The sequence below is a fragment of the Euphorbia lathyris genome, chromosome 9, assembly GCF_963576675.1.
Source record: "Euphorbia lathyris chromosome 9, ddEupLath1.1, whole genome shotgun sequence".
In the NCBI taxonomy this organism is placed as follows: Eukaryota; Viridiplantae; Streptophyta; class Magnoliopsida; order Malpighiales; family Euphorbiaceae; genus Euphorbia; species Euphorbia lathyris.
In genome coordinates, this window is record NC_088918.1 from 6,018,339 (window position 1) to 6,090,427 (window position 72,089).

Here is a 72,089-nt window from a genome sequence, read left to right on the forward strand (position 1 = left end):
CTGACAAAACGGGGGAGAAAGAACAAGGGAGAACACAGCATGACTCTAGTCAGTCCAAACAGAAGAGAAAGAAATAGATATAGGCTAGCTCAGTATAGGCTAAGTATGTAGTCTCTATGCCTATCTTGAACTTTTGTTTGTAAACGCTGACTACCTATATTAAATATCAATACTTGCATCTTCTGCTCAAACCATGAGTTATGAATTATCTTTATACGATGCTGTGTATCATGTCATTATGTATCTTCAATTGAAATCAGCTATGTTTAATGCTTATAAAATTTATTGATTGAACCAAATGCTGATAACATGTTTGACATTGACCTATATGATTATAAAACATTGTCTTATAAAACTCATTGAACAACAAATTACTCAGCGCTCTCTGAATGTTAAAACCTTCCGCTTAATACTCAGTCAAATGGAATATGTTACATGAGCTGACCTATATCTGAAAACTGACCTTAGACTTACTCGATTAAACCTTTAAATGTTTAGAGTAAAACTAAGTCAGTAGCTCAACCCTTACGGGGGAGGTTGCTAAGTTATATTAGGTCAACTATCATGGGGGAGCTCAATACTGAGTTCCTCGCTGAATAGTTTTGCCAACATCAAAATGGGGGAGTTTGTTGAAACACCTTTCCACATAATTTTGATTTGACAAAATTGTTTAAGTATAATTAAAAACATATTCTAAACACACTAAGTTTAAATGCTTTGATTTATTCTACTAATGTGTTTGTTCAATGTTGAGTTAAAATTGCTTATAAGACATAAGGATTAAAAGGCCCAAGCTCAATACAAGAGTCAAAGCCCAAGTCAAACGGTTCAAGACAACTCGGCCCGCGTATGTCAAAACGTTGTCGTTATGGACAAAACGCAACTCAGCGGAAGAAGGATCTAGAAGACCTTCAGGGAACAACTTCGGAACGAAGCTGCTGAGTTGATTCGACAAAGCGTACAAGACAGCAGCTGGCTAAGGAAAACTTCCAGACAAAGTGTTTCCACTTTGGGTAAAGTTCAGACGACACAGTATGCTGTCCAGTTGACTTTACCATAAAAGGAGAGACACTCTGTCAAGCTGACCAAAAGCTGACTGAAGATAGAAGATACTCAAATCTGTTGGCCGAGAGCTCTGAGCAAGTCAGGATGACAACGACAGGAAGCCGTTTCCCTCCAACGGTTATTTCGAAATTCGAAATGACCGATGCCTCAAGACGTCTCTATAAATAGTGCCATCAGAAGCTTCATTCACCACAGAACGTGATCAAGCCATTACGCTGACCAAATTTCTACGCAAGTTCTGCAAGCAAAAAGCAAAGCAATCTTACACTAAATTTCATATCTTTTGTGTAAAAGTCTAGAGTGATTATTCAATCATCTAAGGTGTCTTAGCAATCATTGTTTAGGACAAACACTTTCTAGAGATTAGAAAGGAGAGGCTGAGTACTCGGTTATAGTACTCAGCGAGAGATTAGGATTGAGTAGAGGTATAGAGGAAGGTACTCTTGTTATACTCAGTTGCTAAGATTGTAAAAGGTTTGAGGCTCTACCTTTAAAGAGCTCAGTAGATGATTCGAAAGCTCGGAACGTGTTCCGAAGACAGGACGTAGGCTTAGAAGTCGAACCTGGATAAATCTGCTCAGTAACGCATTTCTTACCTTAAACTCCTTATATATATTGCTTGCTTAAATAACCAAAAACTGACCAAGTAAAGAGGTCAAGCTGAGTTGTGCGCATCAAACATCTGAGATCAGGAATAGACTCTAAGTGTTATCTCCTGACTCAAGTTAAGAAACTGACCTAGTCACCAGTTGACTAAGCCAGTGTCTTGCTGTTTACTCAGCGCCGCTGTTAAAACCTTTTCTCCTAAGAAAGGAAGTTTGCCCTAAATTAAGAAAAAGTTTAAATAGTTCCTACCCCCCCCCTTGGAACTATACTTGTAACGTTATAAGGGACCAACAACATATAGCGAGATGTTCGTTTTACTTGTACAGGTCGAGTCAACTCCAATTAGATAGGTTAAGAGAAATCTATATTTCAATCTTAAGCTATCACCTTGCAAGGATTTAGAGTCAAGTCTTCCACAAGCGATCCATGGACGTATCTCCCATTTATCGGGAGTGACAAATGCTCAATCCAATGTATAACTATCCTGCAATTACTTCCTGTGATACCCAACGTCTGCCGTTCACACCCCAGAGTCATCTCTGTTAGGGATCGTGTTACAACAGGATCAAAGCGTCACATTCCGTAATCCAGAATTACTAATTAACATTCCTTTGAGTCTGAGGATTACTTATACCTATTAATACCAATGAGATGAACATGTGACAAGGATGAATCTACCCATCCAGTTATCTCAAGTCGGGTCCCCAATCCTAATGAACTCCTTTTCATTGGATCCACGTAACTGTCCAGATATCTGTATATATGAAGCTTGTGAGATCAGCTTTCTGTCGCTACAGAAGACATTGTTACATGCAAGTCTCAACAGTGATATGTCAATCCTAAACATATTACTTGACTTGGGGTGGTTTTTAAGTTTATTAGTTTATTATAAAGTTTCGTCTCACTTCATGCTTGTATGAATACTTTATAATCACTTTAAACAAACTTACGGATTTCCTTTTATTAGACTTTATTTAGTTCTTAAAAGGGATTGGCTTTATATAGTTATGAAACCATATCTCATTAAAACAAATTATATAAAGAACACTTCATTTACATTAAGTTTGTATCCTAGAACAATTGTCTATAAGACACTAAACCCCAACATACTCCCACTTGGACTAAAGCCAATTGTTTCTACAACTTATCCCAGTAGAAGTTAGATGACAATCATGTACTTTTTGGGTTAGGGGCTTTGTCAACGGATCTGCAACGTTGTCCTCAGTAGGTACTCTTTCTATTCTCACATCTCCTCTTGCCACAATTTCTCTTACAATGTGGTATCGCTTCAGGTAATGCTTGGATGCATTATGAGACCGTGGTTCCTTTGCTTGCGCAATGGCTCCATTGTTATCACAGTACAGTGTAATGGGATTTACAATGTCAGACACCACACCAAGTTCAGTAATGAACTTCTTAATCCAAACCGCTTCCTTTTGCTGCTTCCGCAGCAGCGATATACTCTGACTCGGTCGTAGAGAAAGCTACGCTTCCTTGCTTGGAACTATTCCAGCTGACCGTGCCCCCATTCAAGATAAACAGGTATCCTGATTGGGATTTAAAATCGTTCTCATCTGTGAGATGATTGGCATCTGAAAATCCTTCTATTTTCAGATCCCCTTCTCCGTACACTAGGAACATGTCTTTAGTCCTTCTCAAGTACTTAAGAATGTTTTTGACGGCATTCCAGTGCTCGTCTCCTGAATTACCTTGGTAACGACTCGTTATACTTAACGCGAACGCTACATCAGGTCTAGTGCATAGCATAGCATACATAATCGAACCGATTGCGCTGGCGTATGGGACTACAGCCATGCGCTTCTTATCATCTTCGGTTTTAGGACATTGATGATTGTTTAACTTTACTCCATGTATCATGGGTAAGTTACCTCGTTTCGATTCAAGCATGCTAAACCGCTTTAGCACCTTTTCGATGTATATAGCCTGTGAAAGACCAAGCAGTCTTCTTGATCTATCTCTGTAGATCTTTATACCAAGTATATAAGCTGCTTCACCAATGTCTTTCATGGAGAAGTTACCTGATAACCATACTTTTACCGACTGTAGTAGAGCTATGTCATTTCCCATTAATAATATATCGTCCACATATAATATCAGAAATGCAACTGAGCTCCCACTTGCTTTCTTGTAAATGCAAGCTTCTTCACAATTTTGTTCAAAACCAAATTGTTTTATGGTTTCGTCAAAACGCTTGTTCCAGCTTCTTGATGCTTGCTTGAGTCCATAAATGGATCTCTGTAGTTTGCAAACCTTGTTTGCATCCTTTGATATGAAACCTTCAGGTTGCATCATATATACATCCTCAAGCAGGTTTCCATTTAGGAAAGCTGTTTTCACATCCATTTGCCAAATCTCGTAATCGTAGTGAGCGGCAATAGCAAGCATTATTCTGATTGATTTGGACATAGCCACAGGAGAGAAAGTTTCGTCATAATCAATTCCTTGCTTCTGATGATATCCTTTCGCTACTAACCTAGCTTTGTAGGTGCTAACCTTTCCATCCATGTTTGTCTTCTTTTTGAAGATCCACCTGCACCCGATGGGTTTTATCCCTTCGGGTGGATCAACCAAAGTCCACACTTGGTTGGTGTACATGGAATCCATGGCCTCGAGCCATGCTTTAGAATCTGGACTGGTAAGAGCCTCTTCGTAGTTTTCGGGTTCGTCGTCTAACACGGGAACCTCATCATCATCTCCCACTAGAAAACCATATCTAATTGGGAGTTCATGAACTCTTTGTGATCTACGAATGGGTGGCACTTGAGTCTCATATAATGGGACTGCTTCGGGTTCCTCAACCGCCTCTGTTGTTTCAGTCGGTGTTTCTTGTTCTTGAACTTCATCAAGTTCAATCATGCTTCCCTTTTCTGTTTCTTCGAGAAACTCTTTCTCTAAGAAGGTTGCGTGCTTGGATACTATTACTTTCTGATAATCTGGATGATAGAAGTAATATCCCATAGTTTCCTTAGGGTATCCAATGAAGAAACACTTATCAGATTTAGAATCTAGTTTGTCTAACGCTATGCGTTTGACAAATGCTGAACAACCCCATACTCTCATGAATGAGAATACGGGTTTCCTACCAACGAACAATTCATATGGTGTGGAACTAGTGGATTTAGTTGGTACTCGATTTAGGGTGAAGAGGGCGGTTTCTAAGGCATAGCCCCATAATGTTTTTGGAAGTAATGCTATGCTCATCATGGATCGTACCATATCTAGTAAGGTACGGTTCCTCCTCTCGGATACACCATTGTGTTGTGGTGTATAGGGAGGTGTCCATTGTGAGCATATCCCACATTCAGTTAGATAATTCAGAAAATCATCTGAAAGATATTCGCCACCTCGATCGGATCGAAGTATCTTTATTTTCTTTCCTAATTGATTTTCTACTTCATTCTTGAAGCATTTGAATTTCTCAAAAGCTTCGGACTTGTGCTTCATCAAGTAGATATAACCATATCGGGTATGGTCGTCTATGAAGCTTATGAAGTATCTGAATCCTCCTCTTGCTTGGATTGACATAGGACCGCATACATCGGAATGTATTAATCCTAGAGTGTCTGTTGTCCTCAGATGTGACTCTAGCAAGTGTACTAGATACAAGTAATAAAGTGATAAGTCAAATATCATATCCACAAGGATTGAGATCAAAATGATATGAGAAAGTCGTTGCTAAACAGAGTGTGTGTGCAAAGGTATCTTCTTAGTAGGATTGATTGTTTGAGTGTGACAGTTAAGACAAAAGTGTGCTAAAGCTATGAAGGATATGACAAATAGAAGACAGTTTAAAGGATAGAACAGGCTAGGCACTGCCGAACAGGTTATGCAAGACCTTACAACTCTCCAATGAATTTATGACATTACCAATGAAGTCAAAGTATCAGCTTTAATGCCTACTTAAGTCAACTTTCGTGTGTTCTAAGTTCCTAAGAATTACTAGAGCCAATAGCGTCCTAAAGGAACTTTCTTTCTTGCATTAAGATCAAAGCTGCATTTCCATTAAGAAAACCTTTGACACAACCATCTAACATGTCTGCTTCGAGGTTGCGAGATTGATAGAGATATCGGTGAAGATGCAAGTAGTGTCCTAACATTCATCTATCACATGCATATGTGCCGAAGCACAGAAGTAAAGATCCTCATCAACACATCATTGGCAAAATACTAAACATTCATTGAAAGAGTTATAAAACTTACATTACCGGCCCGGACTGGCCGTGCCTATTCAAAATGGATTACTCACTCATACCAAGCAGTGAGCAATTAGAAGAACTTGTTACCTTTAGAAACTCCATGGGAGCTCTCTTCTATGATTAAAGAGTGACTTTTCTCTTCTTTTCTACAATGAAAATAAACTAACCGATGATAAAACATGCCCTATCTTTCCTTTGCTACATCTATTTAAAGGAGAAAGACTAGGGCCAAAATTGGTACCCGAAAAGTACCCAAGAAAAAGAAAAATACAGATGTTAGTCAAGGTGCCGACGGCCTCGCCCGGGCGGACCGGGGGGTGGACACCTCATGGCGACGTAAGCGGTGATTGGCGTCGAAAGCAACCAATCGTGGAATCAAGCTGCTCGGCAGGACCGGAGCCTGGAGTATGGAAGAGTCGCCACCCATGAATGGGAAAATGAACACTGATCCCTTGCGGGAGACCGGTGAGGGTTCGGGAAACTTAGATACGAGCCGAGAAGGCTAGCTCCTTTCTGGAGAAAGGCTACTAGGCACCCCGACATCGCCCGGTTATGAACCACCGGCCTCCTACTCAGCGTGTTAGGCGATAACGGACTAATCGCATATTTCTTTAAGTTTAAAATTCATTTGAAACCTTTTCTTTCTCGTTTTGAAAACCGTTTTGAGCATGTCATTAAAAGCCATTTTAGTAAAGAATCACCCATTTTGCATAAATTTAAAGTATATAGGAGAGAGGGGGAGAAGAAAGAATTGATTTATTCACAGTGTGATTTAGGCTTTATGTCGTATATTACATCTACGCTAATCTCACTCCCAAAAAACGAGTTTATTTACATGGTTCGTACCTTAATCGCCGTTGAAACGATTTAGGTACGTTTCAAAACCCCGTTAATGATGTTCCCTCGAATCGCCGCTGGAACGACTCGAGCGTTTGAAAACGTTGAGCAAACAGTTTTAATCTAAAAACGTGATTAAGCATACAAGTCAATTTATTTTGTACAAAACCATTTAATTAGAAAAACAATTCCAAAACTTCATTATTCACAAAAAAACAATTTTAATTACAATGTTCGCTTAATCCGTCGTTGGAACGAATTAAGGTTTTAAAACGTGATGTTTTAGGAAACGGTTTAAAGTAATAGGAAAGCCTTTTATTTATATTAGGAACTTCTAAAAAACTTAAGTTTAAATAAGCAAATTAAAATCTCTTTTTGTGGTTTACTTTCCCCTTTTTCACTCAATTATCCTTCATTTGAATATAATAACAACAATTAGTAAATTAAATCCAAATTCACCCAACCAAAACATTTTCCATATCATATATACATATAGGAAATTTAAAAGGGGAAGAAAGATGTATATATATATATATATATATATATATATATATATATATATATATATATTTAATAGAAATGATAATTATACATATCTATACTATATATAATTACGGAAGCAGAGAGAAATGAGAAGAAATGTTTTAGAGGTCTTTTTAATGAGTTGTAAACGTAGTAAAAAATCAGATTAAAAATATTTAATTAATTAAAAATAAATATTTAATTAATTAAAAATAACAAATTTATATTTATAATATATTAAATAATTACTAGCCTATTAATTAAAATAATAAAAGAAAGTAAGAGTTACAGGAAGATGAAAAAACACAAAGCAAAGGAAATCCAAAAGTCACAAATAAACTTCTATATAAAGCATGATAGATAGTATTCCACCATTATATTCATTGGTAACGATAGATAGTATTATATTTCTAAAGGTAAATATTCGATTTTTTTCATATGTTGTAGTTATTTTGTTCTCAATTATGTTGTTGTTTTATTTTTATTAAACAATAGTTGTTATAGTTTCATCTTTCAGATTCATTTCTGTTGTTACACAGGTTCTATACCTCTCGCCATCTTATCCATGTTTTCTTTTTTATTTGTCTTTTTATTTTCCAAACTGATAGCTTCAATTGAAGAAATCCGACAGAAATAGAAGATGCATGAGCAACTAAAACCGGAAAACACAAAAGTGTCAAAAATTACAAGAAATTCTTATGTTTCTCAAGGTAATTATTCGATTTTTTTTCATATGTTGTAGTTATTTTTGTTCTCAATTGTGTTGTTGTTTTCTTTTTATTAAACAATGGTTGTTATAGTTTCATTTTTCAGAGATGAAATTCCACTTCTGTCATTACCCAGGTTCCATACCTCTCGCTACCTTATCCATGTTTTCTTTTTTATTTGTCTTTTTTTTTTCAAAATGACTAAAATAAAGATTTTGTAAATTTGTATTATTTTTTAGTATATGTTGCTAGGTGTTATCATTTCGATTGCTAACTCTTAACCAAAATTTAGATTTTCGGCTTTATATGAACTCAATTTTTGGCTTTCTCAATTGTGTTGTTGTTTTATTTTTATTAAACAATTGTTGTTATAGTTTCATCTTTAAGAGATGAAATTCCATTTATGTCGTTATCCAGATTCCACACCTCTCGCTATCTTATCCATGTTTTCTTTTTTATTTATTTATTTTTCAAAATGACTAAAATAAAGATTTTGTATATTTGCATTTTTTTTAGTATATGTTCCTATGTGTTATCGTTTTGATTGTTAACTCTAACTAAAATTTAGATTTTCGGCTTTTTATGAACTCAATTTTTAGTTTTAATTGAAGTTAGATTAATTTTTCTAATTCGGAACATGTTGAAATCCACTCATTTTTTTTTAGTTTGAGTTTAGCTAATTGATATGGATTGTATTTTTTTATTTTTATGCATTTTGGTACAAATAGATATAAAGTTTCACACGATAGTTGTTCATTGAAGTTTGAGACATATTAAATAAAATATTAAAAAGATATTGGAATATTATACTTACAATGAAGTTTATTTCAATATAAATTATGTTATATTATTATTATTATTATTATTATTATCAAGAAGTTATTTTTTTCCAATTTTCTAGACAAGGAGATTGTAAGCGTCTAATACGCTTGATAAGATGTTAATTCTTGAAGAATGTGGATTATGCTAGATACGAATTCAAAATCAAGGTAAATAAAAATAAATTTTGATGCTCAAAATCCTAAAAATGTACATTAATTATGGATATTGGGATAATTGTTTTTGCAACATTGGCTTATATAATTTTTAACTATGATATTATGGTTCGTACAAAATTGATAGTATTTCAAGAGTTTTTAACAGATGAAAATGAAATATGATTATAGGACAAATTATTGAAAAATATTAATTAAGAAAATATTATTATTTGAATCTCTTCAAATTCTCAAATGTTGAGCATAATCACTACTAGAAAATTGTCAAACTGTGACGGAATATTGGGACGGAATTATTTCCGTCACAAAATTCAGACGAATTTCCGTCACTAAACATTCCGTCAAGGCTTGAGACGAAAATTTGAGACGGAATGTAATTTTTCGTCATAATAAACTGGCGGGAGAATTCCCATGGCCATGTGTGACGAAATGCGAGACGGAAGTTATTCCGTCACAGTGTCTTGACGTTTTTAGAGACGTTTTTACCCATTCCGTCACAATGGAAAATTAGTTTTATAATACCTAACGTCTAAAATGGTGCAATTTTACTCCTAACAAATTAATTTTACCCTTAACATTGACAAGTTGGGTCAATTTCAAATATTATTATAAAACACAGATATTTTGTTCCTTATTCTGCACCCATTGCATTTGGGATCGTTTAAAAAAAATTCATATTTTCTATGATTTAATAATAGAATCAGAGATAATATTTATAAATTTGTTGAAATTTTTTGAATTTTTTTTGTCCAAATCGTACAAGACAATATATTTTTAATTTTTTCATGTCTAATTATATGTTTATGATCTGTTAATGAGTGATAAAATGACGCAGATGTGAAGTGCAGATCACAAGATTCATGATCGAAAAGATAAATTAATAAATTATCTCTAAAATTGACCGAACTTGACAATGTTATGAGTAAAATTGCTCTTAGCTACCATCGTTAGGGGTAAAATTACACTATTTTAGACGTTATGTGTAAAATTGCTCCTAACTGTAGACGTTAGGAGTATTTTTATATCTTATTCTTTATGAAAACATTGTGAAAGGATTACACATTTTCAAGTGTATAAATATAAATATAATACATAATGATAATCAAATTGAATAATTGAATCTTACCATCAAATTTTAATTAATAACTATACTATGATTTTCAAAGATATACATGGAGATGGATTGCTCAGATTTTATTGGGAATGGAAGGGGTATAAATTTGTCATTTTGAGGTTAGGGGTCTCAACCCTAATTCATTTGTGCAGCTCCACTTCCGCCGCTCAAACTCTGCTCCCATTTTTCTCTTATTTCTCTCTTTCATTTGAAGAGCAGCCAACCTCATAGCAGTCGCGCCTCTCTTCTTACCGGTGGCGGCACTCATTTTCAAACAACGAACTCCTTTTCTCGGCGGTAGTCTTCGGCACTCTCCATTTGCGTAGCCTTTTCTTCAACAGGGACCATGAATGACCAAGCCGTTCTTTTCTCCGGTCTATTTTGTTTCAAGTAAAGGTGGATCTTTCTTTTGTTTACGTTTTTTTCCTGTTTCCATTTCGTTTTTCTTTTCGGATCTAACAGTTTCGATCTTCTTTTGCTTAGGATTTGTGCTCTTTTTTATATGGCTTTAGTATGCTCCATTCCTTGACAGGCAGTGGAGGTTTTAGATCCGGTGAGATTTTCTCATTCCATTCACTGAAATAATTTTCTTTTATTTTGCATATTTTTCTTGTTTACACACAATCGCCAGATACGATGAAATTCAGTTTTGGGCATTTACACGATATTGCAAGTCCAGAATTACTATACCAATTTATCATAGTTTGTCCTGTTACCATGTAGATATTAACATTTGGTTTGTAACCCATCAATGTCTAATTATGCTAGTTTTAGTGAATGATTAAAGACTACTGAAATGTTACAGAGATGGCTAGAAAATTTTAAACATGAATGGTTATAGATGAGGTACAACCACTACAAAATACAACAATTCTCTTGTTAAAATGATAGACAATTCTCTTGTTAAAATACTAATCATCAATAGCATTATCCCATATATTATAAATATCGTGTGCATACAATCCTGTAACAGAAAAGTGAAAGTTCTACAATTACAATTTTCTTAGTGGCTTCCTCTAATTGAAGAATACCTTTTTAAGGATAATATGTAAATAGGCTTCCTAGCTAACCATTTAACTACAAGTTGGTCTTCATCTTTAAAATGTGACTTTGCTTCTAACATTTCTACTTATAGTTTGTTGACTTTGTTCCAAGTATGCTTGATTCTTCTTTGTGGGATTTCTTTCTTAGCGTCTCTGCTTGATGTTTGAACAAGGAGTATCATTATCTTTTTGCAGTCTCCATGTCGCAGACAATGAAATTCATACCATGCCTTGGGCAACAATACTTGAAAAGGTTGTACAGTTACAAAGCTCACAACAACTTTGTGTGGTCAAGGACCTCTCTGCTCATGATGTGGTTATGCGGGGAAGGAGAATTACTTGATTGGAATGCTCGACAAAGGGTACTCGCTTTCCCAATCTCCTCATGGATTCCAGGCACTGGTCCAGTGGTAAAATATGGTTCAAATGGAACTTAGTACCGGTTAACACTGATGAAGACCCTTGAATGGACCTTAAATTGGTGCATATTGCAAAGCATGTTTGATAGGTTCGATTAGTTCGCTTGACGTTCTTTATACACATATCACATTTGTTTTCTGATTGTAATTTATTCATACTGCAGAAACTTCTGTATTAGGAGAGACTTCATCTCTAATCCTGAAACACTGAAGAGAAGGCTTATGGTAGTTGGCCTTGCAATGATCCTCCTTTCACCGTTTCTGGTTATATTCATGCTTGTCTACCTCTTCCTAAGGCATGCTGAACAATTTTATAATCATCCAAGCACAGCATCATCTCGAAGATGGTCAAACTTGTCGAGATGGATTTTTAGGGAATTCAATGAGGTATAACAATATTACTTTTTTTTTTGCTTTTTTTTGTTCAGGTAAAGCATATTTTCCTTTCCTGTACTAAGTTAGTGGGTTAGTATCCACCTGAAGCTGCAGTCAAGATGTCCCTTTGTCTTTTTTTTAATCTCTCTTTATCAACATTTGGAGTGACATGGATGGGTTATAACTTCTCAGTTTTATGATAAAGGAATTCTGTTTATCTTTATTGTCAGAAGATGCCTTTCCAAAGATCATATTTTCTCGCAAGCATAATATTGTACTGAAGTAGATTGATGTAATTCTTTTTATCTCAACTGAATGTTACCAATCATTTTTAAATGAAAAGCTCGAAGCTCACTTTCTTTGGTGTACTATATTGAAGCTTTATTTCTTTACTGTGGAATTTGTGCTATTGTCTTGATAAGACTATATATTTATTTGCTTAATTAGCTCTGTTTCAGTAGTAATTGATGTCAGTTTCCTTAGTATATTCATTTCCCCCATATTGAACCCCTGAAAACTTATCAATATAAAATGGTACTGTATCGTGTTGCAGGTTGACCATTTGTTCAAGCACGGGATGAATGGCAGTATAGTAAATGCTTCAGAGTATCTCAAGCAATTTCCGACACCTATTATTTCTATTATTGCCAAGTTCATCTCTTTCGTTTCTGGAGGCTTTTCTGCTATAATGATCATTATCACATTTCTGGAGGAATCTTTATTGGAGGGCCATGTAATAGCTTATCACTCCATTGCAAAAAGATGTTACACATATTTAGGGCATGGGTTTGCTGTTGTCATACGTAGTTTTTCATGGATGCCTTTTCTAAATTTTGTAGATATTTGGTCGCACCTTGTTCTGGTATGCTGCTGTTTTTGGTACCATTACAGCCAGCAGTTGGGCTGCAGTTACAGTTATAGATGAGTTTCTTGTCCTTGATCCAAATGGAGCTATGTCTTTGGTGGTTCAACATACACATTATATGCCAAAGAGATGGCGGGGCAAAGAAAAGACAGACTGTCCGATTTTCAAAATCATGGTAATAGCAATTATGGTTCACCTCATATACCACACATCACCTGCTTGGAGGAGCTCTCGAGGCAAGATGGATAAGTCATTTTTAAGGTATATATATTCTTGTAGCATGCACTTATATTGCGTGGTTTGAAGATAAAATCACAATGTTTCGTTTTCATAGCTTTTAATTCACTTATTTATTTGCTTTTTCTTAAGGTCTTCTGCCTTGCAAAGGGACGATATAGTATGGAATAGATATATGCGTGTCTAAGTATTTTGAAGGGGCGCCATCAAATGTATTTTGGTATGCACGTTGTACATTTTGGAGGCTCAATAGGATCGAAAAGCCTTTTAGATTATTAGAATATTATGTAAGTAATTAATAGTTTTGTAATTGTATGATCTCTGTAATTGTTTATTTACATTAATATATATGATCTTTGTAATTGTTTAATGTATATGATCTTTGTAATTGTTTATTTACATTAATATATCTTAATTTAAATTATATTTACATTTAGTGTATATATGAATTATAAGATGAATATTTATTTAAATGCACTATTTATTATTAAAAAAAAATAAACATTATACTATGACGGAATTCTGTCAATAATTTTTATTTCTGACGGAATAAAGATTCTAACGTTTATTTCCGTCTTAGTAATCCGTCATAATTTTGCCACGGAAAAATGTCAGGGAAAAACGTAATGACGTTAAGACGTTTATTTCCGTCAATGACGTTAAGACGTTTATTTCCGTCACAAATTCTGTCTCCATGGTTGACGGAATTCCGTCACCAATCCGTCATTAAATCCCGTCTCAAAAAACGTAAGTAAAATTTGCGTCGATCGATATAACCACGGTTTCATTCCGTGCTAAATTCCGTCACTAAGATGATTTAGTGACGGAATCCAGCAATTAGTGACGGAAATTTTCGTCACAGTTTGATGATTTTCTAGTAGTGAATGATTCTAATTAATATAATTAATTTCAGATATTAATTATAAAACGTTTTTTTTGTACTGAGTGGTTACAATTGCGATTTAATTCTATTTAACTAAAATTAATTTATGGACTTAAGACTTCATTAAGAAAAAATAAAATGTTTAATTAATGGGCAAAAAATATTTTCACTCTCCTCTTTATACGCTTATGTCTCGACAGTCTCTCTTATTTTAAAAAAAAAAACCCGAGAGAAAAATGGTTCTCTCCTAATTATCTTTTTCGTCCCTTCATTTTTTTTTCAATTCTTTTGTTTGTTTTACTTACAAAATTCAAAAATATATAATTATTAGAAAATATTAATGAAGTCAAATAAGTGATATCCGCGAGTATGGCTGATATTCTATATAGTGAAAGAATGAAGAACAAATTGATCGAATGTCTTGATAAGATATTACGAGATGAAAATAGGAGAAATCATCATCTTAAACTGATTCAATTAGATATATTGGGTTATTGTAGCAGAATGAATAATTGAATTCGAATACTTGGTGATCATGAAATTCCATCAACCAAAATAATTATCATCAAGATGAATTTGTGACTAATTCTTACGAATTTTATTTTTTCATATGCAACATTAGAAAAGTATTGATTGTAATAGTTTATAGAATAATATATTGATGTTGCTTTCATTTTAACATAGATTGTAATTCTTTTGTATTGTAGATATAATATTTAATTTTAATTGTAGTTTAATTCAATTTTTGTTTAACCTATATTGTAATTCTTTTGTATCGTAAATATAATATTTAATTTTAATTATAGTTTAATTCAATTTTTGGTTTTTTATTATATTCTAATATATTTTTTAATTAATCTGCTATTTTATTATTATTGTTTCACAGAATATTTGGAATATGAAAATGTATTAAAATTCCTAAAAAGTACAAATCATTGAATTTTGTAAAAATAAATAAATCATTCATATTTAGTTAAAATTCTATAAAAAAAAGTAGTCAATTATTTTTAAAATTCATTTAATTTGAATTATCATTAAAAAATATATATTAATTTCAAATATACATAATATAATTTTTTTCTTAGCATGATATAAAATTATTTAAAAGTAAATATGTCAATTTATTTATTTATCTAAATTATATAAAAGTTTCATACCCCGTGCATCGCACGGGTTTTCGACTAGTATATTTAAAAGAAAAGGTAAATAATAAAGACTAGGATTAACAGATAAAAATGACACTAATATTCACAAATGATAAGAAATTAACTTTTAACCCCAAAACAACTCTTATGACAAGTATATATAGAAAATAACCCTTAATAATCCCAAAATGACAAATATGTATAGTTTAAATGAATTTAAAGGAAAATCTATATATATACTTATAATTTTATCAAATCAAATTAATGAAAAATAATATCTAAACATGTTGAATAAATATATATACAAAATAATTAAAAATAATTTGAATGCATATATTACATAATTATACATATATATACACAAAGGACCAAAAGTCTAAAAGTTGAGAAAGAAGGACCAAAATAGCATTTTTTACATTTCAGCAGCTTTACCGACGGAAATTCCGTCGGCAATCTGCCTTTGTGACAGAAAATAGAAAATTACAGAAACAGTACCTAACATTCCAGATTTGTTCAAACACTTTAAATTAGATCTATTCTATCGTTTTGGACCTCCGAACTACCCAAATAGGATCATAGTCTATAACGGAGACCCCTAAAACGATGTTTTATTTTTAAAACGTTAATTAGAAAGGCTTTTCTAAAATCTATACGTATACAACGTCGGAATTCCCGAACTACCCTCAAATGGGATCACGGTTCATATTGGGATGTTAAGACGATGTTTTTTATTTCAAAACCCAAACAAACGTTTATTTAATACGAGACGAGAATTAAATAAATACGAGAAAGTAAATAAACGTGATAAATAAATAAATAAAAACTAACAATAAAAATAAATGAACAAAATAAATAAAATAATTAAAATAAATGACACGAGTCTAGTCCTCAGATAATACCTCAAGATCGGTATTGACAGTTGAAGTCGGTTGATTCCACGACGTGATTTTCGATGTATTTTCGTGTTTTGGTAAAATATTTAACTTTTAGGAATTTCCAAATTTTTAGGAAAAAAAATATTTTTTCCCAAAAAAAATCACTTTCTCTCTCTAAAAAATGTTTTAGAGTGAGAAGCTCTCCAAATTCCCCCCTATAAATGCATGGGGATCCGTGCCTTTTATAGGCACGGATCCCAAAAAAATTTTGGGCGTAGCCCGAAGGGCGTCGGGCTACGCCCAACCAGTGTTGGGCGAACGCCCAACATCAGTTGGGCGAACGCCCAACTTCTGTTGGGCGTGCGCCCAACGTCGTTGGGCGTCCGCCCGACGGGTGTTGGGGTGCACGCCCAACGCAGGTTGGCCGCGCGCGCTCCGCTGCCGCTGGGCGTGCGCCCCGTGCTGCCGGGCGCGCGTCCAACTGCCGTCAGGCGCGCGCCGGCTGCCGCTAGGTGCTCGCCCAACGCCGCTGAGCACCCGCGAGCCGTCCACTTGACGACCGCAACCCCTACAGATCCTCTCGTGATTTTTATTGTTATTTTTGCTTTAAATTATCGGAACCGGCCGCTTCAACAGTCTTGTTATGGGTTTTCGTCACAGGTCCTCCGACTCGGTGTCTACAGTTGCCCCTACTTTCCTATTTTGACAGTGATGTGTGTGTTTTGAAAACGTTTTTTGCTAACGCAACACATGCAATGTAAATATATTAAAGTAAAAGACACGTATAGAGTAGGAGGAAGAATACCTGATCTCCATGCCGCATGCTCCGACCTTGTCTTCGATCTTTGCCTCGTCTGTCCCGTCTTTGCCTTTAAATCGGCCGCGGGCGGACGCTCTTTCTGGGGAACCTAGTCTCTAAATCGACTGCTGGTAAAATGGTTCAATAGCAACCCTGGTCTCTAGATTGACCGTAGGTAGAATGACTCAAAAGCAGCCCTGGTCAACGACGGCGGGTAAAATGGCTCAAAAGCAACCCTGGTCAACGACCGTGGGTAAAATGGCTCAAAAGCAACCCTGGTCTCTAAATCGACCGCAGGCAAAATGGCTCAAAAGCAACCCTGGTCTCTAAATCGACCGCAGGCAAAATGGCTCAAAAGCAACCCTGGTCCACGACCGCGGGTAAAAATGGCTCAAAAGCAACCCTGGTCTCTAAATCGACCGCGGGTAAAATGGCTCAAAAGCGATCCTGGTCCATGATCGCGGGTAAAAATGGCTCAAAAGCAACCCTGGTCAACGACCGTGGGTAAAATGGCGTTTGGCAGCGAATTTACCGAGAAATACACCATTCGCGGCCGCGAATCGCGTTTGGCAGCGAATTTTTTGTCTAAAATTGGACTAAATTTGCTGAAGTTACCGAGAATCCATTAATTCTCGGCCGCGGATCACTTCGTGGCTACCCAAATTCTGCATATTAACTTCATTTCGTGCATTTTCTTGATAAATCCTATCATGAACTCCTTAAAATGTTATCTGTACTTAAAAACATAAATGTAAAACATTAAATGATAAGGAAAACCAAAGGTTTATCCTTATTAATGGAAAAATAAATGAAAAATGCTTTAATTAATGGATGTTAAATTAAGAATAGGAAAGGTTTGGAACTAAAATTAATTGAAGCATTTATGTGCATGTATTAATGTAAGTTAAATGAATCTTTATTTAAGGAATTGAAACTTAGTTATTAATCATTTAATTAGTAATGAATGGATTAAGTTTGCATTTAATAAGTGCATTAGTTTAGAATTATGGAATTAAATGTTAGTTTAACCAAATAATCAAAAACAGGAAATAATGCAAAAGAGAAAGATTTTTATTGAATAGAAACATATTTACAAACAAACGAAACAAAAGCTATGCTAAAAATTCGTCCCTTTCAATCGGGATTTTCTTAGCCCTATAGCGTTCTATTTTCAACTGCACGAAGACTTGACGTTCTGGTGCAGAAAGAAAATTTGGTCCTGATCGAAATACTTGTTTCACTATACCTTCATATTCTAAAAACTCATAGTCTAGCATTGGGAAAGATTCAGCATCACTCCAAGGAACAGAAATACTTCCCTTGGTCCCTAGAATTATTCCACATACAATATTCCCGAATCCAACCTTCTTAGCCTTGGATCTAGATGCGGCAACAAGACCCTCCATCAGAATTTTTGAAGAATCAACCACGTTGCCTTGAAATATATCGCCAAGGACATAAAGATCAGATTCTTGGACGACACTACTGAACGTGCGACCGAACAGGCTGTGACTCAGAAACTTATGCAAATATAGCATAGAGTTGGAATAGAAAGACTTATTATAGGCAAGTTTTGGGTGGAAAGGCCAGATGCCGGTGAGCATTCGCCAAATATCAGTAGACGTCATATCTCTTCCATGATGACGTTTGGTAGTATCCTTCAAGGGAAAACCAAACCAAGCATGTAATTCTGGATATCCAAAAGTGAAAGTTTTGCCATCCCGACGAAAACTAAGACGCACCCGACGCTTGTTAACAAAGCGAACCGTACAGAAGAACTCTAATATCCAGTCCCCAATTATAGGAAACTTCATATCAGCAAATCTGGTCCATCCTAAACGTTCCATGTAGCGACTCATATCATCTTTAATTCCCAACTGATCGTTAAGAAAGTCATCCATGTATAGCATTCCGACAAAGAATGTGTATCGAAGCTTCAAGAAGCGCCTTCCCTCATCATGATTGAAGATGGGAAAGTTACATCCGTAACGCTCTGATATATCAACACGTTTATTGCATGAAGCAATAACTTTCTTAGATGAAGTGTTTGAGGAAGTCATGGTGTTTGGAATGATTAAGGAAGAAAGGTTCTGAACTTAGTTTCTGGATTGTTGAAATGGTAAGAAAATCAGAGATAGTTCTGATAGAGATGAAAAGAAAGTGACAGAAAACTGAACATCTAGAACCTATTTATAAGATCTTAGGACGAAAAGAGGTGTTGTTTTTGAAATGAAAAGGCATGAAACAACCCTTTTAGAAATGAAGAAACTTAACGCTTCGTTTCTGAAGAGTTGCATCTGCTGAAAAAAGGGTCAATTTTTGCATAATTTCCCCGTGTCGCGACCGAGGATGCTGACCCGCGGTCGCGACACGCTGATTTCCTTGCGGAAATCAGTTGTCAAAACTCCAAATTTCTGATCCTCTATCGAAAATCCTCATCCTCGGTAAGTTCAGAAATTTTCCTTTCAATTTGAAATCAGAATTCTCATCTGAGAATCTGAAATCCTCTACAAGTCCAGAAATTTTCCTGGCTACTAATTATACCCAAATTCTCAACTGAGAATCTGAAATCCTCTATAAGTTCAGAAATTTCTTACCTCCTTAAGAATTCTATATATGTGAATTCTCAACTGAGAATTTCAAATTCTCAACTGAGAATCACTGAATTTCTTCTAATTCTCATTAAAATTCCTAAAAATTAATTAAAATCATGACTTGTATATATTTTTCTATATCTAAAATTCTAATATAAAATGATATAATCTAAACAAAATAAAAATAAAAATAAAAATAAAAAATAATAAAAACTAACTATTAGAAAAATGAAATGATTTATATGTCAGGAAATCTTGTTACGAAATTAGTTCCTATTTCGGAAATATTTTCGTAATAAATTTTACATCGATTACCGTTAACTTTAAAACGATTACCGTTGGTTTCCTCAAGTTCCAAAGAACCATAGTCGAATGTTTTGACGACTAAATACGGTCCGGCCCATCTGGACTTAAGTTTTCCTGGAAATATACGAAGCCGTGAATTAAATAACAGCACCTTATCTCCAACATTAAAGTGTTTGACTTTGATCTTGGCATCGTGCCATTTTTTCAATTTTTCTTTATAAATCCTCGCATTTTCATACGATAGATGTCGTAACTCATCTAACTCATTTAAATTGAGCAAACGTTTCTTTCCTGCTTGTTGTAAATCAAAATTAAGTTTTCTAATAGCCCAATAGGCTTTATGTTCTAATTCAACTGGTAAATGACATGCTTTTCCATATACCAAACGGTATGGAGTCATTCCTATTGGTGACTTAAATGCAGTACGGTATGCCCATAGCGCATTATTGAGTTTTTGTGACCAATCTTTTCTTAATGATGAAACAGTTTTCTCGAGAATCCATTTGAGTTCTCTATTTGAGATCTCCGCCTGACCATTCGACTGAGGATGGTATGGCGTTGACACGCAGTGGCGTACTCCATATTTTTTCATAAGCATATCAAAATTTTGATTTATGAAATGGGTACCGCCATCACTAACAACGAATCTAGGACAACCGAATCTACAAAATATATCGTCAAGAAAATTAATAACTACTTTAGAATCATTTGTAGGGGTTGCAATTGCTTCAACCCACTTCGAAACATAATCAACGGCTACTAATATGTAAGTTTTACCATTGGAAGGCGGAAAAGGTCCCATGAAATCAATTCCCCACATGTCGAAGATTTCAACTCCCAACACGTTTTTGAGGGGCATCTCATCTTTCCTTCCTAAATTTCCCGTTCTTTGGCATTTATCACAACGAGTAATAAATGAACCAACGTCCTTAAACATTGTAGGCCAAAAGAAACCACATTCTAATATTTTAGCTACTGTTTTATTAACTCCATTATGTCCTCCATATGAGCTGGAATGACATTCTGTTATTATAGATTCATATTCATTTTCTCCAACACATCTCATAATTATCCCGTCACCACATGATTTGAATAGAAAGGGATCTTCCCAAAAATATTGTTTAGTATCGAAGAAAAATTTCTTCCTTTGTTGGGAAGATAATCCTTCCGGAACAATATCGGTTGCAAGATAATTAGCAAAATCTGCATACCATGGTGACATGATACTTTCTACTTGATAGAGATGTTCATCGGGGAAATCATCTCGTATACCGACAGTTTCACCTATAGGACCGTTTTCATCTTCTAGTCTCGATAGATGATCGGCGACAAGGTTTTCTACTCCCTTTTTGTCTTTAATTTCTATATCAAATTCTTGTAACAACAAAACCCATCTAATCAGACGCGGTTTTGCATCTTTCTTAGCAAACAGATAACGTAAAGCTGCGTGATCTGTATAAATAATAACTTTAGATCCTAACAAGTATGACCTAAACTTATCACATGCAAATACTACGGCTAACATCTCTTTTTCTGTTGTTGTGTAATTTAATTGTGCACCGGACAATGTGTGACTTGCATAATAAATAACATGTAATCTTTTATCCTTTCTTTGACCTAAAACACATCCCACTGCTAGGTCACTTGCATCACACATGATTTCAAAATGTAAATCCCAATCGGGCTTAGCAATTATGGGTGCACTGACTAAGGCTGTTTTCAATGTTTCGAAAGCTTTAATGCAATCTTCATTAAAGTCGAAGGTTGAATCCTTCATAAGTAAATTAGTAAGTGGTTTGGAAATTACAGAAAAGTTTTTTATAAATCTTCTGTAAAAACCTGCATGTCCTAGAAAAGATCTTACTCCCTTGACAGTTGTTGGTGGGGGTAATTTTTCTATTACTGAAGTTTTTGCTCTATCCACTTCTAATCCTTTTTCGGATATTTTATGACCTAAAACAATTCCTTCGTCAACCATGAAATGACATTTTTCCCAATTTAATACTAAATTCGTTTCTTCGCATCTAGAAAGAACTTTATCTAAGTTTTTTAAACATGCATCAAAAGAATCTCCATAAACTGAAAAATCATCCATAAATACTTCCATGATATCTTCGATGAAATCATTAAAAATTGCAGTCATACAACGTTGAAAGGTTGCTGGGGCATTACATAGACCAAAAGGCATTCTTCTATATGCAAATGTTCCATAAGGACATGTGAAGGTTGTTTTATCTTGGTCATCCGGGTAAATATATATTTGAAAGAATCCGGAATAACCATCAAGAAAACAATAAAATGCATGACCGGCTATCCTTTCGATAATTTGATCGATGAAAGGTAAAGGAAAATGATCTTTCCTAGTTGCCTTATTTAGGTTCCTATAATCTATACAAACCCTCCAACCGGTGGTGGTTCGCGTAGGTATTAATTCACCTTCATCATTCCTTACTACAGTTATACCTCCCTTTTTGGGTACACAATGGATTGGACTAACCCATTCACTATCCGAAATAGGATAAATGATTCCATTGTCTAAAAGTTTAGTAATCTCATTTTTGACTACTTCTTTCATGTTCGGATTTAAACGTCTTTGTCTATCCGCTTTAGGTGGCTTATCTTCTTCTAAGTGAATCCTATGCATTACAATACTAGGATTAATTCCTTTTAAATCTGAAATCTGCCATCCCATACTTCCTATTCTATTTCTAACAACTTCTTTCAATTTTTCTTCTTGATTTTCTGTTAATTTGTTAGAGATGATTATAGGTAGAGTATCACTTCCGCCTAGGAAAGCGTATCTCAGATGGTTTGGTAATTCTTTAAGTTCTAATTTAGGTGGAACTATTACTGAAGGCGGAACTGGTCCATCTTCTCGAATCAAAGGCTCTGGGTCCTTATCTTCTAATTCTTCGCCCATTATAGGTTCTATTATTTCTTCTCTTTGAACAATGTCATTAACACATTCTTCAACCAAATCAAGCTTCATACAAGCGAAATCCTCCATAGGATATTTCATTGCTTGATTCATATCGAACTCGATCTTATCGTCACCTATTCTTAAAACTACTTTTCCTTCCGACACATCAACTAGAGCACATCCCGTGTTCATGAATGGTCTACCAAAGATTAGCGGACAATTAGCATCATAAGCAAAATCTAAGATAACAAAGTCAGTAGGAAAAATAAATTTGTCAACTTTCACCAAAACGTCTTCAATTATACCATATGGTCTTTTAGTGGATTGATCCGCTAATTGCAAAACCATATTGGTACGCTTGATGTCTTCTTCTAAACCTAATTTCTCAAAAATAGACAATGGCATCAAGTTTATACTAGCTCCTAAATCACAAAGACAACTTGGGAATTCCATATTTCCCAAAGTACACGGAATGGTAAAGCATCCGGGATCTTTGAGTTTAGTAGGTAATTTGCTTGATACTATCGAACTACATTCTTCAGAAAGTGAAATGGATGAAATTCCTTCCCAACTAATCTTTTTTGAAATTAAATCTTTCAAGAATTTTCCATAGTTAGGAATTTGCGTAATTGCATCCATGAATGTTAAATTTATATGCAAATTTTTAAGTTTATCTAAAAATGATAAAAGTTGTTTATCATGGTCCTTATTTCGGACCCTGTGTGGAAAAGGTGGTTTTGGTACAAAAGGTTTTGGATTAGAGTCAATTGGCGTATCTTTTTGTTTTAATGTATCTTCTTTGGATTTTGGTAAATCATTTCCAGGTAAAGTTGAATTTCCGGGCATTTCCGGACCTAAGTAGTTTTTTCCTGAGCGAAGAGTGATAGCCTTAACATGCTCTTTCGGATTTTCTTCCGTTTGGCTGGGAAGACTTCCCTCTTTGCGGGATGGAATTGATTTAGCAAGTTGTCCAATTTGAACCTCCAAATTATGGATGCTAGATGATTGGTTTTTGATAAGCTGATCGAATTTATTTTCGATCCGTTTAAAACCATCGTCTTGATTACTTACCTTTCCATTCATAGCATCAATAAATTTGTCGATTTTTGAAGATAAAGTGCTAATCGTATCTCTTGTTTGATTTTGATAATTATTTACATGATATTGATTAGCATTTGCATTATTATTATTATTACCATCTTTCCAGTTAAAGTTAGGATGATTTCTCCATCTAGGATTATAAGTATTAGAATAAGGATTAGTAGTTTGGTTTTGTCCTTGGACGAAATTTACCTGTTCTATCTCATTCATACCTTCGTAATCAATGTCTCTCTGGATTGGATCATTAGGATCGCATGGTGCCATAAATTTATCAATTTTGTGCGATAAGGCAGAAAATTGGGCTTGTAACATTGCTACAGGATCAAGATTCATTATACCTTTAACCGATGATGTACCTGAGGATGATGGTTTCGCCGTCGGTATATGGCCACGCTCTGCGGGCCACATACTGCTGTTGATTGCCATTTCCTCCAAAAGTTCTCTTGCTTGGGCGGACGTCTTCTTCATAAATAACCCTCCAGACATAGCATCTAATGAACCTCTAGTTGTAGGATTTAATCCATTATAGAATGTCTGCATTAAAAGTGCATCTGGCAATTGGTGGTGTGGGCATAAACGTTGAAGTTCTTTAAAACGTTCCCAAGCTTCATAAAGAGTTTCATTATCATTTTGTGTAAAAGATGTCAACTCTTTGATGACTCTTGCGGTTTTTACTAAGGGAAAATATTTTTGTAAAAACGCTTGGGCTAATTGGTCCTAAGTTTCAAATGTTGCAGCAGACATAGAAGTTAACCAAATTTTTGCCTTATCCTTCAAAGTGAAAGGAAAGAGGCGAAGTTTGATTGCTTCGGCTGTTACATCAGTAATTTTAAAAGTGTCACAAATTTCTAAGAAATTTGTCAAATGTGCATTAGGGTTTTCGTTAGGTAGTCCATAAAACGTTACGTTGTTTTGCAACATATTAAGCAAAGCAGGCTTAATTTCAAATTGATTTGCGTTTATACGGGGTCTAACTACACTATTAGTTACACCGGCCATTCCTGGCCTAGCATAATCCATAAGTGTCGGTGGGTCGGTCATAATCTCTGGCTGGTCTACTTTGGTTTTTAAGGGTGTTTTGTCTTTGTTTTTGTTGTTTTTATTGTTTTTCTTAAGTGTTCTTTCAATTTCTGGATCTAAAGGATCTGGTGGCGTGCCCGAATTTCGCAAACTGCGCATGAACTTGAAATTGTTACACGAGCCAAACTACCTTTAAAACAAAATTTAAAACAAGTATGTTATATAACTGAAAATAAATAAAATATAAAAATTGTATAAAAATAATGTATAAACCTATATTCGAAAATAAAATACGAAAAATAAAAATTTTGTCAAAAATTTTGGCGTATCCCCGGCAACGGCGCCAAAAACTTGTTGGGCGATTTCCGCAAGTGCACGGTTTCGCTTGTAGTAATAAAAATATCGATCCCACAGGGATACTTTTTTTAACGAAAAACTTATTTTTTGAATCTGTTAATTTCGAACTTGTTAGATTTACTATTGAATGTAAATGAAAAGTGAAATTTGTCTAATTGAATTTAGGAAATTGTTTAATTGAATTTGTGAACTTTGAGTATTTGAAAATGATGGAATAAGATTTTATATTAGAATAAATCGATTGTTAGAAAGGTCTTCTGATTTTAAGGATGAATTTTACAAAACAGGAACATTTAGAACTTTTTAGAAAAACGAATGAATTTATTCATTTGCATTAAGCAAAGAAAACAACTTAAACTTTGTATCAATTATGATGATGAAATAAATGACGGAACCTCTAATTAATTGGCTTTGAACGCGACAAAACCCTTTCGGGATAGTTGCCCTTACTCAAATTAAAACTCTTTCGAGATGATAATTTGCCTAAGTGTTCAATAAAGTTTCCTTGTAATGATTTTGAATTCAAGTGCATATTAATGAAAACACCAGCCTCACTTATATTGGATTGGTTACCATAAGTGCTGCATAACGATTTGTCGAATAGAACGGACTTTATTAGATGAAATATAAATTGATACAAGTTTACAGAGAACAAGGAGCATCGAGTTCTTCGAGGGCGTGCAAGTGAAGGGCTTGATCGGTTCCGCTTCCTTGGGTTTCCTAAGAGGTTGTCAGGCTCAGGGGCGAACACTCTACTCAATCTTCTCGCTGTAACTTCGTAATAGGGATTCGGTCGGCCACTACCATGATGCAAACTAAAACTGGAACAATGTCTAAACGCTACTGAGTTGTAATTAAACTATAAACAATATGTGTACCTCATCTTGTTTTGTACAGAATCTAATTTCTAACTCTCGAAATGTGTTTACTTAGAACTTTGACATAAGTTCTACGCTCTGATTCTATATCTATATTATAACATTTCACTGCTACTTTTTCTCAACATCAACTCTTTATTTATAGATGTTGAAGGGTTGTGTTTGAAGTGATGTATCCGTTGGTTAAGAGTCGTGTCCGTTTGTGAAAGGACGTCTTTATCCACTTGAACGAACGCGTTTCTTGGATTTTCAACATGTGTTAAATGCTCTTTCTAAATTTTCTGCACTTACCGAGGATGGTAATCCGCGGCCGTGAATGACGTAGCATTGAGTTGAGCTTCGGACGATGGGGAGAAATAGCTATACCACGCGTGTCGCGGCCGCGGGTTGAGGATCCACTGTCGCGGCCCGGTGATTTTTCTCACTTCTTAGCTTTCATTCGTGTCTTCGACTTGGCGCTTTCGATTTACGTCGTCTTTGACTCCTTTTGTAGGGTTTTTCTTCTGTTTTAGATCCTTTTTCGTTCCTATTTGGATTTTACCAAATATTTAGGTACCTTGCAAGAAAGAAAGATATTCGAGAGTAAAAGTAATCTAAACAGATATAAATAACACGAATTTGTAATAAAAATGATGTAAATGTTAATGATATTTTAGGTATATTTTGGGCTTAACAGAGATGGAACAGGTAAGTTGCCTTTTATTTTTATCTGTTCATTAAGTTTTGGACTTGAGTTTTGACCCTTGAATGTTTGTGCAGATGGCGAAGCCTGATATGGGCGGATACTGGTCCGCTAAATATGGCGCTCAAGGATCTTTTGAGAATGAATCCATCATAAACGACTTGGATGAGGCCCTGGGTCAGGTGGGCGAAGTGCAAAGGAAATCAGAACCAAATTCCTGGTTCCATTCATGCGCAAAAGGGGAAAACTGAGCTCCTTATGGTGAGTCCCCTAGAAAGGATTTCTTTTTGTAGAAAAAGTTGTTCCTTTGCTCTTTTCTTTTAATGAAACTGTTTGTTTTTGACAGATGTATACTCGCATACGTGCTATGGAGGCCGAGCTCCTTCAAGGTGTGGCGGATAAGGCAACCATTGAAAAGTTGGAGAAAGAGGTAGCGGAAGCCAATGCGAACATCGCTTCTGCTAATGCGAACCTTACATCTGCCACAGCCACCTTAGTCCTTAGAGATGCGGAAATCGAGAAGCTAAAGGAGAAGATTGTGACAGACACCAAGAACCATGAGGACGCCCTAGGAGAAGCTGATATATGGCGGGCGAACAAGCCTTCTATTATGGCGAACTGCTCATGGCGTACTTTTCCCTGGCGCATCCTGAGATTAATTTTATAGATCCGCAGTTCGCCGTCCCCGACCTAGAGGACGTAGCCAAATATGACAAAATGTCAGACGCTAAGGAATACCTCCGCGAATATGTTCGGAGATGAATGAAGGGACCCATGGAAGAAAGCAAGCCTTCCACTAATGTCACGCTAGTGGAGCTTGAGGAAGTGCCCCCCAAGGCGGGTGAAGAACCGATCACTGATAACACCCTTCCTCTTGGTCCCACATCTTCCGTGGAGAAGGAGGTACCTTTGGCTGGCGTATCCGAGGCTTTGGAGAAGGAGGTTTCCCAGGCAAGTACCGTAAGCAAAGATAGTGTAAAGGAGGATGCTCCCATTATTACTTAGTTGTTTACTTTTTGCAAAAAATCCTTTAAGTACAATTTGTTTAATCCTTTATGGCAGCTATTTATTTTACTATTACGTTTGCGTAAGTAAATATATAGGCATGTAGGATTTATTTTGGAGTAGGTGGCCAGCCATACTCCATTGCATGGACCTTTGTGAAGGTTAGAAGCTGTTTTATTCCATTGAAGGAAGTAAAGTTGCCTAGGGGATCAATTTGCTACCTGTCTTTGAGGTGAAGTGATCCGCCCGTAGGACTTGTGAATCCTTTTTTGGGAAGGATATGTAAGAGAGTGTAAAGACCTTGCGTCCAAGGATCGTTTTAACTCTATCGGAGATTGGGATCCTCTCAGAGATGGATCCGCCCATAAGATAGATTCTCTTATGTCTAAGGAGAAAAAGTAGCTATGAGATAGCGATACTTTGTTAATGCGGAGAGCGTTGGATGCCCCCCTTCTTTTTAAGACTGGAATATTGATATTGCTGCAATAAACTTTAAAAAAAGAACACAGATAATAGAACAAATGATGTTTATTAATGGGAGAAATGCTTTATTACAGCAAGCAGGTCTTATAGGTGAGCCTCGTTAAAACCTTTAGTAAGAAAAACCACATGGGAAAAAGCTTACTAAAGGAAAAAGAGTACTCAAGACCGTGTGTACACCTCATTTTCTGATAAAATATTTGCGGAGATTTTGGAGGTTCCATATGCGCGGCAATGTGTTGCCCTCCATGTCCTGAATTTTAAATGTGGCGGATCCAATCTTGTCCACTATCTGATACGGACCCGTCCAGTTGAGCCCTAACTTTCCCTTGCCTTCTCGAGACTGGATTTTGTCGGCCTTTCGGAGCACAAGATCACCTACATTCAGATCCACAAGCTTGTCATTTTTATCATGGTAAGCGGCGATCCGTTGTTTATATGCCGCCATGCGTACATAGGCTTGGTCTCTTCGATCTCCTACCTGATCCAGACTTTCCCTTAGCCTTTTGCCGTTGTCCTCCTCATAATAAAAGGCCACTCTATCGCTTGGGACCTGTATTTCGACTGGGATCACAGCCTCTACACCATGAGAGAGGGCGAATGGTGTTTCTCCTATGGCCGTCCTAGGAGTGGTGCGATAAGCCCATAAAACGCTCGTCAGCTGATCCGCCCACTTCTTATCATGCTCTCCCAATCTCTTCTTTATCCCTTTTACGATCGTCCGGTTCGTGACTTCGGTCATTCCGTTGGACTGGGGATAATAAACGGAGGCAAATCTGTTCCGAATGCCCAACTCTTCACAGAAAGTTTTGAACTCGCTACAGTTGAACTGTGTTCCGTTATCAGTGATGATGGTATGCGGAACACCGTATCTTCCCACGATGTTGTCTTTGATGAATTCCACCATTCGTTCTGCAGTGATGGAGGAGACAGCTTCGGCTTCTACCCACTTGGTGAAATGATCCACTGCCACTACCACGTACTTCCTTTGTCGGCGAGTTGGAGGGAATGGCCCGACGATGTCTATTCCCTAGAGGGCGAATGGTCGTCCTTCTATGATGGACCTTTGGAGATGTTTGGCAGTATGTGATTCATTCGCATGAATCTGGCAATTATGACAAGATTCTACCAATTTTTGTGCATCCAGTTCGGCCGTGGGCTAGTAGAAACCTGCTAACCTGGATTTCTTCAAAATGGTGGCGGATGCTTCATGGGCCCCATATGACCCCTCATGTAGCTCCTTGAGGACTTGTTGTCCCTCCTCCGGCAGAATACACTTTAACCAAGGGTGGCTAAAAGATTTTCTATAAAGGCCATCGTTGATCATGGAGAAATAAGCCGCTCTTCTAACTATCCGCCGTGCCTCTTCCTTATCCTCATGTAAAGTTCCACATAGCAGATATTGGCGAATGGCCGATCTCCAGTCATCTTCTACTGTTGTGAGTAGGGATACTTCCTCTGAGGCGAAGGCTGGAGCTATTTTAACTTCGAAGGGACATTGTGGATCTGTCCAGTTCTCCTCACTGGAGGCCGTTTTTGCTAAATGATCCGCCTCAGTGTTGGACCCCCGGGGTACATGAATCAGTTCCCATTTGGTTTCTTTTGCCTCAAGGTGATGTAGCAATTTTTTGACTTCTGCTACGTATTTGGCCAAAACATCATCTTTCACCTCGTAATTCTTGATTACTTGATTGACCATTAGTTTGGAGTCACTATAGATCACAATCCGCTCGGGAGTGATTTCTTTGAGTAGGCGTAATCCCAATATCAGAGCTTCATATTCAGCAGCATTATTAGTTGCATGAAAATTCAATTTTGCTGCGTACCGTAACTTTATGTATTGGGGACCCTTGATCACAACGCCTATGCCCGCTCCATTCGCCGAGGAGGCGCCGTCGGTGTACATTGTCCACTCTTCCATTGGAGGCTTGGGATGATCTATCCCTTCCTCAGTGAATTCATTCACAAAGTCTGCCAAGACCTGACTTTTCAAAGCTGACCTGCTTTCATATCTCACATCGAATTCACCAAGGCGGATTGCCCATTCCATCAACCTTCCAGAAGTGTCCGGCTTCTGCAACACCTTTCTCATCGGTATATTCGTTCGAACCACCACAGTATGAGCCTGAAAATATGGCCTAAGGCGGATTGCTGTGGTGACAACAGCCAGCGCCATTTTATCAAGCTTAGAATATCTGGTTTCGGCATCTTTCAGAACCTTGCTCACATAATAAATCGGAAACTGCTGGCCGTCTTCCTCTCGTATCATGACCGTGCACACGGCTTTATCCGTAACCGATACGTATATGTAGAGGTCTTCTCCTTTCATCGGTCGACTCATCATGGGCGGCTCCGTGAGAAACCGTTTGATCCCTTCAAACTCGTCCCATTCGAACGCCTTTTGCTTCTTGATAACCTCATAAAAGGGCTGACATCTGCGCGCTGAACAGGAGATAAACCTGCCCAGGGCTATGATCCGCCCGTTAAGGCATTGCACTTCTCTGATGTTTCGTGGTGCCTGCATTTCTAGGACAGCCTTAACCTTGTCAGGATTTGGGCTAACTCCTTTTTCGCTGATCATGAACCCTAAGAATTTTCCATACGTTGCACCAAAAGTACACTTCTCTGGGTTCAGCTTAATATTGTGGCGTCGGAGTACGTCCAGTACCTCCTTTACATCATCCGCATGCATTTCTATGGTTGTGCTTTTAATGATCATGTCATCCACATAGACTGAGTAGTTATCACCTTTGCTTTCTGCGAATATTTTGTTCATCATCCGCTGATATGTGGCTCCTGCGTTCTTAAGCCCAAAGGGCGTGACTTTGAAGCAATAAGTTGCTTGGTGAGTCACGAACGAGGTTTTGATTCTATCTGAAGGCTCCATGGGAATTTGATGATAACTCGACTTCACGTCTGTAAAGGAGTACATCGCATGTCCGGCAGTTCCATCCACGAGTATGTCAATACATGGCAAAGGGTAGTTGTCTTTGGGACAAGCCTTGTTAAGATCTGTAAAGTCAATACACATGCGGTAAGATCCACTTGCTTTCTTCACCAGAACGACGTTCGCCAACCATTGAGTGTAAAGTACCTCCTCAATGGCGTCCGCCCGTTGAAGCTTGGTGATCTCTTCCTCTATCACCTTTTGTCTTTCAAGCCCATGGTTCCTTCGCTTCTGAGCTACGGGAATTGCATCTTTGTCAATGTTGAGCTTGTGAGTGATCACGTCTGGACTGATCCCGGGGAGAATCTCATCCTTCCATGCGAAGACATCCTCCGCTTCACGGAGTACCTTGGTGATTGCGTCTTTAATTTCACCCTTGAGCCCTTTAGCCATTCGCACCTGCTTTTCATCCGCCATAAGGTACATTTCTGTCTCGCCCAAGGCCATTATGACGAGCTCCTCCTCATCCTCTTCTTTAGATTGGGGGCGAATCATTAGTGATGCCGAATATGTCTCCTAGGCCACCTTTTGGCTACCTCTGACCATTACACCTCCCTTGGCCGTGGGGATGTAAAGCGTTAAGTGGCGTATGGAGATAAGGGCTGCTACTTCGGAGATAAAGGGCCGTTCGAGGATGATATTGTAAGCTAACTGACCATCCAAGATAGAAAATTCCAAATCACCTTTCTAGACCTGATCATCGTCTGTAAGCTCGTAATCCAAAGTGACTTGGCCTTTTGTTTGGATAGTGTGTCCCGTCACTCCTAGGATATCAACCACAGTTGGCTCTACTTGGACTGGATCAATCATGAGTTTGGCGAAAGCTCCTCTGGTGATGACATTGCACGAACTCCCAGTATCAATCATCACTCTTTTCATCTCCCAGCCTTCCACCATCATAGTGACGACCAATGCATCCGCATGGGGAGAGATTTCAGGACCTACATCGGCGAAGGGGCGATTTAACGATGTTTTGTCAAGAGCGTGGTCTTTGCCTTTTTCAGCATTGGTTGGTATCCAGGTCCGCCTGCTATGACATTAATGGTACCCTTTCCCTTCTTCTTTGGGTCCTCTTTGGATCTATCGCCATCTCCTTTCTTGCCATCACTTTGGATGAACCGATCCAATTTGCCTCTCTCAATGAGACGCTCGATTTCCCGAGCTAACTCCCAACATGCATCGGTGTCATGGCCATTTTTCCTGTGATATTTACAATAATTTTTAGGATTTTTACCAGTATTGGTGTACTCCCCTCCCCCCCTTTTGGTTCGGGGTATGAAATGCTCCGTTTTTGTTGACTGTTCTCGATCCACATAAGGACTTCACTTTTAGAAGCGTTGAGAGGTGTGAAAGAGGTGACAAACGTTGATTTGTTCTTAGAACCTCTTTGCCTGCTTCTAGAGGAAGAATCCTGATGCTTGTCTTTGTCTCTATCTCGGTGGCGAGATTCGCCCTTGTCCCTTTTAGGCGATGGCAGTGATCCTCGGCGAATGTCATCCACCTCGATAAAGTCTTTACAACGCTCCATCAATTCTGCCATGCTGGTGGGTTTCTTTCGAATTAGATCTTCTTGCAAGCTCTTACAAGTGGTGTTTCTCACAAAACATTCCACTGCTACGGAGATATCCACATCAACGATTTGTATGCACAATTGGTTAAAAGTGTCCACGTACTCCCGAAGGGATTCGTTCGCCTTCTGCTTTAACTCAAAAAGCTTCCCTGATTTAACCACTGGAGGAATACAGCCGGCGAATTTAGCGCAAAATTCCCTGCTCAATTGATCAAAGCTGTTTATCGAGCCCGGAGGTAGAGACTGAAACCACCCATAGGCTGGACCCCCTAGCGTGGTGACAAACATTTTGTAGAGCGCAGGCTCGGTGGCACGGTTGAGTTTAAGCAGTATTCGGTATTTTCTAACGTGAGCTTCCGGATTGTCAACACATGTGTATATAGCGAGATTAGGTATTTTAAAAGCTCTATCTGTTTCCTCCGCCTCAATCCATGCTGCGAAAGGCGAATCTCTATTGGCGAACGGATTATGCCTGGCATTTTCCTCATTCATACGGAGTACCAGAGCTCTAACTCTATCATCAAAATTCTCCGGATCCGCCCTTGGGCGACCCCTTCGTGGAGATCTGCTTGGAGAGGAAGAAGAGCTTGACCCAGATGATGGATCTGATGGCGAACGTTAATTTGATATGTTAATGTGATTAACATAAATATTACATAAGATAGTTATGTAATCAACCAATTAAATTTATTTAATTGAGTCTATGCATGTTTGGAGTTATGGACATATTTGGACCCTCTTTAGTCTTTTGGTATTTTTGAAATAGGACATGCGAGTCCTGCCTTTCTACTATCTATTGTAATTTCTCCTCTTATCTGATTCCCTACAATTCAATTGAAGTTTTCTTTAGTAGTATAGAAATTAATATGTAATTTCAAGGCGCCATGGAGAAGACGGAGGACCTAAAGAGAAATATGTAATAGTTAGTATTTCCTTAGGTTTGCCCTTTTATTCCGTCTCTGGCTCGACGGAATAATTTAGATGATATGTCCATAACGCCAATGTATGTGAATGTATGTGTCTGATGTATGCTAAAGCAAATCAAGACTAAGTTAGATTATGAGACCTAAAATAAAATCCCTCATTAAAAAGTTAAGTAAATAAACAAGTTATTAAAATCGGTTGCCCCTCCCTAATATTATAATTCAGCCGACAGTGCTGAGGCCTTTGGGTTGTTGAGTAAACTCAAGCTCGGGATCCTTTCGGTAACACCTGAATTATCGAAAATCATTTTTCATGAATATGAGGTAATACTTAAATTAGATTATGATAATTGGATGAGTAAACTCATGTTGTCATAAACTAATGGGCAAGACGGTTGGGATTAATATGAATAGCATATTAGTTACTAATGTGGTTAGTAACCCAATAACCTAGGAATCACATTAAAGATGTGATTGATTACATGAATCTGCCTAATGAATGAGACAAGCTTGTTGAGTAAACTCAAGGCGAAATCTCAGGAGTTAGGATCCTAGCTCACTAAAGGATTTGTGAAATTCTTCGAATTAATATGGAGGGCTATTAATTTGGCAAAATAGTGGGAGCAATCTAAAATAAACTAAAAGGCCTATAATTTTAGATTGATATACTTTAAGCAAATGAATGACATACGTTTACTCTTTCTCACTCTCAGGTTTAATTAAACCCACTCTTATAATCATGACTAACACCGATCTGCAAAACATGCTTATCGATAACAAATTGAATGGTTCAAACTTCACCGACTGGTTTCGTAACCTCAAAATTGTTTTGAAGTTCGATAAAATAGAGTATGTACTTCACTAGTACAAAAATGACCTTTTGCCACGGCTTATTTGCCACGGTTCTATTAGGAACCGTGACAAATAATGTTATTTACCACGGTCTTACAAAGAACCGTGGCAAATAACACCTTATTTGCCACGGTTCCTATATGGACCATGGCAAATAAGATGTTATTTGCCACGGTTTCATAACAACCGTGACAAATAAGGTACTTTATGTCATGGTTGTATGAAACCGTGGCAAATATGTTGTTATGAAACCATGGCAAATAATATTAATTCAATAATATATGAATATTAAATATAATCAAATATTCATTTATCTAATATAATTAATTTATTTAATAATTTTATGAATTTTATAACTTAAATTATATATATATATATATATATATATATATATATATATATATATATATATATATATATATAAAGAATTTTCATAATTTAGTTTAAATATATAGGGTTAAGGTGCGAACATACCCCTAACATTTTAGATCAAGAGAAATTTTACTCCTAACGTTGGAAGCCAAAAGCAATTTTACCCGTAACGTTGATAAATTGGGTCAATCTCAAGCACTATTATAAAATATAGATATTTTTGTTCCTTATTCTGCACCAATTGTATAACAATTCGTTCTAAAAATTGCTCATGGCATCCAATTTTAGGAGTAAAATTGTATCATTTTAGACGTTAGAGGTAAAATTGCTCCTGACAAAAAACATTAAGAGTATTTTTACACCTTAACCCAAATATATATAATCAAAATTATATTTAACAGTAGGGTTAATTTAGAAAATCAATAAAAAAGGAGAAGAGTATCTATAATTAATTGGGGTCAATTTATAAATATAAAAAGTTAAGTATAAATTTGGATTTTAGGGTAATTTCTGATTTACAGCCGCCTCTTCGTGTCCCCTTTCTTCTAGACCCATTTCAATGCTCTGACCGCGAGTTTGAAATTTTTTCGTGTTTTGTTGGTGTGGTTCGTTCGTGTTCCGAGTCTAACAGAGATAAGTGATTAAGGTGGGTTTTCTGCATTTGATTCTACCGTTTGAGTTTAGGTTTCGTTTATAAAATCGTTTGCAATACGATCGTTGGTTCATGTTTTGAGTTTAGGTTTTGATCATTTTTTTCTGTTCTAGGTTTCGATCCTTCGATTCTATTCTGGTTTTCTGGGTTTAGGTTTTGAGAGTTATCAAACTCGAACACGAGATCTAATGAGAAAGTAATATACGTTTGAATAACATCAGTGAAGTTGAAACAAAAGAAAAGAAAAATGTCAGAACAAGTTTCGGGTATGGCTGCTTCTTGTCGCATTCCAAAACGTGATTTTGCTGTTTATCATCCTAAAATCTGGGCGGGTAATTTCCTTAACAATCTTTCTGATTTCAAGGTAGCTAAAATTCTACTTTTTATATATATATCAATTGGTTTGTGGTTCAATAGTAGTTATTTATGATTTGGTTTTGCAGACAACATATGATTCTTCAGTGGAAGAACAACATTATGAGTTGAAGTAAGAGATAAGAAGGTTGCTAAAGAAGACACAGATGATCTTTCACAAAAACTACAATTGATTGATATTACTCAACTCCTCGGCATTTCTTACCATTTCAAGACTGAAATTGAACATGAACTCAACAAATTCTGCATTATTAACTCCAAAGATAATAATGATGATCTGCATAACGTTGCTATTCACTTTCGACTGCTTAGGCAGCAAGGCATTAAGGTCTCATGTGGTAACTAATATATGGTTACACGTATATATGATCCTATATATGAACTATCAATTGGCTAATAATCCAATTTCTATTGATTATGATGCAGATGTATTTAAAGATTTCAAAGATAGCCGAGGAAAGTTCAAAAAATCTTTGATCGATGATGTTGAAGATATATTGGAGGAAGCCGTAGCTTTCACCACAACAAATCTCCAACGAATATTACCACAATTAAGTACTAATGTTGCTGAAGATATCATTCATGCTATGAATAGACCTATCCGCAAATCTCTGCCAAGGTTAGAATCAAGGCGCTTCATTCCTATCTATGAACGGGACGAATCACACAATAAAACATTGTTAGAATTTTCCAAGTTAAATTTCAACATGTTACAAGAACAACATCAGAAGGAACTGAAAGCCATAATTAAGTAAGTCAGTACGCATGATTCTTTTCTCAGCCATTAGTTAGAAAATGTAATTAAGCATAACTACTTATTGTGCCTAATTCAGGTGGTGGAAAACTTGAACGTCACGACTCAATTTCCGTATGTAAGAGACAGAGTTGTAGGATGCTACTGGATTATGGGAGTTTATTTTGAGCCACAATATTGCCTTGCTCGGAAGATGTTAGCCAAAGCCATAGCCATGCTTACCATTTTGGATGATACTTATGATAACTATATTACGTCTCATTAGATCTCGAGTTCGAGTTTGATACAATTCAGCTGTGATGAAAATGCTGATCCTCAATACCTGTGCCAGGTACACCTTAATTTTGACATTAAAAAGAAGTCAGAAAGTTTCCAAATATGATACCCATGTACTTTTGATATTATAAATGTGATGTTGCTAAAGATCAACCCTCCAAGGTACTTTTATAATTTTAATGGTCTTCGATTATGATAATGATCAATCAAAATACTTAATTTTTTATATATGTTTCAGATTATGTGGTATGCGGTTACAAACTACACAACATGGATTTTTGTGCTTCTATATGGATACTCTATGGGTGTTGATCTATCCATAGATAATGTGATTACAGAATATTTCTTTGACATGTACTTTATAATTAGCACTTAGTTTGATGATTAAATATATACGATTAATTAAGACATAAATAACAAGGTGTTCATGAAATGAACGTGTAGGTTTAACATGAAGCTACAAACAGTAGGAATGATAGCAACAACATTTGGAATGGCAAACCTTCTAGCTCAGTCGTTCGGAGGATATTCATCTGATTTAGCAGTAAGATACTTTAGAATGAGAGCAAGACTTTGGGTTCTATGGACTCTTCAAACAATGGGAGGAGTATTCTGCATATGGTTAGGACGTGCTAATTCACCTCCACTAGCTATATACTAGCTATGATGCTTTTCTCAGTAGGAATGCTCTTTTTCTCAGGACTAGCTATTCTGTAAATGGCTCGTGTCTCTTATCATCTTCATAAGGAGTTCTGGCAGGATTTTGATTATTGATCAACTTTTGAAGCTCATTGAAATTTATTTTGATTAGGCCTAGTTATGTTTAACATTCTGTTGTAGAGAGTAGTATTATAGAGTAATAATGAGTATATCTCAGTTTTTTTTTGTGTGTTCGCAGTAATATACAGTTGGTTAAATACTTGAAAATACTATGAATTTATGAATATTGAATCAAAGATTGTATATATATATATATATAGCAAGTTAATTAATTACCCTATATTTGTGTATATTTTTATTGATTTTGCATTTAATTTCAGTAATACATCAGGATCAATTTCGATTATGGTAAGCGACTGAGGATAACAAATCTTGTTTACTATTAATTACAGTAATACAAAAAAATAGAGCAAGTTTATTTTGAACCTGCTGATGTAAAATTATTAAAAACAAACATTAATATAATAGGCATTAGTACAGGTCTTCTACAACTGACTCTAATGCTCTTATCATTAGCACAGATCTTCTACAACTGACTCTAACGATCAGAGCATTAGAGTCGGTTGTTACGAAAGACCGTGGCTAAAGGCCCCTTTAGTCACGATTTTTCGTAATAACCGTGGCCAAAACATAGAGCATTAGAGTCGGTTATACGTAAAAACCGACTCTAATGCCTCTTTGGCTACGGTCGAACAACCGTGGCTAAAGACGCCAAGCATTTGCCACACCCCCCTTTGGCCACGGTCGTACAATCGTGGCTAATGACGGTAAACGACTGTGGCCATAGGTCATTTCTGTACTAGTGCTTGATACATCGATACCCCCTCTCCCTGCTGATGATGCTCCCATTGAGGAAATTGATGCTTACTAGAAGCATAAGGCTGATGATGATCATGCCGGATGCATCATACTTGCATCGATGACACCGGAATTACAAAGGCAACGTGAGGAAATGGATGCCTATTCCATCATCATGCATCTAAATGAATTGTTTGGGAAACAAACTAGGTGCGAACGCTACGAGATATCCAAGTTGCTATATCGTAGTAGGATGCAAAAGGGCACATCTGTCATGACACATTGTGTCAAGATGATTGGCTACATTACCAAACTTTCTAGTATTGGATTTGCGATGGATAACGAATTAAGTATAGACTTAATTCTTCAATCCCTCCCAGAAAGTTATTCACAGTTCATTATGAACTATCAGATGAATGACTTGCAAACCTCTCTTGAAGAGCTTGCAAATATGCTCAAGTCAGTTGAGCCCAATATGAAGAAAGACAAAGCCATACCGGCTCTTGTCATTGATGGATCAAAGAAAAGGAAAGGGAGTTATCCCAATCCTAATTATCCCAAGAAAGGTAAGAAAGCCGTGCCCTACAAAACTAAGGGAAAGGAAGTGAAGAAGCCCAAAGGAGAGTGCCACTTCTGTGGTAAAGACGGTCATTGGAAAAGAAACTGTTGGTGTACCTAGCCTTCCTCAAAAGGGGAAGAAGCTGGGAATTCAACATCTGGTATGTTTTATATTGAAATTTCACAGTCTGAATCTTTTGGTACTTGATACCGGATGCAGCCTGAGGATATTCCAGGAATATCTAGAAATATTATTTCTATTAGCCGCCTTGTTGACGACGGCTTTTCATATTTCAATAAAAGACAAACGTTGCGATTTTTATAGAGATTCGATCTTCTATTTTTCAGGAATATCACAAAATGGGATTTATGTGACAAAATTTCTGTTTTGCAATTGATACCAAAAGACATAAGCTAGATAATTCAACTTACTTATGACATTGTCGTTTAGGCCATATAAACAAGAGACGCATGCTAAAGCTACATTCAGATGGGCTTATAGATCCAATCGATCCCGAATCATTGGAAACATGCGAATCATGTTTAAAAGGTAAAATGACAAAGACACCCTTTAGCAATAAAGGTGAGCGTGTATCAGACACTCTAGGACTCATTCATTCAGATGTATGTGGTCCTATGTCAGTCCAAGCAAGAGGAGGATTCAGATTCTTCATAAGCTTCATAGATGACCATACCCGATATGGTTACATCTACTTGATGAAGCGCAAGTCAGAAGCTTTTGAGAAATTCAAATGCTTCAAGAATGAAGTAGAAAATCAATTAGGAAAAAAAATAAAGACGCTTCGATCTGATCGAGGTGGCGAATATCTTTCAGATGATTTTCTGAATTATCTAACTGAATGTGGGATATGCTCACAATGGACACCTCCCTATACACCACAACACAATGGTGTGTCCGAGAGGAGAAACCGTACCCTATTAGATATGGTACGATCCATAATGAGCATGGCCTTACTTCCAAAGACGTTCTGGGGCTATGCCTTAGAAACTGCCCTCTTCACCCTAAATCGAGTACCAACTAAATCCGCTAGTTCCACACCATATGAATTGTTCGTTGGTAGGAAACCCGTGTTTTCATTTATGAGAGTATGGGGTTGTTCAGCCTTTGTCAAACGCATTGCGTCCGACAAACTAGATTCGAAATCTGATAAATGTTTCTTCATTGGATACCCTAAGGAAACTATGAGATATTACTTCTATCATCCAGATGATCAGAAAGTAATCGTATCCAAGCATGCAACCTTCTTAGAGAAAGAGTTTCTCGAAGAAACACAAAAGGGAAGCATGATTGAACTTGACGAAGTTCAAGAAGAAGAAACACCGACTGAAACAACAGAGGCAGTTGAGGTACCCGAAGGAGTCCCATTAGATGAGACTCCAGTGCCACCTATTCGTAGATCACAAAGAGTTCGTGAACTCCCAGTTAGATATGGTTTTCTAGTGGGAGATGATAATGAGGTTCCCGTGTTAGACGACAAACCCGAAAACTACGAAGAGGCTCTTACTAGTCCAGATTCTAAAGCATGGCTTGAGGCCATGGATTCTGAAATGGATTCCATGTATACTAACCAAGTGTGGACTTTAGTTGATCCACCCGAAGGGATAATACCCATTGGGTGCAGGTGGATCTTCAAAAAGAAGACAGACATGGATGGAAAGGTTAGCACCTACAAAGCTAGGTTAGTAGCGAAAGGATATCGTCAGAAGCAAGGAATTGATTATGACAAAACTTTCTCTCCTGTGGCTATGTCCAAATGAATCAGAATCATGCTTGCAATTGCCGCTCACTACGATTATGAGATTTGGCAAATGGATGTGAAAACAGCTTTCCTAAACGGAAACCTGCTTGAGGATGTATATATGATGCAGCCTGAAGGTTTCATATCGAAGGATGCAAATAAAGTTTGCAAACTTCAGAGATCCATTTATGGACTCGAGCAAGCATCTAGAAGCTGGAATAAGCGTTTTGACGAAACCATAAAACAATTTGGTTTTGAACAAAATTGCGAAGAAGCTTGCATTTACAAGAAAGCAAATGAGAGCTCTATAACATTTCTCATACTATATGTGGACGATATATTATTAATGGGAAATGACGTTGCTCTCTTACAGTCAGTGAAAGTATGGTTATCTGGTAACTTCTCAATGAAAGACCTTGGTGAAGCAGCTTATATACTTGGTATAAAGATCTATAGAGATATATCGAGAAGACTGCTTGGTCTTTCACAGGCTACATACATTGAAAAGGTGCTAAATCGGTTTAGCATGCTTGAATCGAAACGAGGTAACTTACCCATGTTACATGGAGTAAAGTTAAACAATAATCAATGTCCTAAAACCGATGATGATAAACCACGCATGACTATAGTCCCGTACGCCAGCGCAATCGGTTCGATTATGTATGCTATGCTATGCACTAGACCTGACATAGCGTTCGCGTTATCTGTAACGAGTCGTTACCAAGGGAATCCGGGAGACGAGCATTGGATTGCCGTCAAGAACATTCTTAAGTACTTGAGAAGAACTAAAGATATGTTCCTAGTGTACGGAGAAGGTGATCTGAAAATAGAAGGATTTTCAGACGCAAGTCATCTCACAGATGAGAATGATTATAAATCCCAATCAGGATACCTGTTTATCTTGAATGGGGGCGCGGTCAGTTGGAAGAGTTCCAAGCAGGGAAGCGTAGCTTTCTCTACGACCGAGTCAGAGTATATCGCAGCTGCGGAAGCAGCAAAGGAAGCGGTTTGGATTAGAAAGTTCATTACAGAACTAGGTGTGGTGCTTGACATTGTCAATCCCATTACACTGTACTATGATAACAATGGAGCCATTGCGCAAGCAAAGGAACCACGGTCTCATAATGCATCCAAGCATTACCTTAAGCGATACCACATCATTAGAGAGATTGTGGCTAGAGGAGATGTGAGAATAGAAAGAGTACCTACAGAGGACAACGTTGCAGATCCGTTGACAAAGCCTTTAACCCAGAGAATACATGATCGTCATTTAACTTCTACTGGGATAAGTTTTAGAAACAATTGGCTTTAGTCCAAGTGGGAGTATGTTGGGGTTTAGTGTCCTATAGACAATTGTTCTAGGATATAAACTTAATGTAAATGAATTGTTCTTTATATCATTTGTTTAATGAGATATATGTTTTATAACTATATGAAGGCAATCCCTTTTAATCACTAAATAAAGTCTAATAAAAGGAAATCCGTAAGTTTATTTAAAGTGATTATAAAGTGTTCATACAAGCATAAAGTGAAAAAAAACTTTATAGTAAACTGATAAACTTAAAACCACCCGAAGTCAAGTGATATGTTTGTGATTGACATATCACTATTGAGACTTGTATGTAACAATGTCTTCTGTCCGACAGAAAGCTGATCTCACAAGCTTCATATATACAGATATCTGGACAGTTACATAGATCCGACGAAACGTTGTTCATTAGGATTGGGGATCCGATTTGAGATAACAGGATGGGTAGATTCATCTTTGTCACCTGTTCATCTCATTGGTATTAATAGGTAGGGTAAATAATTTATTAGTCCCCTAGTTTTTATCTAACACACTGTTTAGTCCTCCTATTTTGTAAAACACATTTTAAGGTCCATATCTTTTGCCAATATGAACCTTGTGGTCCTTTTATCTATTTTTTTAGATTTTTAACCGAACATATCTTAGCTTTTTGGACAACCACAGTACAATACAAGTTGACCATGTTACTCTGTTATTTTATATATATCTGTTTATGCTAAAATATAACAATTACAAGTCTAAAAAAACTAGACAAAAGGACCAAATGGTTAATATTGGCAAAAGTTAGGGACCTTATAATGTGTTTTTCAAAATAGGGGGACTAAACATTGTGTTAGGTAAAAAGTAGGGGACTAATAAATTATTTACCCTAATAGGTATAACTAATCCCCAGACTCAAAGGAATATTAATTGGTATTCTGGATTACGGAATGTGATGCTTTGACTCTGGTGTAACATGCTCTTTAACAGAGATGAGTCTGGGGTGTGAACAGTAAATGTTGAGTATCATAGGAAGTAATTGCGGAGTCGTTATATATTGGATTGAGCATTTATCACTCCCGATAAATGGGAGATACATCCATGGATCGCTTTTGGAAGACTCGACTCTAAATCCTTGCAAGGTGATAGCTTAAGAGTAAGAAATACAGATTTCACTTAACCTATCTTTTTGAGTTGACTCGGCCTGTACAAGTAAAATGAACGTCTCGCTATATGTGACTTGACATCACCCATAGTCATAAGATTCAGTTCAAGGATGTAGTTGATAAAGGATCGAATTATACTGTAACTAATACGGAAAGGTTAACGACAGAATCAACTTGTCTTCTTATAGCTCTGGGGGAATGATTACAGACTTGCTAATTACATACTCTGTACATCATTCCGTTATGCAAAGATTAAATATAATTCTTTGAAAATTAATTTAATAACGTTGCATACGGCTAGAAGCAATAAGAACCTAATGGATCACACATAAGACTTGGAACCTAAAAGAGAGATAGATGTTAATTAATTGATAGAAGCCCAATTGAGCCCAATAAGGCCCATGTACATAAGTGGGGTCGAAATTCATGTAGTGATATACATGAATAATTAATTTGATTTTGTTAATCCTAATTAGATTAGGAATATGAATTAAATTAATTAAGAGATAATTAAGTTAGGAGTTTTAATTAGATTAATATACTCCTATTATTATCCAATAAGGTTATTATTATTATCCTTAATATATTAGATATATAGTGAGATAATAATTAGGAATTCTATTCCGAATGGAATTCCTATTCAGTAACCTAATTCTATCTAACTAGGGATTAGATACAAGAGATTATAAATACCCCTTCCCTTGAGATTTTCGCAATCCAAGCAAGCCATACCCTACTTGTGATTTTCGAAATTCACCTAGTCCAAGAGAGAGAAAATTCGACACCCCTAGTTCGAGGATGAGATTTCTCTACGGCTTCGTTTGATCAATTAATTTTCATCTATTTCTTTTATCCTTAATCTTGTGTTGATTAGTTAGAGGCAATCTACTTTGGTTGCTATTCAACGGTTGATACTAAATTAATCTTCCCGTGTTTTATTTCGTGTTTGGGAACTTGAAGAAGAAAAACAAACAAAAGGGAGAAATTCGTTTTACTACTCCTACATCAGGTCAGTTCACGATTTTGCGGATTCCCAGAGATTGAACCGTCGGATCGTCTCGATTTTTGGACAGGAGCTTCTAGACATATTCTTCCACGTTGTCACCGAAGGGATTGTCGTTCGGAGGTCTGGAAGGTCTGTTTCGGATAGGGGCAGATTGGTAGACAGTTTCTATCTCTTTTGAAGTTGTGGGCACTTCGTTTGCAATGGTAGATAGAACTTCTAAAAGGTATTTCTTATTATCCTTCTTTATATGAAATAACGGTTAACGGATCTTGTGGTTAAATGGAAATAGGTTAAAATTTTTATATTTCCGCTGCTATACCTTAGCCTAATTTCCAACAAGGTTGCCTTTGGTAATGTCCTCCCTGCTGTTGTTGATATCTCGGTTGTTCCTGCTGGTTTGGCTGGCCTGTCCATCCAAAGTTCGGATGGTTTCTTGTGGCAGGATTATACGTGTTGGAATACGGGTTAGGTGGATTCCTCTGATTATACCCTGCGTAATCACATTCTGCCTGTGCGCCCTTTCCCTGCTTCACTCCGGGACAGTTGATGCTGAAATGAAGACCTCCACAAAAATCGCAAATGTCATTGAATGGTGGTTCGTTGTGAATCGAAGACACATTTATCTTGCCCAGTTGTCTAGCAAGCTGTTCTACCTGACTTGTCAATTTTGGCACAACATCATCATTTCCCATCTTCTTTCCTTCACTTCTGGCGGAGTGCCAGTTGTAACTCGTGCTTACTACCTTCTCAATAAGGTCATACAAAGCCTGTGGCTCAAGATCTTCTGGATTACCATTAGCAATGGATTCGATTTGAATTTTGTAAATGTTGGTCACACCATTGTAAAAATTTTGCACTTGCATCCACATAGGGATACCATGATTTGGCACCCTTCTCAACAACTCTTTGTATCTCTCCCAGGCTTCTACTAGCGACTCATCCTCTTCTTGTATGAACCGAGACACTTCATTTCTCAGTTTTATGGCTTGTCGTGGTGGGAAATATTTCATCAGAAAAGCTCGTGCCATTTCTTCCTAACTTGTGATTGTCCCTGGCTGTAAATTCCTTAGCCAGTTTTTCGCTTTATCCCTTAGGGAAAAAGGAAACAGCTTTAGTCTGATTATGTCGTCAGAAACCCCTCTGTTTGATCTGAATGTGTTGCACAACGTGATGAATTCTTGAATGTGCCCATTTGGATCTTCAGATTAAAACCCATTAAATTGCACTGAGGCCTGGATCATCTGTATCATGGACCCCTTCAACTCAAACATGTTGTTCCCCTCGTTGGGCAACACGATACAAGATGAATGTCCCTCTGTGGTTGGCCGCGAATAATCTCTGATTCGCATAACAGGAGGGTTGTTATTTTCTCCTTCTCCTTCAAGACCAGGCTGAACAACGTGTTCCGGTCCTCTTCCAGACATTCTTCTTTCTCTTTGTCTTTCTCTCTGTCTAGCACGTCGAGCTTCCGCTCGGTTTCGTCTACACGTTCTCTCTAATTCGAGATCGATAGGAAAAACAGGAGGTCCAGCTCTACGCATAAACAGGTTGAGAACTTCTTTGTTTCCTGCACGCCTTAGCAAATAGATTAAAAACACCATGTTTCACAGAAATTTCATATAAATTTTGTTGCTTTCAATCCCCGGCAACGGTGCCAAAAACTTGTTGTCCTCAGATGTGACTCTAGCAAGTGTACTAGATACAAGTAATAAAGTGATAAGTCAAGTATCGTATCCACATGGATTGAGATCAAAATGATATGAGAAAGTCATTGCTGAACAGAGAGTGTGTGTGTAAAGGTATCTTCTTAGTAGGATTGATTGTTTGAGTGTGACAGTTAAGACAAAAGTGTGCTAAAGCTATGAAGGATATGACAAATAGAAGACAGTTTAAAGGATAGAACAGGCTAGGCACTGCCGAACAGGTTGTGCAAGACCTTACAACTCTCCAATGAATTTATGACATTACCAATGAAGTCAAAGTATCAGCTTTAATGCCCACTTAAGTCAACTTTCGTGTGTTCTTAAGTTCCTAAGAATTACTAGAGCCAATAGCGTCCTAAAGGAACTTTCTTTCTTGCATTAAGATCAAAGCTGCATTTCCATTAAGAAAACCTTTGACACAACCATCTAACATGTCTGCTTCGAGGTTGCGAGATTGATAGAGATATCGGTGAAGATGCAAGTAGTGTCCTAACATTCATCTATCACATGCATATGTGCCGAAGCACAGAAGTAAAGATCATCATCAACACATCATTGGCAAAATACTAAACATTCATTGAAAGAGTTATAAAACTTACATTACCGGCCCGGACTGGTCGTGCCTATTCAAAATGGATTACTCACTCATACCAAGCAGTGAGCAATCAGAAGAACTTGTTACCTTTAGAAACTCCATGGGAGCTCTCTTCTATGATTAAAGAGTGACTTTTCTCTTCTTTTCTACAATGAAAATAAACTAACCGATGATAAAACATGCCCTATCTTTCCTTTGCTACATCTATTTAAAGGAGAAAGACTAGGGCCAAAATTTGTACCCGAAAAGTACCCAAGAAAAAGAAAAATACAGAATAATAAGTCAACACTTTACTAAAACTAAAACAAAGTAGAAAATAATCATTGATCTTGTTGACCCTTGAACACTCAAGGGTCGAAACTTCTTGTCTCATGTTGCTTTAGGAAATGCCACCTGAACACTTTTCCACCTGCTGCCTCTGCCTCTGCCTCTGTCACCTCTGATCTGTCGCTGTCCGTCATCGAGTATCCGGTGTTTAACCGCTGGATCATAGAAAGGCTCCACTCCTCCTTGGCAGTTGCGAAACAAGCTGTTTCCAGCGAGTTAGGCTTTTATCAATGCTTATCTACAAAAAGACATTAATCAGTCCTTTTATCTTGCAATATAATGTAAAAACACCCAAATTCTCATATAAATATTATGTTAAACTAAGTCAATTTCATGCCTAACAGTGTCTGATACATGCTCACCTTTATTGCTAAAGGGTGTCTTTGTCATTTTACCTTTTAAACATGCTTCGCATGTTTCCAATGATTCAGGATCAATTGAATTTATAAGCCCATCTTGATGTAGCTTAAGCATGCGTCTTTTGTTTATATGGCCTAAACGACAATGCCACAAGTAAGTTGAATTATCTAGCTTATGTCTTTTGGTATCAATTGCGAAAACAGAAATTTTGTCATCTAGCACATAAATCCCATTTTGTGATATTCCTGACAAATAGAAAATTCCATCTCTATAGAAATCGCAATGTTTGTCTTTTATTGAAATATGAAAACCGTCGTCAACAAGATGGCTAATAGAAATAATATTACGAGACATCTCTAGAACATACAAACAGTTCCCTAATTCTATTACAAGCCCAGAGGGCAAACTTAAAGCATAATCTCCAATGGCGAGGGCGGCAACTCTTGCTCCATTTCCTACTCGCAAGCTTATGCTTCCTATCTTCAATTCCTTAGTCTGTCTGAGTCCCTGAATATTCATAAAAATATGAGATCCACATCCGGTATCTAATACCCAAGATTTAGACTGTGAAATTGTATTTATTTCAATATAAAACATACCAGATGTTGAAGTCCCGACTTCTCCCTTCTTGAGGGTAGCTAGGTACACCAAACAGTTTCTTTTCCAATGCCCTTCTTCACCACAAAAGTGGCACTCTCCTTTGGGCTTCTCCACTTCCTTTCCCTTTGTTTCAGTGAGCATTGCCCCCTTGCCTTTCTTAGGATGGATTGGATTGGGAGAGTTCCCTTTCCTCTTCTTTGATCCTTCAATAGCAAGGGCCGGTATCCCCTCGTTTTCTTTGATATTGGGCTCGACTGTCTCGAGCATATTTGCAAGCTCTTCAAGAGAGGTTTGCAAGCCACTGACTTGGTAGTTCATAATGAATTGTGGGTAAATCTCGGGGAGGGACTGAAGAAGTAAGTTTACACTTAGTTCATGATCCATCGCATCTCCAATACTAGAAAACTTGGTGATAAGGCTAATCATCTTGACACAATATGCCATTACAGATGTGCCCACAGGGCATCTTGCATCTATATAACTGTTTTGTTATCTCGTAGCATTCGCACCGAGTTTGATTCACAAACAACTCTTTCAGGTGCGCGACCATGGAATAGGCATCCATTTCTATAGGTTGCCTTTTCAATTCCGGTGTCATTGATGCAAGTATGATGTCTCCCGCATGATCGTCATCAGCCTTATGCTTCAAGTAAGCATAAAATTCTTGGTAGGGAGCACCATCCGCCGGGTAAGGGGGTATCGGTGTATCAAGTACATACCCTTTCTTTTCGAACTTCAAAACGATTTTGAGGTTACGAAACCAGTCGGTGAAGTTTGAACCGTTCAACTTGTTATCGGTAAGATTGTTTTGCAGATTGGTTTTAGTCATGATTTTAAGAGTGTTTTAATTTAAACATGAGAGTGAGAAAGAGTAAACGTACGTTATTCATTTGCTTTAAAATACATCAATCTAAAATTATAGGCCTTTTAGTTTATTTTAGATTGCTCCCACTACTTTGCCAAATTAATAGCCCTCCATATTAATTCGAAGAATTTCACAAATCCTTTAGTGACCTAGGATCCTAACTCATGAGATTTCGCCTTGAGTTTACTCAACAAGCTAGTCTCATTTGTTAGGTAGATTCATGTAATCAATCACATCTTTGATGTGATTCCTAGGTTATTGGGCTACTAACCACATTAGTAACTTAATATGTTATTCATATTAATCCCAACCATATTACCCATTAGTTTATGAAAACATGAGTTTACTCATCCAATTATCATAATCTAATTTAAGTATTACCCCATATTCATGAAAAGATTATTTTCAATAATTCAGGTGTTACCATAAGACCCCGAGCTTGAGTTTACTCAACAACCCAAAGGCCCCCAGTACTGCCGGCTGAATTATAATATTAGGGAGGGGCAACCGATTTTAATAACTTGCTTATTTACTTAACTTTTAATTAGTGAGGGATTTTTATTTTAAGTCTCATAATCTAACTTAGTCTTGATTTGCTTTAGCATACATCAGACACATACATTGGTGTTATGGACATATTATCTAAATTATTCCGTCGAGCCAGAGACGGAATAAAAGGCCAAACCTAGGGAAATACTAACTATTACATATTTCTCTTTAGGTCATCCGTCTTCTCCATGACGCCTTGAAATTACATATTAATTTCTATACTACTAAAGAAAACTTCAATTAACTTGAAGGGAATTAGATGAGAGGAGAAATTACAATAGATAGTAGAAAGGCAGGACTCGCAAACCCTATTTCAAAAATACCAAAAGACTAAAAGAGGGTCCAAATATGTCCATAACTCCAAACATGCATAGACTCAATTAAATAAATTTAATTGGTTGATTACATAAGTACTTTATGTAATATTTAGGTTAATCACATTAACACATCAAATTAACTTTCATCCAATTTTAATTCTAACAGTTTCGTATCATCTATATTAACCTTTTAGATTAATACAACTATACAAAACTTTAATTATGCATGTCCCAATTATTTTGATTTCAATTCATTTAATACTTTTGATTTACAAATAGGTAAAACAAACTTTTAAATAAATTTTCATTCGATAATCAAAACAGAAAACTATTAATTTCTGAAACATCTATATATACATAAATACATTTAAAACGATTTAAAATTAAGTGGGTCTCGGGCCGGGCCTAAGGATGCAGCTGCTGCCGTATGGCAGCAGCCCTAGCGCGTCTGGCCAGCCGCTGCCTTGCGGCAGTGGCAACCAGACGCCGCGCGGTTGCTGCCGCGAGGCAGCAACCGTGCGACAGCAGCCGGGTCGCGCCAGCTGCTGTCCAATTTTTTTTTACATAATTATATATATATATATATATCAGTTTCAAAACGGTTTTAAAACGATTTTTAGAAAGTAAGATACCATATTATAGATTTCCGGTTTTATCTTTAGAATCAATAAAACTAACTTTTATCAATCTAACTATAAAACTAATAGATTTTGTTATAATGATTATCAACCAAAATTATTAGGGAACATATGCACAATTTATTTTAATTAACAATTAATTAAAACTTATTTATCTTTAGAACTAATTAATCAAAAAAAGTTTTGTTAATTAACCTAACTATAAACATTTATTCAATCTAATTGAAAAACTTCTAAATTTTCATATATGAAATAACGGATTTAACCTGGCTCTGATACCACTGAAGGAAAATAGGCTAACGTATGGCAGCGGAAATATAAAAATTTTAACCTATTTTCATAAACCCAAGATCCGTTAATCGTTATTTCATATAAAGAGGGATAGAAAGAAATACCTTTTAGAAGTTCTATCTACCGTTGCAAGCGAAGTGCCCACAACTCTTACTTCGAGTTCCCGAGCGGGTTCGCCGTGTTAGAGATAATATCTCGTATTATCTCTACACAATTATCTTCAGGATAATTATCTATACACTAATAGAATTATACTTGTATTAACATTCTAGTAGTGTGATAGGATTATACTTACTATCAACAGAAGTACATTAGGATTATAACTCCTGTACTATATATACAATTTATCAAGGAAACCCTAATAAAGGGAAATTACTTCAATCACAATTACTCTCTCTCTCCTCTCTCTCGATCGACTCCTCTCTCTCTCTCACAAAACATTACTGTTTCAGTTATATCAACATGGTATCAAGAGCATCGTCTGATCCAACTATGTCCGGCTCCATCCCTGTTCAATCGAACATCGAAAATCAGTCGGAGTTTGCTGTTGCTGCGTCCGTTGCGCCTCTGTTGAACAGAGTCGACGGCGTCCCTTCCGCCAGCCAGCCAGCCATTGTTGTGCCCGGAAATCATTCAACCGGCGCATCTCAGTCAGTCTTCGGAACTGAATTCACGGTGGCTTCCGCTTCCGCTTCGTCCTTGCAACCGTCTTCTGGTTGGAGGTTTGAATCTCCGTTCACTACCCCTGAGCAGTCATCAGTAACATCCACATATCTGTTTGATAACAAGGACTCAGGTCCTATTCCACGTACCAGACAGAACCATACGGCTCCTCAACCTTTTATTCCACCAGGTAATATTTCTCATCATCTTATCAGACCTGGTTTTGGTCCCCTACCCTCGTATCATAGCTCACAGTTACCATCTGATGGGTGCCGATTCCACCAAAAATAATCCCAACTTTCCCTAAACGAATAATTTGTAATAGAGCAAGTAGAGGTAGAACCCAAGGGAATAATATTGATTTAAAACTTCTAATGACCTAACAAAATAATTAAATGGGGGGTTTGGAATTGTGAAGTTTATTAAATTTAAATGTAACAAGTCAAAAATCATAAGAAGAACAAAACAGAAATTAAAGAAGGTTTGTGAATAATATTTTGATGAATTCAGTCAAGGGGAATCACAGGATAATTCATACGTTAACGATCATTGACAGATAAAATTGTATTCTCATGTATTCACCGGGTCAGTTTGGCGTGTTCTTCCTTAATAGTGAACTAGTTAAGCACGGCAAATAACTTGTTCCTAATTAATAAACAATCCTATCTCAGCGCCTAAGATTTAATTTATTGACAGCTTAAGAATTAGAAGAACCTGATCTTAGTTAATCGTCTCTCAGCGTCGGCGATTTTGGACTAACTTATCTGTTCATTTGGCTCAGATAAACCCAACTAGATTCGTATTAATGTCACGTGGAAGACGAACTCAGGTTTGTCCGACTCGAGTCCATTCTTCCAAATACGAAGCTAGCTTGATTTAAATAGTCAATAGCTACTTTGTTTGGCTATCTTAGGTGAAACTCTAATAAACCAAATCAGCCATATGATTATTCGATTCGACAAACAACCTGCAGTTATCATTCATAGAACAAACAATCAATTGAGAATAATTCTCTAAACACGATGAACAAATAAACGGTTTAATAAATTGAGAAAAATGAAATACAACGATCTCACGATAACGGAGAAAAATCCCTTGAATTAACCCTTAACCGAAATTAAGAAATTAGCTATCAATAGCCATGGAACGTATGTGTTTTTATGCTGGAAAAATAAATGTAAAAACTGATGTCCTGGACTTGGAAAATCTGCCGTTCTTAAGTCTATTACAGCTCCTCAAAATAAGGAATTAAAATCCCTTCAAATTAGCATTAGAATCTTTCTTCAAATTTGAAATTGATTGCCTCCTCATTAGTCTCCTACAAATTCGTGCTTTAGCTGAAAGTCTTGTTCTCAAATTGTCCAATCTGCATCAGGAAAGCAATCCTATTCGAACCAGGAAACTGTCAACCCGTAACTGCCTTAGTCTTGTGCAAGACTAACTCTGACTCAGACCAATATTTTCCCAATCAGCTCCGGATCACGACCCGACATCATCTTGGCCCAAATTAAGCCCAATTTATCTCCCTTTAGTCATCATTGGCATGTAGAGATGAAAATACCAAAAACAAACAATAAAACCCGCAAAAATAGCAAAACATGACAATTATAAAGCACAAAAGCGGGATTATCTATTGTCGAATTATGCACTTATCAAACACCTCACACTTGCCCAATGCTTGCCCTCAAGCATACCAGATCATGGCATTAGCTCCGCATACTCTTAGGTTGTCTTGTCATTCGTTCCTAATTCCCCTAAGCGTTATAAAGACATTGACTACCAATCATAGAATGTAGTTACCATAGGCTTGCCAATCAATCGAACCTCCACCACATAGTATGAATTCAAACAGAAAATCAAAGGGACTTAACAAGGGTGTAACATGGGTTAGGCTCATGGGTTGGAAGAGAGAGAGGAAAAAAAAAACTTTAGGGGATCCGAGAGTAGTAAAATAGTGCAAACTACTCCAAACTTGGCCAAAACGAAAGTAAAACTGCATATTTACAAGTACGAGGTTAACACATAAGACGACAAACTCATAATCTCACATGAATATCTAGAAAACAATCCGAGATATTCATGAAAACTAAATGAGAACATAAACAAAATAAACTAAGACAGTAAACGAACTAGGACACACAAATTTTTGTAACCTATTTATTCTTTTCTTTTCTTCTCTTTTTTTTTCTTTTTCTCTGTTTCTTTTTTTATTCTTTGAGGCTTTTTCTTTTCTGTTTTTTTTTCATTTTTTTTTCTGCCTCTATTTTCTCTTTTTTTTCTTTTTTTTTTCATAACCACAATAAGTAATTATAGAGCACAACAGTTTGTTGTCTCTTCTTTAAAGAGCTTGTGGTTCAAAATATGACACAAAACACAAAATCAAACGACCCAACATTTTGTACAAACTTCAACTGGACTCTGAAGGCTTAAAACGTATCCTTGGCCAAAGGAATAAACAAGGTATCAAAAATGGGGAAAAAGGCTCAAATTGGCAGTCTAAAGGCTGGTTAAATTTTGGTAAATTTTTTATTTTTCAGGGTTCAAAAGTGTGGAAAGGTTAACAACAAAAGAAACCTAATGCCCTTATCATTTTAACAGTTCGAATTCATCAATCGGGTCTTGAAACGTATGTCATGGCAAGTTCTAGAACTATCATGCTATGCAGACGCACTCAGAAAAGAAAATAGAGCAAATGCGTAATGTGTTTGCTCTTTCCATTAGGCTCAAATGCTTACCAGAAATGGGGTGTAAAGTGGTGCTGCTGCTTCTAAGTCAACTTATTAAAACGAGTTTTCATGCAATGTTGGAAACAATTTAGTTTGTCAGCGTGTAGGCAAAGCATTTACTTGACTCCGACTATTCAGAAATGTACTCGCAAGACTCGATAACACTTAGGGGACTCAGTACTACAACAACAAGCAACTTTATCAACTATTTGGAAGATAATGAGCTAGCAATGGTAAAATCTCAATGAAACAAAACAAAGGGCAGCCACCTCACACTAGTTCGAACACATTTTTTTCGAGACGACTACCTCACACTATTCTAAAATTATGCCAATAGTTTCACAGATTTCTAGCCTAAAGAGTGTATTAAACATGTATAAAAATACTAACAGAATGGACAACAAAACATCTATCAAAATGCAACAAAATGCAACAACCATATTCACATAAAAGCACTTCTAATACATCATCCCTCCCCCGCTTTTCTCCTCGCACCGTCCTCGGTGCGGAATTTAATCAATTAGGGGTAAGGGCATCAACCTCAACAACTGATGAAAAGATAAAAAAAAACGAGTGATCAAGAAGCTTACTGCCCTTTTTTAGGGGAGGGGACCCCGAGCCTTTTGGTGGTGGTGCTGTTCGGCGCCTTGTAGGAACCGCTACATCAGCAGGGTGGTTGCCTCCATCTTGTGGTGACTCAGGTGTCGACGAAGATGTGTCCGTAGAAGTTGCGGCCAACACTGGTTGCGGTATGAAAAAGTGGAGTGAGTATTGTTCGAATTTGTGAAGGGGGGAAGAGAAAAGGAAAAAAAAGGAGGAAATGGAAATTCCAACTAAATAAATCAAAGGAAAGGAAAGTGAAGTGGAAATTGAAGGAAGTGGAATGGAAGGTGTTGTATGAATTTGTAAGAAAGAAATAAAAAAAAAAAGTGGGATGGTGATGTTGTGAGTGGGTTCAAATTTAATTCTAAAAAGTGGGAGTGATGGTTGGGTGGTGATTGAAATTGGAGTGAGGGAGTGGGTGGCGGTGGTGTGATTGCTTGAAGATGGTGAGTGATGAAAAGAAATAAATTAAAGGGAGAGAGTGATGAAAAGAAATCAAAATTAAAGAAATGGAGAGTGAAATTGGAAGTGACGGTGGTGGGTTCAAAACCCTTGTTTCTAATTTTTATTCTTTTTCACTTTTTACCCCTCATTTCTAATTTTTTTTTTCTTCTAAACACTCCTGGGCTTTATTAACTCCCCAACTCATTCTATTGGGCTTTCATTCCTCCATCTTTCCTTACCTGCAAATCAAAATTCAGAACTTCTAATCCTTTAGAGAAGATGATGTTAGTTTAATCAGTTAACCTACATGGAATAAAAATAAAATAAAATAATAAAGAAAGAAAAAAAACTGAATGTAAACGATAGGCGTTAGTCTTGTACAAGACTAACTCTGGGCTGCCTCCCAGTAGCGCCGCTAGTTAACGTCTTTGGCTAGACGCTCTTGAGATCTTAGGCTAGTCTCCAGGAACTTGTAGCCCCATAACTTCACAACTTTCAATCGGGATATTCTCATAAAATGGCGTGAGGTGATGGCCATTTACTTTCTGCACTTTTCCGTTCTCCAAACACTGAATTTCCACTGCACCATGAGGAAAGATATTAGTTACTAAGAAAGATCCGATCCAACATGATTTTAATCTCCCTAGAAATAATTTCAACTGCGAATGATATAGTAGCACTTTCTGTCCTATTTGAAATTTTTTCTGAACTATCATGTTGTTGTGAAATTTCTTAGTCTTCAATTTGTGAATACTCGAACTCTCACAAGCTTCATTCCTTAGTTCCTCAAGCCCTTGTACTTTCAACTTCCTGAGTTTTCCTGCTTCATCAACATTCATGTCACACTGCTCAATTGTCCATAAGGCTCTGTGTTCTGGTTTTGGTTCCTGCAAAATGGAAGGTAAAAGATGTTGAGTAGTGTGTGAAATTGTTTTAGCATTAGAACGCTCTGGTTCTAATTTCAGAGCTGCCATCTGTTGCATTGCTTCCTGCACATCTTCTCCAAGCTCTACCTCTTTCTCCTTTATTTTGCTGCTCACATCTAAGCTTTCTTCTATAACTGCCTGCATCTTGTCTTCCCTACATACTTCAAAAACTTGATGAGTTATTGGTTCAATAACATCTATGCCACAAACAGAAGACACTTCATTAGGAATTTCCATGGCCTTATAAACATCAAATTGAACAATTTTACCATCAAACTCCATAGTCATTGTTCCTTCATGAACATCGATTTTTGTCCGAGCAGTTGTTAGGAATGGTCTACCTAACAGGATTTCCGACGAATTTGAAGAGTGATCTTCATCTTCCATGTCTACGACATAGAAATCAGCTGGAAAAATTAAACCATTAACCTGCACCAAAACATCCTCCAACAGACCTTCGGGATAGATTATAGACCGGTTAGCAAGTTGAATAACGACGCCAGTTTCTTCAAGAGGACCAGCATTTAAAGAGGAATAAACAGACTTAGGCATGACATTTATAGACGCTCCTAAGTCACACATTGCCCTTTTAATACTAGTATTCCCAATCTGACATGGAACATCGAACATACCTCTATCCTTACTTTTTTGGGGCATTTTCCCTTGGATTACAGCAGACACATTCTCACCCATGGAAATCTTTTCATACCCAACTCTCTTAGTTTTATTAGTGCACAAATCTTTAAGGAACTTAGCATATCGAGGAACTTGTCTAACGATATTAATTAATGGAATATTTACCTCGACCTTGCGAAATACCTCAAAGATGTCCTTCTCTTCCTTTTCCTTCTTCGATTTGTCGAACCGATTCGGGTAAGGTGCTTGGGTAACTAAAGGAGGAGGTCTATCTTGCTTTTGCACTTCTTCTTCAAGAATTTTATATTCCTTGACGATGTTCTTCTTGCTGACTGGCTTGTTTAAAACGGGCTGCTCTATTTCTCTTCCGTTACGAAGGGTGATTGCGCTCACGTTTGGCTTTGGATTGTCCACCGGTTGAGAGGGCATCTTTCCTTGAGATTGAATCTCACTCAGAGCAGTAGCTATTTGAGTCATCTATTTCTGGAGTTCCTGCACATTAGTTGCAAGATTATGGACAACATCAGTTAAAGGCATACCTGAGTTTTGGGTAGATTGGTGAGGCCGTGATTGATAATTTTGCTGCCTTGGTCCGTAGCTAAGGTTTGGATTATCACGCCACCCTGGGTTGTACGTATTAGAGTACGGATCATACGTTCTTTGATTTTGCCCTTGGTACCCATTAAGTGCATTGGCTTGTTCCGAATTTTCTTCATACAGAACAGGGCATTCATCAGTGGCATGTTCAGTGGCAGTACAAATCCCACACTTCTTCACCTGAGCCGCCTTTCCGAGAGCTAATTTCTGCACAAGACTAGTCAGTTTATTCAATTTCTCTTCAATGTTAGAACTGCTTGCCTCATACGCCTTCTTGGGACCTTCCTGAACTTTCCCAAACTATTGAGAAGTTGCTGCAATTACTCTGATCAATTCCTTAGCCGCGGTTGGTGTTTTATCGAGGAAACATCCCCCACTTGCCGCGTCCACCATTTTTCTTTCCATGCTAAGCATCCTTTCATAGAAATATTGGATTAAAGAATTTTCAGCTATCCCGTGTTGAGGGCAATTTTCACATAACTTCTTAAACCTCTCCCAATACTTATGAAGCGATTCCACATCCTTTTGCTTGATTCCACTGATTTCCCTTCGAATTAATGCTGCTCGGGAGGCTGGAAAATATTTGTCCAGGAAAGATTGTACCATCTGATTCCATGTAGTAATGGTTCCTGATGGCAAATTTAAAAGCCAATCCTTGGCTGCATCTTCTAGTGAGAATGGGAACGCTCTCAACTTCACTTGTTCTTCCGTTACTCCTTGCGGTCTCATGCTGGAGCACACCACATGGAATTGCTTAAGATGCTTATGAGGACTTTCACTCTCCATGCCGTGAAACTTGGGCAACAAATGAATCAACCCGGATTTCAGCTCAAACGACACATCCAAGTTGGGATATGTGATGCATAGGGGCTGATTATTAACCTCTCGCGCCTGAAGTTGTCTTAGAGTTCTGTCTGCCATTGTTTCCTCTTCTGATTGTTCACTTTCTTCGCTGGATATTTCTTCTTCGTCACTAGAACTCGAAGTTTCAGCGCTTTGTAATTTCTGTAACCTTACTTCCTTGCGAAACCTCCGAGCCAGTAATTCAATTTCTGATTCAAAAAGAAGTTGTTCTGAATTGTTGGACCTGGTCATAAAAGAAATCAAATCAAATTAGATTATTCCCCGGCAACGGCGCCAAAATTTGATGGGTGCCGATTCCACCAAAAATAATCCCAACTTTCCCTAAACGAATAATTTGTAATAGAGCAAGTAGAGGTCGAACCCAAGGGAATAATATTGATTTAAAACTTCTAATGACCTAACAAAATAATTAAATGAGGGGTTTGGAATTGTGAAGTTTATTAAATTTAAATGTAACAAGTCAAAAATCATAAGAAGAACAAAACAGAAATTAAAGAAGGTTTGTGAATAATATTTTGATGAATTCGGTCAAGGGGAATCATAGGATAATTCATACGTTAACGATCATTGACAGATAAAATTGTATTCTCATGTATTCACCGGGTCAGTTTGGCGTGTTCTTCCTTAATAGTGAACTAGTTAAGCACGGCAAATAACTTGTTCCTAATCAATAAACAATCCTATCTCAGCGCCTAAGATTTAATTTATTGACAGCTTAAGAATTAGAAGAACCTGATCTTAGTTAATCGTCTCTCAGCGTCGACGATTTTGGACTAACTTATCTGTTCATTTGGCTCAGATAAACCCAACTAGATTCGTATTAATGTCACGTGGAAGACGAACTCAGGTTTGTCCGACTCGAGTCTGTTCTTCCAAATACGAAGCTAGCTTGATTTAAATAGTCAATAGCTACTTTGTTTGGCTATCTTAGGTGAAACTCTAATAAACCAAATCAGCCATATGATTATTCGATTCGACAAACAACCTGCAGTTATCATTCATAGAACAAACAATCAATTGAGAATAATTCTCTAAACACGATGAACAAATAAACGGTTTAATAAATTGAGAAAAATGAAATACAACGATCTCACGATAACGGAGAAAAATCCCTTGAATTAACCCTTAACCGAAATTAAGAAATTAGCTATCAATAGCCATGGAACGTATGTGTTTTTCTGCTGGAAAAATAAATGTAAAAACTGATGTCCTGGACTTGGAAAATCTGCCGTTCTTAAGTCTATTACGGCTCCTCAAAATAAGGAATTAAAATCCCTTCAAATTAGCATTAGAATCTTTCTTCAAATTTGAAATTGATTGCCTCCTCATTAGTCTCCTACAAATTCGTGCTTTAGCTGAAAGTCTTGTTCTCAAATTGTCCAATCCGGATCAGGAAAGCAATCCTATTCGAACCAGGAAACTGTCAGCCCGTAACTGCCTTAGTCTTGTGCAAGACTAACTCTGACTCAGACCAATATTTTCCCAATCAGCTCCGGATCACGACCCGACATCATCTTGGCCCAAATTAAGCCCAATTTATCTCCCTTTAGTCATCATTGGCCTGTAGAGATGAAAATACCAAAAACAAACAATAAAACCCGCAAAAATAACAAAACATGACAATTATAAAGCACAAAAGCGGGATTATCTATTGTCGAATTATGCACTTATCACCATCCTCTCTTCCCACTAACACATCAGATTCTTTTATTTCCAACCTTGGTCCATCTTTTCAACCTCAGTTCAATCATGAACATCCTTCTTCGTCCATGAATCCCGTTTACTCTAACTCCACAACTAATTCGGTTCATGTAACTCGCCCAGCTCCAATTCACCAAGCCACCCACATAAAATTAACACCTCTCAACTATAAAGCGTGGAGGATGGCAATTGTGTCTACTTTAAAATCCAATCACTATTTTGATCACATTATCAGTAACAATCCACCACCTCCCAAATTTTTATCTAGAAGTAGCTTTATATCTGGTCCTGATAATTTGCTACTCAATCCTGCTTATACTGCTTGGGATGATCTTGAGAATACTGTTATGTCTCTGTTACTGCATTCACTCACCGAGGAGATTTATCCTCTAATTACATGTTTTCACTACTCTCATGACATTTGGGTTGCACTTGAACAAGCCTATGGTATTACCACTGATTCTAGGCAATTTCACTTAAGCTTAGAATTACAAGAACTTGAACAAAATGATATGCCTATTAGTGAATACATGCCAAAATTGAAAGCTATTTTGGATGAGCTTGCTGCCTTTGGAAACCCATATCCTATGCATCTTTTACCTCCTTTACTATACAAAAATGTTGGTGAAGCATTCAAATACACCATTCAAAATCTCATTACACAAAAAGGCATGCATATTGGTTTCTATGAACTGTTGAATACTTTAAAGACGGTTGAGGGATTGGTTAACTCAACAACAAAAAAGTCTGCTTTTATTTTACCCACTCCCAGTGCCAACTCTCTTGAGGCTAATATGTCCACCACATCTCCTTATGTTGCTACACGAAAAAATAATAAAAAGAGAAGGGGTGGAAAATGCTTCAATTGTGGTGATCCTGATCATTGGGCAGACAAATGCAAACGTCCAAAGGGGTATTCAACACAGCATCGGTCTACACCACAAGCCTATGCATCATGGCAGAATCCATCAGATCCCTTCAGTGGTCCACCTCAACCTTGGTACCCAGATACGGGAGCAACAGATCACATGACTGCAAATCCACATCAGCTTCAACTCATGCAACCATATCCAGGTTATGATACTGTTCAGTTCGGCAATGGACAAGGTTTGAAAATCTCTCACTTGGGTCATTCCAAAATTCACAATTTCAATATCAATGATATTTTGCTTGTACCTAAACTCACCAAATCACTTTTATCTGTTCAAAAATTCTCTAGAGATAATGCTTGTTTCTTTGAATTTTGGCCTAATCATTTTCTTGTAAAGGATCAAGCAACTGGGGAAATCCTGTTACGAGGCCCGAGTAAGGATGGACTTTATGTGCTTCCACCAAGCTTAAAGGAGGCGCTAGTAGGTGAAAAGGTGTCATTTGAACGGTGGCATGCACGCTTGGGGCATTGTCAGAATCAAACAGTTAGCAAAATTTTGAAGAATAATAAGATTGTGTCATCTGCACCAGTTAGTAGTTGTTTATTTTGTCCTTTAGGAAAATTAGCCAAATCTACTTTACCTTCAATTGTGCGAACTAGCACTTCTATTTTTGAGAATTTACATTTGGATGTTTAGGGTCCTGCACCCGTTCTTTCTTTCAATGGTCATCGTTATTTTTTAATTATTATTGATGAATTTACCCGTTTTGGGTGGATCTTTTGTCTTAAGAATAAAAGTGAAGTTGCTACTACCTTTCAGAAATTCTATGCCATGCTTAGAACTCAATATAATGCTCATGTTAAGAATTTCTACTCCGATCTAGGGGGTGAATTTCAAGCACTTCAGCCTTTTCTACAAGCAAATGGCATTATTCATAAAATTGCATGTCCACACACACATGAACAAAATGGGATTGCTGAACGAAAAATACGGCATGTTGTTGATACATGTCTCACCCTGTTTGCTAATGCGTCTTTACCTCTGTGTTTTTGGAACTATGCCATGATTCATAGCATGCGCATGATCAATATTCTTCCTACCAACACGCTTTGCAACAAATCTCCTTTCCTTCTCTTTCACAAGAAACAACCCGTGTATTCGTCCTTACGTGTTTTTGGAAGTGGCATTTTTCCGTTACTTCGTCCCTATAATAGACATAAGTTTGAGTTCCGTTCGAAACTATGTGTTTACTTAGGTCCATCCTCAAATCATTCGGGTGATTTATGTCTTGATTTCTCAACTAAGAGATTTTACATTTGCAAATTTGTTCGGCATCATGAGGACGACTTCCCTGCAGCAAGTTCAGCGACATCACCTGCTCCTACTAGTGCGGATCCTTCGGCTGGGATTCACGAGTTACCATCGCTGCTTAGGCCTCATCCAGGTATTTCTCCAAATCCTTCTGTTTTTCCCTCTTCTTTGCATCAATTCCCGCCTGTCCTGCCCGAAAGAATTTCATCGCCCAGTCCAATGCCTGCTGCGACTAATACTGCACCAGTTTCGCAACGCTGTGTGTCTACTGCGCCACCATCAAATGCAACGGAGGGATCCTTGCCTGTGCGCAACAATCCGTCTGCGTCTGCTGAGTCCACAGCTACGACGCCGACCCTCTCAGACCCTTGGTTATGTTTTACAGGTTCAATCAGAAAAATTCATCAAGACATTCAGACCTTCCGTCCCGAGCTCATAAATGCAATTATCAATTAATATTACGGAATCCTAATTATCTGTTTAAGATTTGAAATTCAATGATTCAAAGAATCAAAATGAATTGTCAAAGGTCTAAATACATTGATATGGCTAAATTGGGAAAATGAGAAATGAAGCTTGTAAATAAGCAAATTAAGCAAAATAATAGCATTTAGAGCTGTTGAGAGATTTTATTTTATTTATTCTGAGTTAAATTATTACTTTTATATGATTTCAGAAGTTTTTTTAGACTATATGGTTAGGAATTTTTTATTTTCTAATTAAATCTCAAGACATAAGCAAACGAGTTTGTATTATGCATACTTTAAATATAATAATAATAATAATAATAAAAGCTTAATTTATTAGGTAAAATGGTTTATTATATAGTCTTAGAGTCTTTTAGACAAAGTTTACTAGAGTTCAAATCCAACTTTATATTTTAACGAAATTTCTACACGTGGCAAGCCAAATGGACGTTCGCATATGCGGAGATATGTCAAAGACAAGAAAAATAAAAGTTTAATCTTTAGAGATAATGTTTCACTGTTATGGTATCAGAATATTTTAATTAGACTAAATGATTGAGGGTTCAAGTCTTCACAAATCTAATTGTTAATGAAATTTCAACACATGATAAGAGTGATATGTTTTCTACACGTTTCAAAACCAAAAAGCATTTAGTAATAATAAGAAGGGATAAGGGAAACTTTTAAGTTTAGTGGGAATGTAGGTTTAATGTCCACGTACAAACCAATGCAATCGTAAACGTTTACCAAATGATACAGTTTCAAAGATTCATTAACAGAAGATGACTTTTATTTTCATTAACAAAAGTTATCCAATTTCAGGCCTTATTCGGGGCAAGAATATTGGAGGTTAAAGGATGATAAGAGCATGAAATTGCATATGAAAAAAAATTAGGCTTAAAATTGCACCATTTTATAAACATTATGTTTACGATTGAATTATTTTGTACGTAGAGACTAAATTCGTTCTCTCCCAATAACTATATGGATAAATTTGTATGCTAATCAGTATCTTGAGTTAATAATGGAGTTAGGAAGATTAAACTGAAAAAACTAGATGTATAACTCTAAATATACGATTCTCGGGATTATGGGGTCTATTATGAAGGCAGTGTGATTTAAACGATATTGTAATTACATAGAAGATGAGTGGGATCTGGTTGACAATAATAGTAGGAACAAGACATGTTGTGCGATGACTAGTGGGTGGTGGCTGACGATTGGTCCCACCATATCCAATGAAAATAATGAGTTGGATTGTTGGGATGGATAAATCCTAGCTACTCTAAACCTTCGAACGGTTTATGAGTGAAAATTTTCCATACTTATTTTTCTTAATGGAGAAAAAAGACTGTAACAAATTGTACTTTTTAGTGGCCTAAGCCTCAGTGTATGTGTGTGAGATTTGTGAATAGGGACAAGTGTATCTCGTCAACAAGTAATAAATTCCGATCAAGACCGAGTATCCGATCCATGAGATTTATGTATAGTAATTACTAAAATAGTACGCTATATTCATTATCTAGATAACTCAAAAAGTAAAGATTTTTTTTTCTAAATTATTCTACTCCTACTCCTAACGTAGTGAGACAGATTTAACTTACTCAACTCAAGCATGAATAAGTTGGAAATGATAAGATTAATTCAAAGAAATGTGCTTCTAAAGTTCTAATTACGTTATGTAAGAAATTGGGGTGTGTGCCCGGATGATCGTCAATCCACCGGTGCCTTTTGTGTTTATCTTGGTCACAACCTAGTATCCTGGAACACTAGCAAGCGGGCTATGATTGATCGCTCTTCCACTGAGAGCGGATACAAAGCCGTTGGCAATGCCACTACCGAACTTCTTTGGATTCAGTCATTGCTCCGGGAACTTCGGTTCCGTATACCTCGACCCGTTTAGCTTTGGTGTAACAATGTAGATGTTATTTATTTGACTCTCAATCTTATATTTCATGCATGTACGAAGCACATTGAATTGGACTATCACTCCATACGTGAATATTTTGCCAATGGTTTCTTGTCCATTAGGTTCATTCCTACTGATGATCAGGTTGCAGAATTCTTAACCAAGCCTCTATCGAGCACACACTTTCTTCTACATCATGATCGTCTTCAGATGCGTCATGGACACCGGCTTGAGGGGGGCTGTTAGTACATATCTCTTTTCTATTTATTAGAATTATACAATGATAAATACACTTACCGCTTATCCTTTTAGTTAGTCTTTACCTTCTTTGTAATTCATTCTATTAGGGTTTACTTGTACTGAGAGTTGTACAAGGTCTAGATTTTAGCAAGAGTGTATATTAGCTTTTTGAGAAGCCGGAATATGGTGATTTTTGAGTCAAAGATCCCTTCAATTCAAAGCTCAGTGTCTCGCCTCGGTTGCCTAACACGCGGAACGAACCGGCTTTCACGCGACTACTACAGAAACAACAGCGAAGAGCTGACATTGCAGCGCCTATTTCTTCAGGCTCGACCTCCCCCAGCTCCAAACTTCATTATGGTTCGATGGTTGCCTCCTCCTTTGAACTGGCTAAAAGTGAACACTGATGGCTCGACACATGGGGTTCCTGGTGCGGCTGGCGCTGGAGGCATCTTCAGAAATAGCCGAGGCTTCGTTAAAGGATGTTTTGCATTCGCCCTAGGAGCAGCATCGGCTCATATTGCAGAATTGCAGGCGATTTTGTTTGCTACCGATGTCATATGGGAAAAAGGGTGGACATCCTTATGGGTTGAATCAGACTCCCTATATTTCGTTAATTTGCTGTAGCGTTGCTCAACCGATGTCCCCTGGCGATACATGCAACAATGGTTAAAGTGCATAATGCAATGCTCAAATATGCAGATTTTGGTAACCCACATCTACCGCAAGGGAAACAGGGCCGCAGATGCGCTAGCCCGATTTGGTGTCACTGAGACAAACATTCGCTGGTGGAATTCATGTCCACACTTTTGCAGCGACTTCATTTTTGATGATTCATGTAATTTAGCACACACTAGGTTCAAGTTGCTTTAATTTTTTTCCCCCTTGTACCGAACTCATTCTTTTTCATGTAATTCATGTCTACGATCTTGCCTCAGACCGTCCTATATAAAAAATATTAGCTTTCATGTAATTTATCATTTACAGAATATATAAATACAATTTTCTCTAAACACCTATATTTTACATGGTATCAGAGCTATGATGAATCCAATTTTAGGTTTTCATACATCGGCCTCCTCAAACCCTACCTCTGCGGCGTCGGGCGCCTTCACTCCTCCTTTTTTAGTTAGTGTGAAAGATTGTGTTTTGAAGGAAATGCGAGACTTCAAAAATAATATTTAGCCGTTTTTTTCCAAGGTTAATTACACTAATGCTGATTGGAGTTTAGACTTGGTTTCAACAAGATAACCCAATGTTGTTTTGTTTCAACAAAAGTCATTGAACTTTCATTTTCATTTCAATAAAGTAATTTCGGGCATTCCAGATAAAAAAAAATCTAAATATAGTGACATGACGACCAAATCGAAAATGATGAACTTTTATGTATGGCATTGAAAATGATTAATTTTTATGATTCTTTGTGAAACTGGCGATACATGACGATGAGAATGCATTTTCAAGGAAATGTGGGACTTCAAAAATGATATTTGGTCGCTTTTTTTGCAAGGTTAATTGCAAAATGGTAATTGATGTTTGGTGTTGGTTGTAAAAACATCACCCAATTTCGTTTTGTTTCTATAAAAGTTATTGAACTTTTATTTTATTTTAATTTTGTAATCCTGGTTATTTAAAAAAAAATCATATGAATAGTGACATGATGACCATATTGAAAATGATTAATTTTATGGTAAATTTAAAAAAAAAACATGTGATTTCACTTTTTTTTTTTTTTGCAGAAAAAGGATTGTGGTTTATTCCGTTATACTATTTACGGGTTTGGTGAAGATGCCGTTTATTTGTTGACGTGGCGAAGGGCAAATATGGGTTTTTAAAAAAATTGGGCTAAATTTTAAAAAAACCCTGTGGTTTCACTTTTTTTTTTGCAGAAAAAGGACTGTGGTTTTTTTTTTCTTTTCAAATACAGGACTGTGGTTTATTCCGTTACACTATTTACGTATTTGGTGAAGATGTCGTTTATTTGCTGACGTGGCTGAAGGGCAAATATGGATTTATTTTAAAAATTGACTATAAAAGGCCTTGAACAACCATGTGAGATTTGCGCTCATGTGAGATTTTATAGTCAATATTGTAGCCACAAAATAGTTATAAAAATCCATTTGTCAATATTGTAGAACCAAAATAGTTATAAAAAATCCATTGGTCAATTTTTTTTCAGAACCCATATTTGCCCTTCAGCCACGTCAGCAAATAAACGACATCTTCACCAAATCCGTAAATAGTGTAACGAAATAACCACAATCCTGTATTTGAAAAGAAAAAAAAACCACAGTCATTTTTCTGCAAAAAAAAAAGTGAAACCACATGGTTTTTTTTTTAAATTTACCTCAATTTTTTTAAAAACCCATATTTGCCATTCGTCACGTCAGCAAATAAACGGCATCTTCACCAAATCCGTAAATAGTATAACGGAATAAACCAGAGTCCTGTATTTGAAAAGAAAAAAATCACAGTTCTTTTTCTACAAAAAAGTGAAACCACATTGATGATCCGCGAAGCCAAAACGGGCCGAATCATAAACACGGGCCCAATCTACACTTAGACCCATGGTCCAAGATCAAACGGGCTCCGAATAAAGGAAGCGGGTAAAGCGAATAACCACCCCGACATCCTAAACGGAGCATTAAAACTCCAACTCAAACACGTTTGTTGCCACGTAAGGGACGTGGCCTAGAAGGAGTAACCGCCCTCGGCGGTTACTTCAGAACACTTATAAAAAGACAAAAGCCAGAGGGGGAGGTACGTTCATATTTTTCCAGCAATACTATTATCAATTTACCAACCCTCCTACAAAAACTGACTTGATCGTCGGAGAGTTTTCCCGGAGATCCTGTCTCCGGTTCTATTTTGCAGGTAACTACGGTGGAGATCATCTAATCGGATCCAGCAAGTTATCATTGGTGCGGTGAGCGTGGACCTTTTTTACCAACATTTGGTTAAAGGTACACAAAGAACATGTCAGAACCATCACGAACGACCGGCGTTACAACCAGATCAACTAGTATGAACTCAAGGGGTCCACGGATTGCGAATTCGCAGCCTGCGAGTACACAACCTGTGGTGCCTAGCTCGACGAACCCTTCGGGACAATTGAGTCCATTATTGGAAGTCCATGTGCAAACTGAGATGGAGATGTCCAATAGCGATTTCGTCCAAATGGCAGGACAAGTTTTGGCTTCAAATATGAGCCAAGCGGCGGGGGATCGAATGATTAGTTTGCTAACCGCAATCGCTGATCGCAATACCGCCGTGGCGGCTGCTCCTCAACAACCTGTTGTCATCTCCACATAACCATCGACTACTGCCACCATATCTGCGCTTTCGCAGCCATCTCGAGAGCCAAATCAGATAGGTCAGAGTAGTCGCATGAACCCACACAGCCACCCAGGCAACTACTCGAATTACGATCCTAGTATGACGATCCATCCGACCTGGCAAACATCCCAACCGACGTTGGGAATGCCAGGAATCCTTCCGCTACGACAAACGGAGCCCTTTGTTCACGGATATTCAGAGTTGATGACGTCTGGGGCGAATATGTCTGGACAGGAGCACACTTGGAACTTTGATCCTATAACTGGACGGCGGCTAGAACCACGGCGGGAACAACTTTCAACACCAATTGGCGGGTGGATGCCACCTAGAGTTCACCAGCAGCGGGTGGAAGTGGATCGGCGAATACCCCATATTGAATTGGAAGATCAACTGCGGAGTATGATGGAGCGAATGGGGTACACACCAAGGGCGAGAGCAGAGGTGCAGAGCGATTCGCCCTTCGCTCCATCGTTGCGGGAATTTATTCCAGATCACAGGATAAAAGCGCCGGCGATACCTAAATACTATGGGGACCCAAATTCTGATCCTGAAGCACATGTCAGGAACTATAGAGAATTAATGGATGTTGCAGGAGCGAGTGAAAGCATAATTTGCAGATTATTCTCGACCATTTTGGGCGGAGCGGCATCTGATTGGTTTCGGTCTTTACCTACTGAATCCATTCACAACTGGAATCAATACAGTCGTGATTTCTGTGCAAAGTTCGTGGGCTGTAAAGCAGCGGATGTGACGGATAGGCAGCTGAAGGAGATCAAACAGAGAAATTATAATTCCCTAAGGGAATTTGTTGTCGCATTTAATGATATTCTGGTGCGGTTACAGAACCCGGATATAGTGAGCATTCGCAACATCATGGCGGATGGAACCACGGATTGGAGCATGCGGGAGGAAATCATCCGGAACAAGCCACACACCGTGGCTGAACTCATGAAGATAGCAAAAGAATTCATGGAAGTGGACGACGTTAACAGGGAGCATAGAGCTCAAACAAGGCGAGAAAGGGAGGCGGCTAGATACACTTCAGATGGTCGACGGCATCAAAACCAAACACATTACAAGGATAATTTTGTTCGAAAGGGCAATCGTTCCTTTCAAGGGGGGGATACCAAACACCATTGAACACGACTCGTCATGAGGTGCTACTTTGGATTGAGAAAAGCCCCCTGAAAAAGGATGTGCAGTTTCCTGAGGCCAAGGGACGAACCAATTTGGGGAGATATCCTAACAAATATTGCAGGTTCCACAGATTGAATGGCCATGACACAAACGATTGCTATGAATTGAAGAAGGAGATTGAAAAGCTGATCGAGAGAGGCAAACTGAGTCAATTCGTAAGAAAAGAGGCGAGTGACGAGAAAACAACGCTCCCGCATGAAGTGGATGCAAGGCCAGAAAAGAAGCAGAAAAAAGGGGTGATAAACGTGATAGCAGGCGGGATCTATGAGCCTCCAACAAAAAGGGCTCGCCGTGAACAGCGAAAAAGCAACACACATAGGGGGGATGCCCTCAATTACTCATTTGCGCGAATCACGGAGCCACATGCGGATGCTTTGGTGATTACAATGGCCGTAGAAGGATGGGACGTTAAGCGGGTCCTTATTGATACAGGCAGTTCTTGTAATGTTATTACTCGGACTGCATTCAACAAGCTGGGAATTAATGACGAACGAGTGGAACATACGTTCATGGATGTAACTGGTTTTGGAGGTCAATCATCTCAAACAAGTGGACAGGTGGTGCTGGAGGCAGAAATAGGTGATAAGAATCTAAAATGGCGAGGTGATCTAGAATTCGCAATTATCGATCTCCCATTGGCCTACAACATAATTCTGGGGCGTCCGTTCCTATCGAAAACGGAATCGCTCATCTCAATGAAGCATTTGACGTTACATTTGCCAACACACCAAGGGCGAGTCATAGTGGAAGGTGATCAACTTGTATCTCAACAAGCCTATACATTGTCACTTGAAGCAAGACCAGATGAAGAGGATAAAGTTGATGAGAAGTTGCCGGCGGAAGCATTGGGAGAAACGGAACTATTCGCCATCTCAAATGACAAGAACGTACGAATATCGGCAGGACTCCCAGAAGAAACGAAGAAAGCCATTACCGAGGTGTTGATCCAATGCGAGTCGGCATTCGCAGCTCCAAATGAAGTGCTGAAGGGAATAAGTCCAGACATAGCAACCCATCGTTTGAATGTGGACAAAGGTGCAACCCCAGTGCGACAAAAAAAGAGAGGACACGCTCCAGAGAGGCAGAAGGCGATTGAAAAAGCTGTGGCGGATTTGCTAAAATCAGATGCAATTCGAGAAATCACCTATCCGGAGTGGCTAGCCAATGTGGTGGTAGTCAAAAAGCCAAATGGAACGTACCGAATGTGCGTCGACTTCAAAGATCTGAATAAAGCTTGTCCGAAGGATATGTATCCGCTACCTAACATTGATATATTGGTAGATGGGACGGCCGGATTTGAAGCTTTATCGTTCACCGACGTGAAATCCAGTTACCATCAGATACCCATAGAGAAGGCGGATGAAATCAAGACATCATTTATAACTCATCAGGCAACTTATTGCTTCAAGGTGATGCCCTTTGGACTGAAAAACGTGGGAGCAACATATTAGTGGATGATGAACAAGATATTTTCAGACAAGTCAGGCGAGAAATTCTCGATCTACGTAGATGATATGATCATTAAAAGCAAGAAGATGCAAGACCACCCGCAGGATATTAAAGAAATCCTGGAAGTGCTGATCAAATATGGCCTCAAATTGAACCCAGAAAAATGCTCGTTTGGAGCAAGAGTAGGAAAATTCCTGGGTTTCATTGTTAGCGGCAAGGGAGTTGAGGCGAATCCGGAGAAAGTAAAAGCGGTGATGGAGATGAAAACACCGAGGAACGTAAGAGAAGTACAGAGACTGAATGGGCGGTTGGTGGCATTAGGGCGATTCATATCATGCTCAGCTAGGAGATGTCTACCTTTCTACAATGCCATAAAAAAATCTAAGTCCTTTGAATGGACGCCGGATTGTCAAGAGGCATTTGAGGGTATAAAACGATTACTATGTTATCCGCCCTTAATGAGCAGGCCGGAGGATGGAGAAGATTTATTTCTTTATGTATCCGTCACCAGTATGGCGATATGCACTGTGATGGTGCGAGAAGAAGAAGGACAACAATATCCAGTGTACTATGTGAGCAAAGTCTTGAAGGATGCAGAACTCCGGTATTCGAAGTTAGACAAAATGGCCCTCGCGGTGATAACCACAGCGGCTAGATTAAAGCCATACTTTCAGGCGCATACTATCATTGTGAGAACTGGTATTCTAATGCGAAAGGTACTGCAGAAACCTGACGCATCCGGCCGATTGATGGAATGGTCAATTCGCTTAGGAGAATTCGATATTCGCTATGAAGGAAGACCAGCACTAAAGAGTCAAGTACTCGCCGATTTCGTGAATGAGTTCACGTGGGATGATGACGAATGTCCAAAGGCACAAAAAGAAGAGTGGAGCATGTTCACAGATGGGGCATTATCCACAGAGGGAGCTGGACTGGGAGTCGTCATCAAAGGCCCGGAGGTTATTCGCCTGTACTATGCGGCAAAGTTAACTTTCGAAACTACCAATAACGCCGCAGAGTATGAGGCAATGATATGCGGATTGAAGTTGCTTAATGAACTTACGCCAGAAAGAGTGGTAATCTACAACGATTCTAAACTCATGATAAATCAGATCACAAAAAATTATCTGGTGAAACAGGAGGATCTAGTAAAATACCATAAAGAGGTCGGCAGATTGACGCAGGAGTTAACACGCAAGGGAGTCATTTGGGAAATGGTGCATGTTCCGCGGGGCCAAAACACAAAGGCTGACGAATTGGCAAAAGCAGCGGCGAGTAGAGAACCATGGAGTCAAAAAGCATGCGATTTGGAGATAAGATCGGCACCAGCGTTCGAAGTCGATCAGATTATGGTCATCGAAGAACTGGTAGATGATGAAGATTGGCGGATGCCCATTCGCCAATATTTGGAACAGGGAGATTTGCCGGTTGATAAAAGCTTAGCCAGAAAGCTAATTGGGCAGTCAGCGAGATACTCAATTCGAGATGGAACTTTGTATCGGAAATCATATACATGTCCATGGTTGAAATGCATTAGCCGCAATGAAGGAGACTACGTGCTGCGAGAACTACATGAAGGAATTTGTGGAGCACATGAAGCCTCGGCGGCGTTGGCAAGAAAGGTTAAGTTGATGGGATATTACTGGCCCAAGGTGGTGGATGATTCCCAGAAGATGGTTGCGGAATGTCGCAGCTGTCAAATCCATGCGAATGAAAAGCATGTTCCCGGAGCCGAACAAATCACTATAATGACGGCATGGCCATTCGCAACATGGGGAATCGATATAGTGGGCCCATTCCCAGAAACGACAAAGAAAAGGAAGTACTTGATAGTCGCAG

At 37.6% G+C, this 72,089-nt stretch overlaps 1 protein-coding gene and 2 non-coding genes across 4 annotated transcripts; all 3 read left to right on the plus strand.

Moving 5' to 3' along the window:
- Window positions 1–10,177: 10,177 nt before the first annotated feature.
- LOC136205216 (autophagy-related protein 9-like) lies at window positions 10,178–13,397 on the plus strand. Of its 2 annotated transcripts, none has more exons than XM_065995719.1 (7): window positions 10,178–10,459; window positions 10,547–10,616; window positions 11,302–11,614; window positions 11,690–11,912; window positions 12,454–12,633; window positions 12,740–13,026; window positions 13,135–13,397. In XM_065995719.1, exons 3-7 carry the CDS (start codon window positions 11,559–11,561, stop codon window positions 13,187–13,189), a joined length of 801 nt encoding a protein of 266 aa, XP_065851791.1. In that variant the 5' UTR covers window positions 10,178–10,459; window positions 10,547–10,616; window positions 11,302–11,558; the 3' UTR covers window positions 13,190–13,397. The 2 variants fall into 2 exon arrangements, with proteins under 2 accessions (XP_065851791.1, XP_065851792.1); XM_065995720.1 differs by having other exon boundaries at window positions 10,178–10,453.
- Window positions 13,398–24,181: 10,784 nt separating this feature from the next.
- On the plus strand, window positions 24,182–24,288 carry LOC136207595 (small nucleolar RNA R71). The gene has a single exon (XR_010676728.1). It is a non-coding gene; the product is annotated as a small nucleolar RNA R71 (small nucleolar RNA).
- A 20,649-nt stretch (window positions 24,289–44,937) lies between these two features.
- Window positions 44,938–45,044, plus strand: LOC136207771 (small nucleolar RNA R71). The gene has a single exon (XR_010676898.1). It is a non-coding gene; the product is annotated as a small nucleolar RNA R71 (small nucleolar RNA).
- Window positions 45,045–72,089: the final 27,045 nt, after the last annotated feature.

Excerpts from the sequence above, each read along its gene's own strand:
- LOC136205216 (XM_065995719.1), top strand. The coding sequence starts at position 11,559 with ATGAAGACCCTTGAATGGACCTTAAATTGGTGCATATTGCAAAGCATG. Across the intron at positions 12,634-12,739 it reads AATCTTTATTGGAGGGCCAT|ATATTTGGTCGCACCTTGTT; the intron begins GTAATAGCTTAT and ends TAAATTTTGTAG. Across the intron at positions 13,027-13,134 it reads ATGGATAAGTCATTTTTAAG|GTCTTCTGCCTTGCAAAGGG; the intron begins GTATATATATTC and ends CTTTTTCTTAAG.